The 58,011-nt window shown below is 35.2% G+C and overlaps 4 protein-coding genes and 1 pseudogene across 4 annotated transcripts; 3 read left to right on the top strand and 2 right to left on the bottom strand.

The window, feature by feature from the left end:
- Nucleotides 1–9,745: 9,745 nt before the first annotated feature.
- LOC140860710 (LOB domain-containing protein 33-like) lies at nucleotides 9,746–10,464 on the bottom strand. Its single transcript, XM_073263717.1, has 2 exons — nucleotides 10,186–10,464; nucleotides 9,746–10,111 (listed from the first exon to the last, which is right to left on the bottom strand). Exons 1-2 carry the CDS (start codon nucleotides 10,462–10,464, stop codon nucleotides 9,746–9,748), a joined length of 645 nt encoding a protein of 214 aa, XP_073119818.1.
- Nucleotides 10,465–28,426: 17,962 nt separating this feature from the next.
- Nucleotides 28,427–31,136, top strand: LOC140860052 (ribulose bisphosphate carboxylase/oxygenase activase 2, chloroplastic-like). Its single transcript, XM_073262811.1, has 7 exons — nucleotides 28,427–28,592; nucleotides 28,795–29,087; nucleotides 29,218–29,323; nucleotides 29,437–29,522; nucleotides 29,600–30,072; nucleotides 30,372–30,665; nucleotides 30,957–31,136. The coding sequence occupies exons 1-6, from the start codon at nucleotides 28,548–28,550 to the stop codon at nucleotides 30,656–30,658; spliced, it is 1,290 nt and encodes a 429-aa protein (XP_073118912.1). The 5' UTR covers nucleotides 28,427–28,547; the 3' UTR covers nucleotides 30,659–30,665; nucleotides 30,957–31,136.
- A 2,590-nt stretch (nucleotides 31,137–33,726) lies between these two features.
- On the top strand, nucleotides 33,727–36,216 carry LOC140864267 (heat shock cognate 70 kDa protein-like). The gene is made up of 2 exons (XM_073268335.1): nucleotides 33,727–34,045; nucleotides 34,389–36,216. The coding sequence occupies exons 1-2, from the start codon at nucleotides 33,826–33,828 to the stop codon at nucleotides 35,975–35,977; spliced, it is 1,809 nt and encodes a 602-aa protein (XP_073124436.1). The 5' UTR covers nucleotides 33,727–33,825; the 3' UTR covers nucleotides 35,978–36,216.
- Nucleotides 36,217–38,144: 1,928 nt separating this feature from the next.
- On the top strand, nucleotides 38,145–43,041 carry LOC140860711 (heat shock cognate 70 kDa protein-like; annotated as a pseudogene).
- Nucleotides 43,042–43,214: 173 nt separating this feature from the next.
- On the bottom strand, nucleotides 43,215–44,354 carry LOC140867085 (thaumatin-like protein). The gene is made up of 2 exons (XM_073272162.1): nucleotides 44,202–44,354; nucleotides 43,215–44,097 (listed from the first exon to the last, which is right to left on the bottom strand). The coding sequence occupies exons 1-2, from the start codon at nucleotides 44,260–44,262 to the stop codon at nucleotides 43,424–43,426; spliced, it is 735 nt and encodes a 244-aa protein (XP_073128263.1). The 5' UTR covers nucleotides 44,263–44,354; the 3' UTR covers nucleotides 43,215–43,423.
- Between the last annotated feature and the right edge of the window lie 13,657 nt (nucleotides 44,355–58,011).

A 58,011-nucleotide genomic window follows, 5' to 3' on the forward strand; every position in this document is an offset into this window, starting at 1 on the left:
CTGCTAACGTTGTGTCATTGGTTGGATAGGTGAGCGGTAAAAAAAGGACATCCAATCTTAACGGGTAATATTGGTGGACGGTAAAAAAAAAAAGACATCTGATCTTAATAGATAATATTGTCTTTTTTTTTAGATATGACCGATAGTATGAGAAAGAATAAAACTGAAGAGATATGAGACAAAGCTAACAGTAAAACACGCCCCTCTCTAGATTTTAAGAAAATAAAGTTGTCATAGTTAACAATTATAGTTTTTGATTTAGTGATAAACACATGATCTAACAACAATTACTCGGCATAATTTAATATGAGATTTTGAGTTGAAACTCATATTTAAAATTTTATATTTTAAAATACCTACGTACAGTCATAAAGGGGTCAGTCACATTTATTGGTAAATATAAATATTGTGGGGTCGGTTATTCTATTTTAAATCTGTTCCCTAGAATATAATTTGACCGATCTTGTTATTTTTACTTGTTACTTGTATAGAGATTTGAGTATAGTGGAGGATAGCCGAGAGTTAGAAATTTTTTTTTTGACTTTATATATATAATCATATAATTCCTTGGTCCTATATATTGTGATAGACAAGTGTATGTTTTCACACAGATTAAAAAAATGTTTGAGTCAATACCTTTTAGAAAAGTATTCCGATTTTCTCTTTATTTAATGAAATTTTAATTAGATACAAAAGTAGTTAATGATATTAATTTAATAAGAGTAAATTTGTAAAATAATAGGAAATGTAACATTAAATATAAAAACTCGACTATGTATTCCGGACGGATGTAAAAAGAAATGTAACTTAAAAGAATGAATAGGGGGAATATTAAGATTTAAGAGCAGGGAAGTTTATGATAATTCTTAGGCGGAAGAGTTTATAGTAGATGAATAATTGAACGAGTCTAGAGCTTGACTAAAAAATAAAAATAAATTTTTTTCCTCCACTTGTTTAATTCTGGATTTTGATGCATTAAATTTTCAGATTTTAGTTTTAATATACTAATTTTTAATTTTTATCTATTTTTGATTCAATTGTCAATGTGATATTGGACAAGTTAACAATATCCGATGTCTTGTCATTTTTTTTCAATGTCATAACAGTATTTTTCAATTCCATGTTCGAACTCATGTTAAATAAGACTTAAAGCACTCTAAAAAAAAAAAAAATAAGACTAAAAGAAAAAAGAATAACAAAGTTAGTACACCAAAGCTAAAATATATAAAATTTATAGGCCAAAATCCAAAATAGAAAAAATTAATCTACCACAAAGATATTTTCGCAAAAATTAAATGAGTCGATAGCTTGACTAGCTAGCTAGCAGCAATATTATTTTTACCCGTATTTCAAACCATTATCTTGAATACCCTTTAATTTTTTAATTTAAAATTAACAAATGCATTCAAACTTTCAATTCGGGATTTCACGTGATATCATGGTTAAACTGTACGAGAAGTTCGATATTCCATAGTTTGTATAATTAATAATTCCTTCCTAAATTTTATATGCTATTCATGGCGTGAAAGGGTTAACTTGAGTGACTTCTGGGGCTCAAGAGTCACGTGGTGGCGTAAATGGATGATTATCGAAGATTTATTTGTTTATAGGACCAAATTGAAAATTTTCCTTTCCTGGATCGACCTAACAGTAAATAATTTCAGTTTTTGTTCTCTTAATAGTTCTCAAGTTTTAGTTTTATTTTTTGGGTAATCCTATTATATCTTCACGGAGGGTTACACGTTGGGTTACATATTGTACTTGAAATTACATGATTATATGTGCTACGGTATCGGTATCGGTGCATGCTACGATCTTTTTTATAAAAATTTAATTTAATTTATATTCAAATAGTAATAATATCATAGTTATAAAAATTATCAAATGGCTAAAATATAATTTAAAATGTTAAAATAAAAATAAAAAAAACAAAAGTGTAATATTTATGTCATATAAGGGTAATTTTGACAAAAAATATAGTGCATGCATCTTTTGTCTAATAGGAATATTATATATATACTAATAAAAGTCACGTACGATGCACATAAGAACATCTTTTGTTGTCGATAAACGTGATTAAAATACGCAGTTAATAGATGATTTTAATGATAATAATATATAATTTTTGAAAAAAAAAAACCTATTACATGTCATAATGATGTAATCAATATAATTTTCGACATTGCAACTAATAAAAATATTTGCAACATTTTCGAACAATGTAACACTTGCAGTTTCAATGTTTGTATTATTTACGATCATTATTATTTTACATCCACATTAACAGTTTAAAATAAGACATTATCAATAATTCATGTGAGCTTATAAATATAAGTGTTACATTTATTATAATTTTACATTAACACAATATTGATATTGAAACTTATGTAATTATTACAGCTCGATCGAGTTTTCTATTTTTTTTATTAATCTTGAAAAATTATGACATAATTCGTACCATAAATTCGTCTTATTTACTATCTCATGCGTGTGTGATTTATTTTTTTATAAGTGAGATATGCTAATCAAATTATATTAAATATGATTTTATAATTTTTCTATGTTATATGTTGATCACTATTGATTTATGAAAAATACAAATTGGTATAGATAATGCATTCTAAACCTTAATTTAAATTATTGCGTCAAATATTTTTTTATTTTATAATTGAAATTTTTTTTCTCTTTAACGATTTTTCATATCATGTGTTTTTTATTCTATATGAAAGAATCATTATTATCATCATCTTTAATAACAATTCTCATGATACTATCTTCATCAATCATTTGCATTTTTCTTTCGTTATTATTTAATCAGACAATTTCTTATTTTATGCTAAAAATATTTACTTGCAAAAAATAACAATAATTGAATCATTCTCATCTGCATTCTGGTATGTTATCGTCTTTCATTACTTGTATGTCAGTATCGTTAACGATCAATGTATTTGTTGAACATCCTTTTTTCTTTTTGATTTCTCGTTTTTCGAAATCTACTGATCTCTTTTTGCTTACAATGATCTCATTGCTGAAATTTTTTATTGAATTTTGAATGTCTTTAATTACAAATGTTAACATTTCATATTTTATCTCAACCGTTTTATTGCATATTTTTTTTTATTGATTTATCTAATAAAAAAAAATTGCGTCAATGTAATTTATACATAATCTTTAATTTAATGTGAGACGTGTAATCCATAATTTTTTTAGACTTCATTTTTTTATTTATTAACTAACCCGAAGTAGATTAATTAACATAGATATATTTACAGACTTCAATAATATTTAAATAATATTAATATTAGAGTTGCTAAAAACAATTGAAGATATTCATCTTCAACTCTTGTAAAAATATTCCTTCGTTAATTGTAATATCATCTCATAAAATAATTGTTACAATTTTTAGATTTTTTGAGGATAAAAAATAGTTAATTTTTTAAATTTCAAAAAAATTTACATATATGATATGGGAAAATTGTTGTTTGATCCTTTATGTTTGTGACTTTGCGATTTCAGTCATTTTTATTTTTAAAATTTTGTTTTAGTCTGCTATCTTTATTTTTTTGACAATTTTAGTCCTTTTTTCGACGTGGCACTGACGTGACACCAATTCAATGCTTAAGTGGAGTTGACGTGCATAGTGTCACGTAAGTATTTTCGAATAAAAATGACCGAAATTGCCAAAAATCAAAAAATACAAGACTAAAATTGAAACATAAAAACATAGAGGACCAAAATCGCAAAGTGACAAACATAAATGACCAAATTTGCACTTTTCCCTAAATGTATGTGTGTGTTGGTTTGTTCTTTATTTATTATTTTGGATTAAAAATTGACTCCACATGAATTGATTTATTTCAACACCGATGTGTAATTTAATTTTTATATATATATATATATATATATATATATATATATATTAATAACTTTTAAAAATCTGATATTTTGTTATATTTATGAACTCGTGATATAATAATTTAGTTCAATAGGTCCTTACGCAAATTAAAATACATAAGATTTTTTGTTAAAAAAATATGTCATTCCATCTGCAAACAAATAAAAACTAAATTATTTTGGTTTTTCAATCTTTTTGGAAACTGAAACCTTATATAATATGCACACATTGTCAATTTTGATCTTATCATCATAATAATTGATTTTACAAAATTATCATCATAGAATTTATCAAGTCAATATCTTTTTTTTTTTTTCGAAATCTACTGATCTCTTTTTTCAATGCTCTCTTTGCTTGAAATTTTTGATTGAATTTTGAATATTTTTAAGTACAAATGTTAACATTTCATATTTTATCTCAATTTTTTTGTCGCATATTTTTTTATTTATTCATCTGATTGAAAATTTGAATCAATGTAATTTTACAGGATATTTAATTTAATGTGAGATATATATGTCATCTTTTTTCTAGACTTATTTTTTTATTAACTAACCCGTAGTAGATTGATTAACATAGATATATTTACAGACTTCAATAATATTTAAATAATATCAATCTTATAGTTTTGGTAAAAAAACAATTGAAGATATTAATCTCCAACTCTTGTAAAAATATTTCTTCGTTAATTGTAACATCATCTCATAAAATAATTGTTATAGTTTTTAGATTTTTTGAGGAGAAACGATAGTTAATTTTTTAAATTTTAACGTTTTATATATATGATATTTATGTGTTGGTTTGTTTTTTATTTATTATTTTGGATTAAAACTTGACTCCACATGAATTGATTTATTTTAACACCGATGTGTAATTTAATATATATATATATATATATTAATAACGTTTAAAAATCTGATATTTTGTTATATTTATGAACTCATGATATATTTAGTTCAATAGGTCCTTACGCAAATTAAAATACATAATATTTTTTTGTTGAAAAAATATGGCATTCCATCTACAAACAAATATAAACTAAAGTATTTTGGTGTTTCAATCTTTTAGAAAACTGGATAAGTATTTAATTTAATTAAATTTTTTGTGGAAAAAATATGTTCATTTTATCTACAAGAAAATAAAAGCTAAATTATTTTAGCATTTCAATCTTTTTGAAAACTGAAAACTTATCTAATATGCACATATTATCAATTTTGACCTTAAGTGTGTATTAACCAAGGACAAAGTTGAAAATACACAATAAAAAACTTTGACATTGGTTCACACTTTTATATTTGGTATAAATATATATATACTTATTTATATACTAATTTGCGAAATTAATATTCTTAAAATTTTCAAAATAACAATATCCACCAATTAATTTAAATATTTTCGAAAAAGTGAGAAACTACTAATTTTAATCTTGTATAAATGGATTTTGTGTTTTTTTGTGTTATCAAAATTGGTTTTAATACTCTGTCAAATTTTTTTTTTTTTAATACGCATCTGACTAAAATGCAAAATAATAATAATAATAATAATAATAATAATAATAATAATAATAATAATAATAATAATAATAATAATAAAAATGTAATTCGATTGGTGAAAAAAATATAAAAATCGTAACATCACAAATATATATAGAGAGCAAAAATTGTAATGTTCACTGCCAAAAGCATAAACCAACGAACGTTTTCTAACATTTAATACTTCTTCAATTTCAAAAGCTAGCCTATTCTTAATTCCAATAGCAAATTTATTAGATTTCACATGTCGGTTGGATTAAATCATTGAGAGTCATATATATAAACTTGCATATATGAACTTAGATAATATTTCTTTCGTTGAATTATCTTTTAGGGTTATAAAGTTAGAGCTTATAAGTCCATAATCTTAACAAACTCATTCCAATTTCTCTGTTTTTTTTATAGACGATCGGTAAACCATTCTGTTCACGCGTTGGTTCGAGCGGTTAGTTCTATGCTGGTTGGTTCTATGCTGGATTTTGAAGGTCAAGTTTCTCTTTTGTCTTTTGTTTGTTTGTTTGTTTTTTTTGATAAAATCATTTCTTATTCAGTTTAACGCAAGTTTCTTAGCCTTGAAAAAAAAAATCTTCAAATAATACATTGAAACATTTTTGGTTCTTGAGTTTCCAAGTGTGTTCATTCAAACAAAACCGAAATTTTCGGGTAACAAGACCAAAAATTCCCTCGAAATTCAAACCAAATATAACGGTTCAGTTTAAGAATAAGAATTTTCGAATTCATTGTAACGATTTTTGGTTTAACAGAATTTTCATCTTATATTAATTTCTATTTACTTATATTTTTTAATAAATAAATAAATAAAATAAAAAATGATTTTAAAACTACAACAATTATTTTTAAAACAAAAAGAATTCGATTCGATTTAATTAATCGAGCAAAAATGGAAATCGCATCGAAAAATGAAAAATGCAAAAAACTAAAAATCAAAAACCAAAAACCAAACCAAATTTATGATTCCAAAAGCATCAAATCTCTTGTTCCGAAGAATCGAAACACATCGCAAATTTCGAATGGATTCAAACGATTGGGTGTTCAACCGTCTCTTCATTGAGTTGTGACTCGGGGTTTCGTGATGAATGTCAAATATTCTCCCATGTGATTTTGTCAATGCTCTGTCTTCATTGGAGTGACAATTTATATGCAATTATTATATTATAATAATAATTATTATTATTATTATTATATTCTCATGTTTTCGTAAACCCGTAGCTATTGTTTTCCAAACATGTAGTTGGCAAGCCTCGGTGTAAATATTTTTCAAATAAAATTGATTTATTAATGCAAATCAAATAATTTTTTTGCATAGAGAAAATAAAAAATTAGTGCATCAAGATAAAAGTTTGACAAGTTAAAAGACTTAAACTTAAAAGTAGATAAATTAGCAAAAACCTTTATTTATTTTTCGCATATTAATTTTCGAAGGTGGGAAATATTTACAAAATTTCATTTATTTGATTCCCACAAGACACATTCGGTTGGGTAGGTCTTGACTCTTGATGACGCCGTCTCGTGATAGAGTTAATAATAATATTTTTTGAATAAATGATTATAATTTTTATGATTCGGATGAAGTAAAAAATCTATTTCACAAAATTAATTCATGCAGCAAATTTAGAAGAAATTTTATGTTAATTAAAATTGGGCATAAGATGCAGAGCTCTTTATTAGAGAATGGAAAAGAAATAAATCTGTTGATTAGGTGTCTTCGAAGCTGGCTTTCCATTCAAGTAGTGAGGATGAGTTATAATATTGGTTATTGGCCATAACTAATGTGACAAGCTATCACCGGTAGTAGATAGGTAACAACTCATTTGCTGGGAAAATGAATGGCAAGACTTTGACATTTGGAAAGGGAGCTACCGGTGACTAAAGTCAAGCGGTGGGAAGATAGATAAAATGCTAATCAGTTATTTCGTGGCTATAAGGCAAGTTACACGAAAGAAAGATCAAGGGATAATCACAAGCAAGAAGTCAGAAGACTCAAGGACAAATTGAAGATCAGAAATCTATGTAATTAGAGTTGTATTTTCTGATTTGATTCTTCTTGTATTTGACTTGTTCTTGGATTGAATAAATATAGCTGCTCTCCCGTGGATGTAAGCCAGTTTTGGCTGAACCACGTAAAATCTCTTGTGTCCTGTTTTCTTTTATGTTTCATAATCTGCGTTGCATTGCTATTAATTAATATCAAGGCTCGGGAGTGAAAGTGCTCGATATAATTCTTGTGTGACTTTGGATTGGATGCTTTGTTGCTGATTTCTGGAAATTTGTTCGAAGCCTAAGTTAGTGTGTTTCAAGAGTCATTGTTCCATCGAATTCTTTACAAAGTCATATGGCTTATAAGGCCAATGTGGCCTCGAGTTTAACTAATATACGGGAATTTCGAACCTACGGAGGCGGGGTATCCCTGTGCGAGGTGTAAAGCCTTTATTGGCCCAAAATCATGTCAGTCTCACATGATTTGATGTGAGACCCACATGATTTGCATGTGTGACCAAGTACCCTACTTTAGCATCGAAGTTCCCCTAATCTACTCAGCTAACTACACAAAAAATCGAATTTAAATATTATTTTTGTAAATCCAATATTATAATTAAGTACGTTTGGCTTTGCAGGGTTGCATACCATCTCGTATCATCTCGAAAATAATGTATATCGTATATCGTATCAAAATTTACGGTATAAAAAAATTTTATACCGGTATATCGAAATTTCGGTATATATAACTAGCACACAATTATATACCAAAATTTTACGGTATACCTAGATTTCGATGCGCTATTGGTATATATCATTTTATGCCGAAATAAAGACCTTATATTTTTAAATTTTATGAATTTATTGTTTAAAAATATTATATATTTTTATATTTTTATATATTGTTTCGGTATTTTGGTATTCAGGTGTATTATGAAATTTTCAATTCCATACCGTTATCGAACTGAAATCACCGAAAATTAGGTAATTTTTTGATACGATTAGGGGTGGTTCGGTACGTATACCACGTTATTCAACGAATACCGCATACCATATCAAAAAAAATTTGGTACCGAAATTTTTGATACTGATACCGTACCGAAAATTTTGGTATGCCGAAATGTCGGTATACCAAAATTTCGGTATGACATAAATTACCGTTCTTACCGAAAAATTTCAGTATACCAAAATTCGGTACGGTATCGGTATGATATCGTATATATCGACATTTTAAATATTATTTTTAAAAAAATATCGGTATACGCGGTATCATACCGATACCGTGTATATCTATTTTTTTAAATATTTTTTTGGTATACCAAAATACCAAAATTTCGCAAATCCTATACCTATACCGATACCGAAAAATTCAATATATACAGTTTTTTTGGTACTGTATAAACAGTATGACGACATTTCGGTATTTTTCCCAACCCTAGATACGGTAACCTCTTTATACCGAAAATTCAGTATTTTTTCCCGTCCTTATGCATTTGGATTGATGTGTTAAACATAATTAATTTTATCCGAGATTTTAAATCTGATTAGAATACCGGTTAATTTTAAATTCACATTTTATTAATGTGATTCATATTGTAATTGTAATTAAGATTAAAGATGGCTGTTTTTTAAACTATAATAATAATATTTACGATAGATTTAAAATACTCAGTGTCATTAATTCCAAAGTATATATGATCTTAATTTAAAATCGTTCCTCAAATCAAATCTCTTACCTTCAAATCCAATCCTTGGCCGGGGTTGCATTTGATTGATGATCACGATGTTGCATCTCGCCAAATCCAAGTCGAATATTTTGAAATTGGATACTTTAATTACTTAATTAATTAACACAATGCTATATATGGCCGACATATGGTGTAATTTTTAGCCATATTGTTATGGCTTTGGCTGTTTGGCACAAATAAACAAGCCAGAGACAAAAATGGCCTTTTTTTTTTCTTTTTTTTTTTCTTCTCTCGTTGGAGCGTTGGAATTGTACAGAAATTTCTCGTATATCATGTCAACAACGAGACATACATGCATGTCACGCCAAGCTTCAAAAGAAAAATGATTAAAATTACAGAACGAAGTAAATAGTTATGACACTATATATTACTAAACTTTGAGTAAACAAGGAAATGAAAGTCAGAATGAACAAGCTGACTGGCCCAACTGATAGTACCAATTACATATTGAAATTACTACAAGTATATATGAACTTAAAGCCATCATACATAGCTAGTTCTTGCAGTGATCTCAACATTCAGAAGTACAGGAAGAGTAGTGACAAATCAATTAATTAGGTGGATTTCAGCTTGGATCATCTTCCATTAATGGCAGCACTGAATTCTTCAGCCATGGTGAGGTGCAAATAGTAATCTTGGTTCAGTTCTTCGACAAGACTTTCTAAGATACTCGAATCTAAGTATGCTTGAGAAGTCTCATTCGTGGTTCCGGGCTTCTGCAACGTCTCCGCTTGGCCGCAGAAAACATGGTTCATACGTTCATGTCCCAAGTGCGAAATCGGCAAACTCTGCAGGTTGTCTGTGATATCAAACCCCATAGATGGCTGCGTAACCAAGTAGGGGTGATCTGTCTCACGAGGTACCGCGATTCTAGCCATGTCGAATCCGAGATTAGCCATTTGACTTCCGACCATTTCTATCTCCTCTTTTATGCTAGCCACCTGCACCATAACTTCATTAACTACCATTCTATATAGCTAGTGAGTTATGTGAAGAGGAGAAGTTAATGATCAACCTGTTGCTGTAGAGCAAATATATGCGCGACGCAACCGTAGATGGGATCATGCATACGTGCGAGAGCCTCGTAAGATATGGTGATTGCCGCGTCACTGCGACTGTGCACGGGGAGATGCAACAGTAGCTTCGAGACGTTGCTGGCTCCAAAAACCTTGTGGACAGCTGCAAAGTGCGTCGCCGCCTGCTCGTAGCAGAAGTATGGCGCGAAGACGCAGTCGGTGGTGCACCTTCTTCTCAGGAACTTGCAAGCGCCGCACGAGGAGCCGAGTCCCGTCATTTTTGCCTTTATGTTATCTATATTTTGATGTTTTTGGTGATCTTGTATGGTATTTGTCACAAGTCTATGTTTGTGTAAGCATAGGGGAATTAGGATCCTAAGATTTATAATAATTGTGCTAAAAGAGTTGGATGTGCCTTTCAATAGGTTCAAGGGACATTCCTACTTTATTTCAAAAGTAAAATTCTTTTAGGTCTCCTTTGTGGGCAACAATTTCATTCACAAATTGAGTAACCTTTCCTTCTTTGTGGTCTACTAATTAATAGTTCACCTTAGTACACTTATCATTTATCAACTTTCATCCAATAAATGGAATTAAACATATGTCATTATTAAATTTAAATTCAGGACAATAGAAAATATAAGTTCAAATTAAAGATACACTGGAAAAAGCTTTATACCTTTATCTATAATAATATTTCAAGTTATTATGTTAAAATCAAGATCTTCAGGGATGAATTTACATACAATTTTTTTATAATAATTTTTGAAGTAGAATAAATTTTTATTTTTGAAATTTATGATGTTTATAAGAATTTTTTTGGATATTTTATTATAATAACGAGTAATATCGTGATCATATATATTATATGTGCTAGAAAAGGAAAAAGAGGAATGGGGTTTCCCTTACTCTTTTTTTTTTTCTTTTTTTTTTTTTTGCGCAGAATGCATGCCACCAAGCTGTTACTTCATTGAGACTCCGGAACAAGAAATTTGAACAATATGTGGAAGTGGTTCGCAAGTCGCAACTGTAGCATTTACAATCAATAGCGTTTACTGTCTATGAACTTTGTTTTTTTTGGGGGAAATGTTTGCACAAATCATCGTGCAACTTGAATTTTTGTTCATATAAGTTGTCAAAGTTTGATCTTAATATCTCAAGTTGGTTATTCTTTTTGTTTAATTACTTCGGGCTTCTCTTCAAAGCGTTGATGTAATCATGTAACATATGGGTATGGCATGTCAAGTAATAATTTATCCGACATGGATATCATAATATTACTAATGTTCTCAACACACGTCATATTTTGATGAAATTTGACAAAGTATATTAAAAAATATATATAGAAATATCAAACTTTGACGGCTCAAAGAACTGAAAAGCCACACAGATTACCTTACAAGACTAATTTTGCCTTTTTTATGCAACTTTTTAGGTTTTTCGTTAAAAATATTGTTTGGTAATAATAACTAATTTTGTAAGAGAGTTTGGAAATTATAGTGTTAAAAACAAACCCCATAATTTATCCATACTATTTTATAATAGTTGAGTGACTTATAAAAACTGCTTTTGAGGACACCAATTTTTTTTTTTTTTTTGTCCTTTCTTTACTATTTGATTTATCATTTTTTCATTAACCTCCCACTTCTCATTCCACACCCCACTAACCCACTTTTTATCTTAATCCACAAATCCACGTTGAATTTTAAACCACTTACAATTTCTCAACTTTTTTTCCAGCCATCTTGCATTTCTCATCATTTTATCGTTTTATATAATAAATTTTATTCTCATTTTTTAAATTATGATGTCTTCATTTTATTTTAAGCTAATTTTATCTATGTATATTATCAATTTAAAATAACTTATCTGAATTACATTCATTTAAAATAATATAGATTTCCATGTCCAATCAACATTTGAATACGTGGCTCAAAAAATGAGAATAATGCTGATTAGCAAGTAGCCTATATTAATGTTTTTTTGGAATAGGTGCGTAGCCAAAGTACAATAGTGTGCTTGTCTTTTTATTTCTCAATAATGACTACTCATAATGCCTTTTACATATTATTATAGTTATAGATAGTTATAGTTATAATTATAATTATAATTGGCCCTTTTCAGTACTGTTAATATTTCATTCTTCGGTGTACCAATAGGATGTGATGAAAGTGAATTTACTTTTGTGTTTGTTTACCCATTCTACTCAATTAGCTCAACATATATAATGTTTTTTTTTAAAGTTCCATGTTTGTGCTAGATACTTCTCGAATTTGTATCAATTTTTTTTTTGGAAATTTGTATGGGTAAATTCAAGGTCTCCATATATACAATTTACTATTAAATCAAGTAAAAAAGACGTGTCTCATTGTGGAATTAAAATAGACGTTTGAAATGATTTACGAGCAGCAAAACTTTTGTATGAGTACGCTATAAAATTGTGGTATTTCGTGGCTACTTAAAGAGCTAGAGATTTTATGTTATAACTTATAACAAGATCAAAAACAATATTTCCAGACTCCAGTTATTTGCATGAGATATTTGTCTGAACATCTATTAAAAAAATACAAAATGAATTTTTCTCCATGTAACATATATAGAATTACGGGCTGAGATACCGAACCAAAATATCGAGTTTTCGGGATACCGTACCGAAATTTTTTCGATATATAAACATTTGTTTGGTATATCGATTTTTTTTGGATATTTGTACGATATCAATATGAATTTTTTCCATACCAAAAATTTAAAATTTTGATATCGGTATCGATATAAATTTTTTCATACCAATATTTTGGATACGATATACCGAAAACACATCCCATCTCACGCCTTGATAACTAAAATGAATGAAATTCTGTCTCAACCATGGGACTGTCCACGCGTACAAACATATTGGAACTTGTGAGTTGTGGCATATGATCTTAATTTGATTATAAAATAAAATAAAATAAAATAAAATAAAAATAATAAAATCAAATGGCTGCTGAATTTGTTATTCATTCTTTATGCAAAGCACTTGCATCATTGTCTTGGCTGTTTGCCACTATTTTTCTTGGTTGATAAAATGCATGGCCCTGTCTTTCTTCTCAATCAACTGACCCGAAAATGCTATCCGATCCGACTCCTCCGTCGGAGCCCAAAAAATAAGAAGATTATCACCGGAAATGGATTAGTGCGACTACTAATTAATAAAAGATATAGCTAGCTAGCTAGTTTGCATGCAGGTGTGTGTATGTATGGATATATTGTTACGTTAATTTTACCAATTCAATTAGGAGAACAAATTTGAAGAAAACATGTTGAAGTGGTTAAAACTGCTTCAAGTCTCTAGAAATAGCAAGATAAAGAGAGAAATATTGGAGACAAAATGCCATTTTTGTTGACACGAGATTCGAACTTTCCGTCTTGTCAATGCCTAAAGAGAATGGTGGGGAGGAGCCTTTCTACGACTTTTCAAAATAAAGATGAACTTGTCCAATTCCATTAGCATTATTTTTTTAAAACACACACACACAAAAATTGAACTTTCAATTTTTTTGCTACAATTACTAGCTCGATTTAGACATGAGAGTTTAATTTAACTTTATTTTATTTTGTCACGAGTGCATTTGGAAAGACTAGAAGATCGATATATCTTACACCAAACGTGAATTCGCATGTGATTAAGGATATTCCGAGCGGTAATGACTCGCATGAATTCGCGGGACTAATTCGGGTTATGCGACGACTAATGCTTAAGTTCGATTCATGGAGAATGAGCCAATTTATTATCATATAGAAGATATGTCGGATCGATGCATGGTTCACACACGGTATTCTGGCCTGGAAAAAAGAATAGAAAATTTTTCTACTTTATGACGGTCGAGGTTTGGTTACTGTACCATGTATATATAATCACGATATTAGGCAGAGTTTGGAACATATATTATTTTTATCAATTGCAAAAGGTAATGTAAAACGATTTCACGGGTCAATTTTATAAGACAAATTTTCGATCTGTATCAATTACGTTGTAAAGCACATTACTTTCCAATGCCGATATAGATCGGATCAACCAATCTCACGAATAAAGATATATAAAACCATCTCGTATGAGATTTGTTTTATTATCGATATAAATCGGATCAACCATATTCAAACTACTGCTAATATTCATCCCTAAAATGTCATATTTTATATTGCAAAATCGTATGCTTCTAAAGCCTACAACTATATTTGTATCGAATTCATATAAAATACGGACATTGAACTTTAACATAATGAAAGAATTTTTTTTTTATTTTTTTCCCTAAAAAAAACCACTTACAAGTTACAACAATGGTCATAGTATGCTTGAGGAATTTAATGTAATTGGGCTTGGGCTTCACTGACCCAAAATTTAATTATTGTGATGGAATGCAATTATGCAACATAGATTCAAAGAAGCTATGAAAACGGGTTGGATTTTTCTCCCAATATTTTATCGAACAAGTTTGTCGCATAAGATTTGACTATTGTAGTTTGCAGGTTATTGATTTTTATTCGTGAGATGAGTCAAATTAAACTAATTCATATTTATAAGGGAAAATTGCAAATTTAGTCCTGTATGTTTGTCACTTTGCGATTTTGGTCCTTTATGTTTTAACATTTCAGTTTTAGTCCTGTATGTTTCGATTTTTGGCAATTTCGGTCCTTTTTCTTCGAAAATGCTGACGTGGCACTGTACACGTCAGCTCCACATCAGCATTGAATTGGTGCCACGTCAGCGCCACATCGGAAAAAGGACTAAAATTGCCAAAAAAATAAAGATAGCGGACTAAAACTGCAATCTGAAAATATAAAGGACCAAAATCGCAAAGTGACAAACATACAGGACCAAAAAAGCAATTTTCCCTATTTATAATGAAAAGTAATATTTTTTATATAATAAAAAATACAATATATCATAAGTGACCTAATTAAGATTTTCGTCTCACAATATATCATGGGTGACCTAATTAAGTATATATATATATTGGTATGAATTTTTTTTTCATACCAATATTTTTGATACGATATACCGAAAACTCACCCCTATCGTTACCGAACTGAAATCTTTGGGATACCGAAAATTAGGTAATTAGGTAATTTTTTGATACGTTAACCTTGGTATACCTTAAATTCGGCATTTTTCCAAGTCATGCATTTGGAAAAAATATATGGTTGGATCATGAAGCCTATAAAATTTTGTGTTATTTAGTTTATTATGAACTCACTTTTGGAGTTATGACTAGAGACGCCCTTATAAATAATAAAATTGGAACAAATATTAATGTCCACGTCGAGGAAGAATCTTGAACTCTAGAAACTACAGCGGAATGCATCGATAATCCAATTGGACATTCTCGTGTAGTCAAGTTGTGCATACATGCATGCATGTGTATCGTGCATGTGGATGTATGTATGTATATATGTGCACATGAGAAAAAATTATGATTTTAATTATGTAAGTTGAATTTTTAGATTCATATAACTTGTCAATATTGATTTTATTCAATAATTTGGAATTTTTTTACACAAAAAACTCTATCAGACAATTTATGTCAAGAATCAATTTCGTAAGACATTTTAAGTCAAAAATATTAATTTTCAATATAAATATATATATATATATATATATATATATATATATATATATATATGTGGTCAACTTGTTTAATGAATATAGATATGTGAAATTAACTAAAGACTTATTCCGAGTTTAGTCATTTTTTTGCCTGAAATCACAAAGTCTAATGTATATATATTATTTGACGCCAATTAATTCTCTCTGTGTGGAAAGAATAGAACTTAATTACACATTAAAATCTAAGTAAGTCAAAATGAAGGAAAACAAAAAGCTTTTCCCTATCATTTTTAAATATTAGCTCGGAGTCGACGTTTTGCTTTATATTTTATCGTCATTTATGCTTAGATAGATTTTAATGTGGGTAACAAAGGATTTATTCACGCCATATGTGTTATGCAAGATAGAATCAATGCCAAATAAGTAATATTTAATTGGTTTAATGGTTTTCTGCGAAAAAAAGAAAGAAATTAATAAAATCAAAGGTTAAAAAAAAAACAAGCTATTGAATATAAACTAAACTTTGACAAGTTAAAAGATTAAAATACAAAACATGCTAATTATATGCACGCGCATGCACACACACAAAATTTTTTTGACTTTGTTATAATTCTATATATATATAATTTTCATATATATAATATCATGTATTAAGATGATCAATTATATATATATATACAGGAGTTTTGTTATGCTGTCCATCAACTATGCCAAACTCTTTGTCCACTATATATAATAGGTGAGTTGACTTGTACATGGTGGACACAGATTTGGGCATGGTTGGTGGGCAGCATAACAAAACTCATATATATATATATATTAATATTATTTTGATTTTGTTCTAATTCCAAAAACAAATATTTTTTTAATATTATGTTAGTGATTCAATTGGTTCCTGATCAATTAATGCAAATACGTATATACCACATGCATATAAGGCATTCGATCGAGACTATTTGAAACGATCAAATTTTTTAAAATAACATATGCGGATTTTTTTTTTATATCCTAAGTAAAATAAATGTACATACATGCTCATACATATATGCACAACATTAAACAGATTTAAAAATAACTTAAATAAAATGCAACATTTCATACTTAAATATCTGAGTCAAACTTAAATAAAATATTGTCAAAACAATTAACTTAAAAGTTTGCATGCAATAAAATTACTTAATAAAAATAGTATTAAAATTCGCCACTGAAAAGACTTAAAAGAAATAAATAAATAACAAAGTTTAAAATTCCTAAAAATATTCATAATGACTCAGACGACGGCCGCGGGGGATCACTGCTTGTCTGCTCATACGTCCTCGCCGCCGGTAGGTACTACATCTTCCTCTACGTACTCACCTGCACCATATAAGTGTAGTGAGCCTAGAGGCCCAACATGCTAGCATAACAAGGATTTAAAATAATTTAAATCACTGAAGTACTAATACATAACATATACATGAATGGGCATGCTTAAAAAATCATGAATCATAACTTAAAATCTTGCTTAAACTTGATCTTAAATATAATCATATAATACATACATAAACATTGTTGAGCATAATATTTTTCTAACATCGCATGGTCATATTCATAGTGTAACCTTAAACTTATATGGTTCGACCGATCAGTCTCTTAAAACCAACGTACGCGGCGGTGACGAATCACCTCTTGCTGGTAGTGAACTACCCTTAAATTGACAGTAAACTGCCCTTAACATGTGGGGGCTTGTCCCCCTTAAATTGTCACACTACTTCAACTTCCAACATAAAATTATTTTCTTGCTCAACCTTAAACATTAAATCATGCCATAAAATTATTTCATGAATGCATGTACTTAAATAAAAATGTGTGTCCCTCATATATATTTAATTTAATTTTTATACTAACATATATATACAAAAATAACTTTCATGCATAAAATAATTAAATATATAATTAGAACACATGTAATTTCTCATGGTTTGTACTGAACTGTTGGCTCTAACACTCAAACCCATTTTCTTAAATTCTGGCCCATTAACATACTTAAGCCCATTAACACATTCCTAAGCCCAATAAATTAATTATAGCTCATTAGCACATACTTGGCCTAATAACAACTTAATCGGGCCCAATGGGCCCAAAAGCCCAAAGACTGGCCCAATAACTTCCATGGGCTCCCAAACCCATAAAAATTATCGGGCTAACTTAATTTAATTTAATTAAACCCAATAACAATTAAATTCAACCCAAATAATTAAATGAAACCCAATTAAATTTTTGGATTTAATTAGGCCCATTTAACACATAATTAAACTTAAAACTTAAAAATAAAAATACCCGAGCCCGACTCACTTAACCCGGATCCGGACCCAACTAACATAACCCATGACTATCCAGACCCGACCCGAAACCAATAACCCGACCCGGACCCACTCTAAACCCTAAACCCGATCCCCCCTCTTGTATGGCCCTCGGCCGCGAGCAGCAGCCACTCCATGGCTGCTGCCGGCCTGCTCCGGCCGCCCCTGGCCGGAGCTCCGCCGCCCAGACGTAGCCCACGTTTGGGCGGTCCTAACCTGACCACAACCCCAGCCCCATGCAGCCCCAGCCATCATGCCGAACGCCCCTTCCTCTGAACCCTAAACTACGCACACATGAGACCCGATCCTGCACCAGCCCTTACCTGGGCTCGTTTGGCTCGAACCACTCGAGCCACTCGAGTCCAGACCACCCTCACACAGTCTAGGAACCCTTGGCCAGTAGCTGGACGCACCCATGGCAATTAAACGTGAGCATGATTCAACCAATACATGAACAAGGCGCATACATCCAACCAAATCTTGATTTTTCTGAAAAATTCTTGAATAAAACTGATGCTTACACACACACGCATAAACACTGATATGGCACAATAAAAACGAAAAGAAATATGCCTAGCACCGAATATTGAAGAGAAGTAGGCGTAGATGACGATTCCGGGACGACGGGACGATGATCAACCACCTTGGAAGCTTAAACTCGATCTCCTATGGAGTTTTCTGGCTGGCACGATGAAGGAGGTGAAGAACAAGGGAGGGGGTGGCGGCTGAAGGCTTGAAGACGTGGGTTTGGGTAGATTTAGGGTGTAATTTAATTAAAACAAGGTTTTAGGATAATTAAAATATTAATAAGGGTTTTAAATATAAAATATATAACTTAAAAACTCTAAATAATAGGTAAAAATCTGATAACTAATTTAAAATCCCGAAATATAAATTTTAGGGAATTTTAAAGGTAATTAAAAGTCAATATTTTGGGCTAACTTTGGATAAAAAGGACTTCTAAAATTATATAAAATCAAATACTGAAAATTTTTGAGGAAATAAAACTCAAAATAATATTTTTGTGCTCTAAAAAGACTCATAAAATAATTTGGGTAGAAAGTTGTCATCTCGTCCGTCCACGGTCCCGTCTACGCGATAAAATAACTAAATTTCAATAAATCATGAAAAATCTCTAATTATGGGTTAAATGCTTAAAAATAACTTAAAACATGCATGAATAATTTTACATAATTATTTAACCCATAATCTAAAATTCTAAATAAATAAAATCCCTAATTACGAATGCGAATTTACGTACTAAAAATACTGGGTGCTACAATTCTCCCCCCCTTAATTTGAATTTCGTCCTCGAAATTAAGGTACTTATCCAAACAATTCCGGGTAGCGAGTCCTCATGTCTGCCTCGGTTTCCCAAGTAGCTTCCTCCTCTGAGTGATTCAGCCACTGGACTCTGACCATCGGTATGACCCGCGTCCTCAATCTGCGCTCCTCCCTAGCCAAGATCCGTATAGGCCTCTCCTCAAATGCTAACTCCGGTGTCAACTGAAGAGGCTCAAAATCCAACACATGTGACGGGTTCGACATGTATCTCCGAAGCATGGATACATAGAATACATTGTGCACTGCCGTTAGCCCTGGTGGTAGAGCTATACAGTAGGCCAACATGCCCACTCTCTCCAAGATCTCGAATGACCCTATATATCTAGGGTTAAGCTTGCCCCTCCGGCCAAATCGTACTACTCCCTCCATAGGTGACACCTTCAGGAATACGTGATCACCTACAGCAAACTCCAAATCTCGTCGTCGCGTATCTGCATAGCTCTTCTGACGACTCTGAGCAGTCCTCATGCGATCCTGAATCTGAGTCACAATATCAGCAGTCTGCTGCACTATCTCAGGACCCAATAGGATCCTCTCTCCAACCTCATCCCAATGAAGAGGAGATCTGCATCTCCTCCCATACAAAGCTGCATAAGGAGCCATACCTATAGACGCTTGAAAGCTGTTGTTATAGGTAAACTCCACTAATGGCAATCTCGTCTCCCATGAGCCCTGAAAATCGATGACACAGGCTCTCAGTAAGTCCTCAAAAATCTGTATCACCCTCTCAGACTGACCATCTGTCTGGGGATGAAAAGCTGTGCTGAACAGTATTCGAGTCCCCAATGCTGTATGTAGACTCTTCCAGAACGCGGACGTAAACCTCGGATCTCTGTCTGACACAATCGACACTGGTATGCCATGCAGTCTAACAATCTCCTTGATGTAAAGCTCCGCATACTGTGTCAATGAGTAAGTAGTCCTCACTGGCAAGAAATGAGCTGACTTGGTGAGTCTATCCACGATCACCCAAATAACCGTGCAACCTCTGGCACTCCTCGGTAAACCAACTACAAAGTCCATCGTAATGTTATCCCATTTCCATTCCGGAATAGGGAGAGGTCTAAGAAGTCCTGCTGGACGCTGATGCTCTGCCTTGACCTGCTGACAAGTCAAGCACTCTGACACAACTCTCCCGATGTCTCTCTTCATCCCGGGCCACCAATACAATAGCTGTAAATCTCGGTACATCTTCGTACTTTCGGGGTGAATGGAGTACGGAGATGTGTGAGTCTCTGCTAAAATCTCAGCTCTCAACTAATCGACGTTCGGTACCCACATCCTACCACGGTACTGAACAATGCCATCCACAACTGTATAAAGAAGACCACCCTTGGCCTCATCTCTCTGCCTCCAACGCTGTAACTCCTCATCAGTAGGCTGTCCATCTCTGATCCGATCTCGTAGAATCGGCTGCACCGTCAACACTGACAATCTCGGTGCATGACCACTCGAGTAAAACTCCAAATCAAACATCTGAATCTCGCTCTGCAGTGGTAACTGCACTATCAAACACGATGCTATTGACGACTTCCGACTCAAAGCATCGGCCACTACATTAGCTTTACCTGGATGGTAGCTAATGTCACAGTCATAATCCTTCACCAACTCCAACCATCTCCGTTGCCTCATGTTCAACTCTTTCTGAGTAAAGAAGTACTTGAGGCTCTTATGATCAGTGAAAATCTTGCACTTCTCACTATACAGATAGTGTCTCCAGATTTTTAAAGCGAAGACCACTGCTGCTAACTCCAAGTCATGTGTCGGGTAGTTCTGCTCATGAATCTTCAACTGCCTCGATGCATAAGCAATAACCTTACCACACTGCATAAGTACTGCGCCTAACCCTAGCTTAGACGCGTCGGTGTATACCACTAACTCCTCGTGTGGTACTGTCATCGCTAAAACCGGTGCGGTAGTGAGTGCTTCCTTCAGCTGATCGAAGCTCCTCTGACAGTCTGAACTCCAAATAAACTTCGCACTCTTCTTGGTTAAGCAAGTCAAGGGTACTACAATAGAGGAAAAACCCTTGATAAACTTCCTATAATATCCTGCCAAACCCAAAAAACTGCGAATCTCCGAAGCATTCCTCGGAATACCCCATTTTTGCACTGCCTCAACCTTCGACTGATCCACTGCAATCCCATCTCTCGAAATAATGTGGCTAAGAAATGCCACCTGCTCGAGCCAAAACTCGCACTTGCTGAACTTGGCATACAAACGCTGCTCCCTCAAAGTCTGTAAGGCTGTCTGTAGATGCTGCCTATGCTCCTCAATGCTCCTAGAGTAGATCAAGATATCATCAAAGAAGACTATGATGAACTGATCAAGATACGGCTGAAATACCCGGTTCATGAGATCCATGAAAACCGTTGGAGTATTGGTCAGCCCAAATGGCATTACTAAGAACTCGTAATGCCCATAACGTGTCCGGAAAGCAGTTTTGGACACATCTGCATCTCTAACTCGCAGCTGATTATATCCAGATCGCAGGTCGATCTTGGAGAACACTGAAGCTCCCTGCAACTTATCAAATAAGTCCTCTATCCTCGGTAGTGGGTACTTATTCTTCACTGTGACCCTGTTGAGCTCTCGATAATCGTTGCACAGTCTCATAATGCCATCCTTCTTCTTCACAAATAACACTGGAGCTCCCCATGAAGAAAAGCTAGGACGAACAAAGCCTTTCTCTAATAACTCCTGAATCTGTTTCTTCAACTCTTTCATCTCGGTAGGAGCAAGTCGGTACGGTGCCTTTGAGATAGGCATGGTGTCTGGCACTAAGTCGATACTGAACTCACATCTCTCACTGGTGGAATTCCTGCAACATCCTCAGGAAAGACGTCCGAAAAGTCACGAACCACTTCTATCTCTGATAATGATCTGCTAGATGGTTCTGAGGCCGTGACAATACTCGCTAGAAAATCTCGGCAATCCTGTCTCAACAGCTTCCTCATCTGAATATAAGATATAACCTGAGGAATATCACTGCTCTGAGATGCATGAAAAGTAAACGGGTCGCCTTTCGACGGTTTCACTGACACTGTTCTCCGACAAAAATCAATCGAAGCTCCATTGACTGTCAACCAGTCCATACCCAATATCAAATCAAATCCGCTTAACAGCAAAACCACTATATCTGCACGAATGGAGTGCCCTTGTAGCTCCAACTCCAGCTCTCGGATGACACTAGAGGTAGTAATAATATGTCCTGACGGCATAGTGACATCATAACCATTGTCGGCAATCTCAGGGGTTATGCCTATCCATCTGATAAACTCCAGGGAGATAAACGAATGCGTAGCCCCAGAATCTAGCAACGCAAACGTGGAGTTGCCTCCAACTAGAATTCTCCCTGCACGCAGAAGAATCCCAACAATTTCATACCACTACTAACCTTTCCCCCAAAGATGAGTCACTAATAACCCTTAATTCTAATCACAAGTAAAACATGCTTCTTATTCTAACATGCAGATAGGTAACCCAAATAACAAATTATTCCACCACAAAAATCGAAAAATATTACCCAAAAGAAGAAATCATAAAATGCTAGGGGTAAGATATACCGGTGATCAAGGAGGTATTTGGGTCTGCCTCCTCATCATGCATCACGAACACTCTCCCTGTAGTGTTCTTCTTCCTCGGGCAATTGGCCATCTGGTGCCCTGGCTCTTTCAATGAAAACAGACGCCTGCTCCTAGAAGACATGGTCCCGGATGCATCTTCTGGTGCTTCGGGCAAGTAGGATGTCCTCCAGTATTAGGGGCCCCGCCCCTAGGCTGCAGTATCTGCTGCTGTGGCTTCTGCTGGTTCGGGCCCTTAGACGGCCCAGTAAACTGCTTCTTCGCAGGAGGCTGCGAAGATGGTCGCTGAAACCCAGACTGAAACTGCCTTTTACTCTGTTGTTCCCTCTGAATCTCTCTCCTACCCTCCTCAGAACGCAAAGCTCTACTGATTGCAGCCTCATAAGTAGGGACGTCCGACATGCGAACGTCATGCTTGATTTCTGCCCTGAGCCCCTCAATAAACTATCTCATCTTCTCAGGTGCACTCCCAGCAATCAACGGCACAAGGTGACAGCCCCTCTCGAACTGTCGGATGTACTCCACAATGTCCCCCTGTCGGAGACTCATGAACTCTCGGATCATGCGGCTGCGCACGTCCTCAGTGAAATACTTGGAGTAAAACATCCTCCGAAAGTCTGCCCATAGCATAGTAGTCAGATTCACTCCTCGTGATGCACTCTCCCACCATAAGTCTGCATCACCCTTCAGCATGTACACTGCGCACCTCACTTTGTCCGCATCAGTCAACCCCATATAAGCAAAGATGCTCTCCAAAGAACGGATCCACCCCTCAGCAACGAGTGGATCTGTGGCACCTGTGAACTCTTTCGGTCCCTTCTTTTGGAACCTCTCAGCCACGTACTCATCATGGAAAAGTCTCGGACGCGCCGCCTGCTGCTCCAACAGAGCAATAATCCCAGCCATCATGTTTGCATTGGCTTGCTCCAATGCTGAAAGAGGGTTCTGTGGAGGTGGGGATCCCTCACGCCTGTTAACTGGTCTCGGAGGCATTCTGCACCACCACATATTTCTTTACGTAAATCGCCATGCATAACTAAGTACTTAAAAAAAATTTTCTGCTAACATAAATACTTAAATCTTAAACATGCTACTACTAAATCATACTAAAAGCAATTAAAACTTACAGACCGGTAGCGTGGATTTTTGAGCTCGCATAGTAGTGATGACCCCACCAAGAACGCGTCTCTGATACCAATTGAAACGACCAAATTTTCTAAAATAACATATGCGGAAATTTTTTTATTTTTTTTATATCCTAAGTAAAATAAATGTACATACATGCCCATACATATATGCACAACAATAAAAAGATTTAAAAATAACTTAAATAAAATGCAACATTTCATACTTAAATATCTGAGTCAAACTTAAATAAAATATTGTCAAAACAATTAACTTAAAAGTTTGCATGCAATAAAATTACTTAATAAAAATAGTATTAAAATTCGCCACTGAAAATACTTAAAAGAAATAAATAAATAACAGAGTTTAAAATTCCTAAAAATATTCATAATGACTCAGACGACGGCCGCGGGGGATCACTGCCTGTATGCTCATACGTCCTCGCCGCCGATAGGTACTATATCTTCCTCTACGTACTCACCTGCACCATATAAGTGTAGTGAGCCTAGAGGCCCAACATGCTAACATAACAAGGATTTAAAATAATTTAAATCACTGAAGTACTAATACATAACATATACAGGAATGGACATGCTTAAAAAAAATCATGAATCATAACTTAAAATCTTGCTTAAACTTGATCTTAAATATAATCATATAATACATACATAAACATTGTTGAGCATAACATTTTTCTAACATCGCATGGTCATATTCATAGTTTAACCTTAAACTTAAATGGTTCGACTGATCAGTCTCTTAAAACCAACGTACGCGGCGGTGACGAATCACCTTTTGTTGGTAGTAAACTACCCTTAAATTGACAGTAAATTGCCCTTAACATGTGGGGGCTTGTCCCCCTTAAATTGTCACACTACTTCAACTTCCAACATAAAATTATTTTCTTGCTCAACCTTAAACATTAAATCATGCCATAAAATTATTTCATGAATGCATGTACTTAAATAAAAATGTGTGTCCCTCATATATATTTAATTTAATTTTTATACTAACATATATACTCTAAAATAACTTTCATGCATAAAATAATTAAATATATAATTAGGACACATGCAATTTCTCATGGTTTGTACTGAACTGCTGGCTCTAACACTCAAACCCATTTTCTTAAATTCTGGCCCATTAACATACTTAAACCCATTAACACATTTCTAAGCCCAATAAATTAATTATAGCCCATTAGCACATACTTGGCCCAATAACAACTTAATCTGGCCCAATGGGCCCAAAAGCCCAAAGACTGGCCCAATAACTTCCATGGGCTCCCAAGCCCATAAAAATTATCGGGCTAACTTAATTTAATTTAATTAAGCCCAATAACAATTAAATTCAACCCAAATAATTAAATGAAAACCAATTAAATTTTTGGATTTAATTAGGCCCATTTAACACTTAATTAAACTTAAAACTTAAAAATAAAAATACCCGAGCCGACTCACTTAACCCGGACCCGGACCCAACTAACATAACCCATGACTATCCAGACCCGACCCGGACCCAACAACCCGACCCGGACCCAATCTAAACCCTAAACCCGATCCCCCCTCTTGTATGGCCCTCGGCCGCGAGCAGCAGCCACTCCATGGCTGCTGCCGGCCGCCCCTGGCCGGAGCTCCGCCGCCCAGACGTAGCCCACGTTTGGGCGGTCCTAACCTGACCACAACCCCAGCCCCATGCAGCCCCAGCCATCATGCCGAACGCCCCTTCCTCTGAACCCTAAACTACGCACACATGAGACCCGATCCTGCACCAGCCCTTACCTGGGCTCGTTTGGCTCGAACCACTCGAGCCACTCGAGTCCAGACCACCCTCACACAGTCTAGGAACCCTTGGCCAGTAGCTGGACGCACCCATGGCAATTAAACGTGAGCATGATTCAACCAATACATGAACAAGGCGCATACATCCAACCAAATCTCGATTTTTCTGAAAAATTCTTGGATAAAACTGATGCTTACATACACACACGCATAAACACTGATATGGCACAATAAAAACGAAAAGAAACATGCCTAGCACCGAAGATTGAAGAGAAGTAGGCGTAGATGACGATTCCGGGACGACGGGACGATGATCAACCACCTTGGAAGCTTAAACTCGATCTCCTATGGAGTTTTCTGGCTGGCACGATGAAGGAGGTGAAGAACAAGGGAGGGGGTGGCGGCTGAAGGCTTGAAGACGTGGGTTAAGGTAGATTTAGGGTGTAATTTAATTAAAACAAGGTTTTAGGATAATTAAAATATTAATAAGGGTTTTAAATATAAAATATATAACTTAAAAACTCTAAATAATAGGTAAAAATCTGATAACTAATTTAAAATCCCGAAATATAAATTTTAGGGAATTTTAAAGGTAATTAAAAGTCAATATTTTGGGCTAACTTTGGATAAAAAGGACTCCTAAAATTATATAAAATCAAATACTGAAAATTTTTGAGGAAATAAAACTCAAAATAATATTTTTGGGCTCTAAAAAGACTCATAAAATAATTTGGGTAGAAATTTGTCATCTCGTCCGTCCACGGTCCCGTCTACGCGATAAAATAACTAAATTTCCATAAATCATGAAAAATCTCTAATTATGGGTTAAATGCTTAAAAATAACTTAAAACATGCACGAATAATTTCACATAATTATTTAACCCATAATCTAAAATTCTAAATAAATAAAATCTCTAATTATGCATGCGAATTTACGTACTAAAAATACTGGGTGCTACACTTGTAATTAGACTAAAACAATCGATATTAAAAGTTATTGTATGAAACTAAAATTTGAAAACTTAATAGAGCTAAACCCGACATGGGATTAGTTAGTAGATACAAAAATTTATTTTCCCAATATTAATTAAACTTAGACAACATGCAAAATCAGAAGTGAAAACATGCCAAGGCACAATATTTTAATTTTATGTAAATAATACATATATACTAGAAATATAACATAATTTAATTATTATGTTTTAAAGAGAAAATAAAATTAACCTGAAAAAGTCTCTTATATGATAGAAGTTTAAATGTAGGGTCAGTTTGGATACAAAAGTCATTGGCTGAAAAAAGGACTTAAATAAGTTCAGCTTTTTAAAGTGCTTTTATTAAAAGCAGAAATAGTTTTAGCGTTTGGATAAATGTTGAAAATTTTATTTTTTAAATAGAAGCAGAATCCAAAAAATCAAAATTTCGGTCTTTTAAAAAAATATTTATTTGGACTTAAATAAGTGTTTTTTTTTAAAAAAAAAACGATTGTTGTAACCAAATACCTGAGTTTTTAAGAAAAAAATACTTTTTTTTAAAAAAAAAGTGATTTGCTTTGGTTAGATTTCGTAACCAAACTCACTCGTAACATGTACTCTATAATAACACATCAAGTCTTTTAGAGTAACGTTTTTAATTTTGTCATTTTAATGCATAGATCAATAACTTCTTCTTTTAATTTAATAAATATTATTTTAAGAACTTATTTTATTAAATTCTAAAAATACTAAATAATTTGTCAGTCATAATTAATAAATTAGATTTATTTAAAAAGTAACCAATACCTTAAATATTTTAAAAAGAACTATTTTATTATGTTAAAAATCTATGTACGCAAATTATCAAGTGTGTGACTTTTTTATATGTATAAAATCCTACCAGCATTTCTAGATAAGTATGTTGTGTACGATTTGTTTGATTGGTTTATATAGCATAATTCTCAAACTATGGTATTTTTTGGGAAGTTATCGAGTGTGCATGAAATAACATCGTTGGATTTTATTGTCACAATGAAAATGAATAGTATATATTTAATATTGTATTTAAATATCTCTAATATAGGCGTAATCCGGACCATGGACGACACATTAATATATAATAGGAAGACAAAAGAATGGCTCTGATCAAGATTCTAAGCCATAAAATAAACAAATAAATAAATCAATCAATCAAGATAAAGCTTACAATTTTTAAACCAGAACGCGACCCTCTTTAGCTTTCATGCTCGTTGTAATGCTAAATACAACAATATGTGGCGAGTAAAATTACCAAATTTTAAGTGGATAAGAGTAGACCAAAAATACCAACCTCAAAATTTCGAAAACTCATGAAGCTATGAAGATTATTCTAAGAAAAAAAATATGAAAAATTTCCTTGCCCTCTTTGTTCGCCACGTGTCTGGTGGGCCATCTACATTGTATGGCCAATAAGAAAACTTTGCCCAATCCTAAAGATTTTGATTTGTGTCCATAATTCAAAGTTCCCCATACTATAAGTTATCCCACACGACTTCCCTTATCTCTTCAGAGTGGCTACCACTGCTCTTGCATTCCAATAACATACTCACAGACTCTTGCTTCACATCCACTTCGATCACTTACAGCAATGGTTGCCACAGTCTCCACCATCGGATCCGTTAACCGGGCTCCGGTATTCGACTTTCTTTGTCATGTTAATTCTCTAGCTAGCTAGGGGTTTAATTAATTAGTGCGTGCATAGATATAATATGTGACATGGGATTGCTTGTATTAAAGTCGGAGTCTTCAATAAAAAAATGGAAGCATTTTCTTGAGTTTATATATAAGTAGCTAGTATAGTATGACAAAATATATATGTGGTTGAATGATTGCAGGTGAATTTGAATGGATCCGGCGGGGCTGGAGCTGCAGTCCCCAGCTCATCCTTCTTCGGAAGTAGCTTGAAGAAGGTGAATATGTCATTCGTCCCAAAGAGCTCGCCCGCGTCGAGTTTCAAGATCGTGGCGGAGGACAGATGGAAGGGGCTTGGTGAAGATATTTCCGACGATCAACAAGATATTACTCGGGGAAAGGGTCTGGTTGATTCTCTCTTCCAAGCTCCCTCCGGAATGGGAACACACGACGCCGTCCTTAGCTCCTACGAGTATCTCAGCCAGGGACTTAAAACGTAATTAATATATATATATATACTATTTGCACTTTCGATTTCAAGTCTTTACATATTATAACTCGTGATAGTTAATTAATCAGCATGACTACGAATGAAAGTAATTGTGTCGTCATGTTGCTATGATCAGATATAACATCGACAACATCGAGTCTGGATATTACATTTCTCCGTCTTTCATGGACAAGGTCGTGGTTCACATCACCAAGAACTTCATGACATTGCCTAACATCAAGGTGCATGATCGATGATAATATATATCATATGCAAGAGTTCTAATTTTTTGTTAGAATGATAATACTATTAATTGATTATAAATCCGATGGAGGTTGTTTTTGGAGTGCTGCAGGTTCCTCTTATTTTGGGTGTTTGGGGAGGCAAAGGTCAAGGGAAATCATTCCAATGCGAGCTTGTGTTCGCCAAGATGGGAATCAAGTATGTGAACATAAGAAATTGTTTATATATATATAAAAATAAAAATAAAAATATGAATTGTACGTAATTATTAACAGCCCCATCATGATGAGTGCGGGAGAGCTTGAAAGCGGGAACGCGGGAGAGCCGGCGAAGCTGATAAGGCAAAGGTACCGTGAAGCGGCGGACTTCATAAAGAAGGGGAAGATGTGCTGTCTCTTCATAAACGATCTGGACGCTGGTGCGGGGCGTATGGGCGGCACCACTCAGTACACCGTCAACAACCAGATGGTGAACGCCACGCTCATGAACATCGCCGATAACCCCACCAACGTCCAGCTCCCCGGGATGTACAACAAAGAGGTGAACCCCCGTGTGCCCATCATCTGCACCGGTAACGACTTCTCCACATTGTACGCCCCCCTCATCCGTGACGGCCGTATGGAGAAATTCTACTGGGCTCCCACCCGTGAAGACCGTATCGGCGTCTGCACCGGCATCTTCCGCACCGACAACGTCCCTCCGGAGGCCGTCGTAACCCTCGTAGACACCTTCCCCGGCCAATCCATCGGTATATATATATATATATATATATAGGCTACCTTAATTCATAATCAACCTATATACAAAAAAATTGTTTTTTTTTGGAGTAATCGCATACCGAGATTGCTAAAAACCCAATTGAAATAAGAGAATGGCTTGAGCATGTACGTCGTCCTTGTGTTTTCAAATTTTGAGCACACAACTTCTTGTCCATACGTGTTTTCAGGGCTATGTGTGCTCAAAATTTGAATACTCGTATGGTGCTTTTAGCAATCTCGTGCTATTGTTTTCATTTGCAAGTAATGATCAAAATTGGATAAACTGCAGATTTCTTCGGTGCTCTGAGGGCGAGAGTGTACGACGACGAAGTGAGAAAGTGGGTTTCCGAAGTCGGAGTTGACCTGGTGGGCAAGAAACTGGTGAACTCAAGGGAAGGACCGCCGAAATTCGAGCAACCGAAGATGACACTGGAGAAGCTGCTGGAGTATGGATACATGCTTGTGAAGGAGCAGGAGAATGTGAAGAGGGTGCAATTGGCTGAGACTTACTTGAAAGACGCTGCCCTTGGAGATGCTAACAAGGATGCCATTGAGAGTGGAACTTTCTTCAAGTGATCATCAGGCATGACCAATTTCATTTTATAAGTTTACTATATATAAGTATTATATTATATAATCTTGTTCCCCTGCACACCAATGTGCAGGGAATTTGTGTGCACCCTGTGATGTTCGCGTGAACATCTGAGATGTTCTCACGAACATCTAATTTTTTTTTAAGATGTTAGCGCGAACATCCCGCAGTGCACACAAAATCCCTGCACACTGGTGTGCAGTGGATCATGACTGTTATATTATAAGATGAAACATATATAATTTGATTTATATATGCGGTTTGTTTTTTATTTTATTGCAGGTTATAACTATAAATTAATATGCAGCAAAGTGAGTGGAATTAATGTTCCTGCATGTGCCTAAAGTTTGTAGAACTACTGATCACCATAATGCAACTAGTTAATTTTGGTGCTTGTACGTGGTTTAATCACTTGGATTGTTCTCCTGTAATTTTGTGTGATAATATATATCATACACTTCAGCCTTTGTTCATAAATATATTCTGTTAATCAGTTGCTTCAAAAGATTTTCATTTTCGAAATGTATTGTACCTTGTTTGATCTTGGTGTGGCTCTAAATGTTTAGATTAAATGGTTTCATTAAGTGGCTTTATATTTTAGAGATGATAGCCAAAATGCCATCTAGCTAAGTGTATTTTATGATTTAGTTCCGTAAGTTTTCAAATTTGGTTTCATAACATGATTGTCGCGCTTTACGCCTGTATCAGATGACATTGGTGTTGATTAATTTAAATAGATGTATTATCACCCCTCGAAGTTGGGCCTAGTTTACATCAAAACAACAAGCATTGGTTTTCGGAAACTCAAATACCAGTCTATTCATTTATGAAAACGGAAATGCATTGTCATTCATAAGTTGAATTTATAATATCTATACAATGCATAAGCGAATAACATAATTTGATCCATATATAACTTGATCAATAAAAGAGTCTTAACGTTGCGGACAAAAAATGAATCTAATAAGTCTTCTTTTTCTTCTTCATCAGTCCCAAAACTAAATTTGCTAATGTTCAGCTAGTTCTTTCTCGTTCTTATCTAAGATCATTTTGTTTAGTGAGTGATATGAGTATCACTCAGTAAATTGAAAAAATCTTCATAACTTTTAAAATCATTTTGACAGTAGTATCATATACAGAAATATATCCAAACAAAATAAAACAAATTAAACAGAAATACGGTACATCAGTAATGACATAAATCGGTTTGATGCACTAAGTTGTATTATGAATTCGTGACTAACTAAAATCAGTCTCTTATATGTGAACCTCTAAAGGGTGATGTTAGTTATCAGTAATCAGTAATCAGTAATCGGTAGTATTTTGAATACGTATTCTTGCCACTAATTCACAAGATTTAGTGCAACAAAAATTAGTGGTTCAGTTTCGTAAAATCGGGATTTTGAATACAATAACATGTTGGAATCATTATTAAAACATATAAACAGAATTTGATATTTTAAAACGCCCTCTTACTGGTTATTGCTAAAATATTTCGGTTGCCTTGGAGGTTTTTTTTCTTCACTTTCCCAATTGAATGCTCAACTGGACTCTCTCAACTGAATGCTCTAATTCGAGTTGTACAATGTTTTTTCTCAAGATTTTGTGTAACATTTTCTCCTAATTTGACTGCTATTTATAAGCAGAATTCTAACAGTTAAGCTTTCTATATATGACACATGCCCTTAATTGCCATAATTATCATTAATCAGAGTTAATGTGTTAGTTACAATTTGGAGTAACTGCCTTCTAGGATTTGAGTCTACCTACTCATCAATTTCGTAGAGTTGGACTTGTCTAAGTTAACTGGTCAGTTCAGTCTACCTCGATTCAGTTTACCTCAATTCATTCTACCTTATTTCAGTTTACATCAGTTCAGTTTACTTCAATTCAGTCTAACCTCATTTCAGTTTGCTCAGTTCAGTCAACTGAAATTTCGGGTTCTCACATATATATTCGAAAACAACAAGCATCGTTATTAAAAAAAATAAAAATCTAATTAAACCAAGATATTATTTAGAAGACAATATGTTCTTGCATCCGAACCGGGTGACCGACATAAAATCTAATTTATGTTTTTTGAGTTTTTTACGTTTATCATTCTTATTTATCAAAACAAGCTGGAAATAAACATTCAGAGCAATGTTGAGCAATTGTGGTATTCGAAAGGCGCAGGTAATTGAAATCATGAATTGCTAAAATGAAGGAATGAAATGTGTAATTAAATATATATTAGGGAAAATTGCGTTTTTGATATTGTATGTTTGTCACTTTGCGATTTCAGTCCTTTATATTTTCAGATTTCAGTTTTAGTCCGCTATCTTTATTTTTTTGGCAATTTTAGTTATTTTTCCGATGTGACGATGATGTGGCACCAATTCAATACTGATGTGGAGCTGACGTGTACAGTGCCACGTAAGCATTTTTGAATAAAAAAAAGACCGAAATTGCCAAAATTCAGAACATGCAGGACTAAAACTAAAATGTTAAAACATAGAGGACCAAAATCGCAAAGTGACAAACATACAGAATTAAATTTGCAAGTTTCCCAATGTTCTAAAAAGCGCTAGGCGGTAGTCGGGCGGCGACCCACCGCCTAGCGCCTAGCCGACTAGGCTGGGCCTAGACGGTTTTTTTTTAGCCTAAAAAAATTAAAATTTTGGAATATTTATGAGTTTCACTATGGAAAATAATTTTTATATCTTATGTTTTTTCAGTTTTTGTGTAAAATTTTTTCAAAAAATTAAAATATCTACTTTTAAGTTATTTTTATTAATTAAAAAAATTAATTTTTTTTAATTTTTATTAATGGGTAAACCGACTAGGCAGTGGGTGACCCAGGCAACCCCCAGGCGGCCTAGGCACCTGAGGCGCCTTCCCAATTAATCGGGCGACGCCCAGAGCACCGCCCAGGCATTAGTCGAGGCCATGGGTCGCCGCCCAGCGCCTAGGCGGGGATTTTTAGAAAACTGAATTTTCCATATATATTATTGCATTTTATAAGTTAGACATAAATAAATATAAAAATGTCAACGGTAGGTAAACTCTTTTTCAATATTTAATGTCGATGGCTCAATTCTATCCCGGCATTTTCCTCTGTACCTTTGTAAAACTATCGACGACTTAGACTTGGTCTTTCACATATACTACGATGGCTAACAATGGCGAAAACCCGGCGATCGGTATCGATCTTGGAACGACATATTCGTGCGTAGCCGTGTGGCGCAGTCGAGACGATCGTGTGGAGATCATACCCAATGATCAGGGCAACCGGACCACCCCGTCTTATGTATCTTTCACCGAAACCGAACGTCTCGTTGGCGACGCAGCCAAGAATCTTGCAGCAATGAACCCCATTAACACTGTTTTTGGTAATTATATATATATATATATATATTTATTCTGTGCTTGTTAATTTTCGGATGGAGTTTATAGTAGAAATTTATGCAGAGTCAATGGCTTGATATATATTGCCTCAAAAGTCTTGGAAACAGTTTGGGTCAGTAATCGTTATGTATCTATTCATGTTGTTTATGTCACGCCCACATTAATTATGGAAAAAGACTATATTTTATTGATTCAGAATGCTTTGGAATTCATATATAGATCTGTGCAGTGATATTGACAATGAAATTCCTGTTTAATAAAGTTGAGAGTTTTCTGATTAAATAGCTAATTTTTTTGTGATTTGTCATTGTATGATTGAATTTACAGATGCTAAGAGATTGATGGGCAGGAGATTTAGTGATCCTTTGGTTCAGAATGATATGAAGCAGTGGCCATTTAAAGTTATTTCTGGCCCTATGGATAAGCCAGTGATTGTGGTCGCGTACAAAGGTGAAGAGAAACAGTTTTCTGTGGAAGAGATTTCTGCAATGGTTCTTGCCAGGATGAAAGAATGTGCCGAGGCGTATCTTGGATCGATGGTGACTGATGCAGTCATCACCGTGCCTGCATACTTCGACGATTCCCAAAGGCAAGCAACAAAGGATGCTGGAATCATTTCCGGCCTCAATGTCATGCGTGTCATTGTCGAACCCACCGCTGCGGCCCTTGCTTATGGTCTTGAGAAGAAAGGTAAAATCTCTTCAAGTGGGAAGAATGTGCTTATTTTTGACCTTGGAGGTGGTACGTTGGATGTGTCGCTTCTCAACATCGAAAAGCCCGGTCTCTTTAAGGTGAAAGCCATAGCTGGTGACACTCACCTTGGAGGAGAAGATTTCGACAGCAACATGGTGAGCCATTTTCTTTTGGAGTTCAAGAGGAAGCACAAGAAGGATATAAGCGACAGCCCCCGAGCAATGAGGAGGTTGAGGACAGCTTGCGAGAAGGCCAAAAGAATCCTATCATCCACGGCGCAAACGACTATTGGACTTGAATGCTTGTACGATGGGATTGATTTCGACTGGAAGATAACGCGTGCAAAATTCGAGGAGCTCAACATGGAGTTGTTCCAGCAATGCATGGATCATGTGGAGAAGTGTTTGAATGATGCTGGTATGATGAAAAGCCATGTCCACGACGTAGTTCTCGTCGGTGGATCCACTAGAATCCCTAAGGTGCAAGAACTGCTTCAAGATTTCTTCAATGGAAAGGAGTTGTGTAAGAGCATTCATCCGGACGAGGCCGTGGCGTATGGTGCTGCAGTCCAAGCCGCGATTTTGAGTGGTGAGACTAATGAGAAGATTCAAAACATCGTGCTGTGCGACGTCACTCCTCTGTCTCTTGGTGTGAGTATCAGAGATGGCGATATGTCTGTTGTAGTCCCCCGGAACACCACCATTCCTACTAATATGGAGGAGGAGTTCAGCACGTATATAGAAAACCAAAGTGAGGTGGTATTCCAGGTGTACCAAGGAGAAAATGCCAGAACTGATGACAACATTCTGTTGGGTGAATTCTTGCTGTCGGATGTCCCTCTTGCTCCCAAGGGCATTCCTCGATTCAAAGTCACGTTTGATATTGATGCCAATGGTATCTTAAACGTTTCGGCTGTGGATAAATCAACTGGTAAGAACAGCAGTGTCACGATCACGGATGTCAAAGGCAGGTTGTCTAAGGATGAGATCGAGAAAATGGTTTGGAACGCCGAGAAATACAGGGATGAAGATAGGAAGCTTAAAAAGAAAATCGAGGCTAGAAATTCATTGGAAGATTATGTCTACAAAATGAAAGGTACGGCTAAAAACGCAGTATTGAAGTCCAAGATCGAAGATGCAATCGGGTGGCTGGACATCAACCAGTCCGCCGAAGAGTACGAGTTTGTGGATAAAATGAATGAGCTAAGAAGAATTTTCAAATAAACATGTTGTGTTAATATGCAGTTTCAGATCCTTGTATCCATCCATTTCTTTGGACGTTATCTGTTTGATTTGGTACATGAACTTTAATGTCATTCTATTGACATATATGGACATGTATATATATACTGCTCTGTTGGGGAATTTAGTTGTGTGAATTTGATTCTCATTGTTACTTTTAACTTTTGTACCTTTGATGCAACATTTAATTTTATACTTGCAAAAAGATGATAAGTAAATTAGTTTCTGTTCCTTGGCAAAAATATTGGACGTAAGAGTTATTTTTTTATCAGATGCCCTTTTTCTTGCATACTATTTGTAAACATGATTGTCGTAAGCGTACAATTGCTCGATATTGATGATGGATTTTCTTGTTGAGCTCGAATTTATCAACAATTTTAATTAAGAATTGCCTTAGCATTTATGAAATTAACTACCTTACATTAAAATTAATAATTTGATAAGCGAATAACATATTAAGAAGAGGTATAACTAATATAAAATCGACATGGTCTAAATTTTGAAATCAGATAATAATTTGTCGTCCTTTTCGAATTTCAAACGTATTATTGCATAATGCTCCATTCTTGTAAAGTAAAAAAAAAATAAATAAATAAATAAATAAATTGTAAGCCAGTACTTTATTTCTATATTAGATTAGACATTGACTTGTAAATTGGGTGTTGGACCGGAGGGGTAGTAAGAGGTCGTCGTGATTCGTGAATAAATACCTAACCAAACAGTTTTTTTTTTTAAAAAAAACTAAAACCTGTTATCAACCGTTGTTAACAGCAAATAACTAATCTCGATTTTGTGAGGTAGTGTTTGAAAAGGTTTTTAAAATGAGTGATTCTTAGATTTTCTTTATAAAATTTGAAAATTTTATAAAGAAAAGCTGATATCACTTTTTTAAAATATTTTTAAACACAACCCGAGTTGAACAAAACATTTAAAATATAAGTGCGGAATAAGCTCCACAAAACTCATCACTTACAAATGCATTAGCAAATAACAGCAGTGCACAAAAATAAAGACACGAGATTACCCACACTTGAATAAAACACAAGAAAACGTATGATGCGTAAAAAAATATATAGCACGATTGATCCTTGTGATCAAATAATATTTCGAGATTGTGTTTAATTTTTCGTAAGAGCCTTAAGAATGCTTGATAGTTGAAAGTGTTTGCTGGGTAGTGTAGAAGGTTTTGCTAATCAAGAATGAACTTTTTATTGATGATCTTCAGTACATCTTGATTGAAACGTAGATCATAAATGTTCCTTTCCAAAAAATGACAATGTTCAGCTTGTCATTCGTCTGATGCCAAAAATGGTAAGCTACATTAAAAAAACATAGTATACTTTATTGAAATGACTTGTACTTTTAATATAAAATGGCTATGACATTTGCATAAAGTCGATGGCTCGATGCATACACTGTGGCGTAAGAATTAAAGCTAGGAATCCAGCCTTCTGTGTAACGAATTATATATATATATATAAAACGGCTATATATATCCGATAAATTGGGGATATTCTATGAGTCAAAGATATACAAGAATCAGATTAGAATGTTACTAGCATCTATTGAAATTTATGTTGGAAAAAAAAAAAAAAAAAATAAGATGGTTGGTTTTGAATGAGAATTTGATGCATCTTTTCTAGATGAAAGTTTGCATCCTTTCGATCTGAAACATTGCATTTTTCGGTCCGAACCAGTGCATCCTTTCGGTATGAAACATTGCATCTTTTCGGTCCGAACCATTGCATCCTTTCGGTTGAGTGTGCAGCCATCTGATGCATCCGTCCGCATGCAACTGTCCAACGTTTATAAATAGATCACCCCACTTGCATTCATTCTTACCAATTCACTCATTCCTTTCTTCTTTTGTCTTGCATAGAGAGTTCTAATCTATCTCCCTTCTTTTGCGTAAAGAGTTTTTTAAAACACTTTGTGTTCGAACTTCTTCGAGTTTGTAGTGTTACTACTCGAGGTTGTCAGCGTTCTATCTTGGGAGACATTTTGCGCTAAACCCGTAAACACTTAGGCGGGGTAAATTTGTCTTAAAGATAGAGAGTTAAACTATCGGCTCGCTGTTGTTGTGTCATTCATTGCGCACTGTGGTTCTTCGTGATACTTTTGATAACAAGTTTAAGACAGATTTTGTATGATGGCTACTGATCCATCTGCCAGTGTCACGCCGCCCACTGTTGCGCCCCCACCACCGCCCCCTGTTACGCCGCCACCACCTGTTACACCGGTTGTCACGGCCCCTGCCGCTTCTAATGCGCATGCCGAGAAACCTGAGAAGTTCTCCGGTACTGACTTTAAGACATGGCAAGAAAAGATGTTGTTTTACCATATTAATTTTTAAAAATTTTATTTTCATTTATCTTTTTTGTGTAGAAAAAGATCTACAAAATTAGCAAAAATAAAAACGCTTTATGGATTTTAAATTAAATTTTAAAATAAAATGTAAAATAGCCCCAAAAAATTGGATTTTTATTAAATTAAATTTGTTTCGCTAATAATTACGAATTTTCGTGGCCTCGAAACTTTCAAAAGCTTATTGTTATATAAAAAAAACATATATATGTATTATTTATTATTCACACTACCATATATATTTATTGATCGTTAAGATTTTAACTCTTTTTTTCTTTTACATTTGTCGATGTTAATGTCTTCTAGTTTTAAAAAATTTTCTTTTATATATTTATCACACTCAAAATACAAATTTTAAAAAACTAACACATGGACAATAAGTTTGAATTAGCGAAAGGAACGATTAAAAATTGATAGCTCCGTCATCGCTGCACACCCTACGACCCCCCCGAACTTCACATCATGGATCCGCCCCTGCCTAACAATCAAGGCAACCGCACCACCCCGTCTTACGTAGCTTTCTTCGAAACCGCCCGTCTCATCGGCAACGCAGCCATGAACCTAGCCAACACTGTTTTTTGTAATTCTATACGTTCTTCCAAACCATTTTTTGTGGTTTGATATATATTTTCGCGCATGCTCGGTGTCGGAGAGAATGCGAAATTGAGGTTTATGGTTTGAAATGATAGTACTACTGAATTATGATATTATTTTGCACGTTTCATATATGATCAACTAGTATATGCATGTATTTTTTTTAAAAAAAAAAACTAGTATATGCATGGTTCGTTTTTATTGCCATGTCTGAAACCGAACAAACTAGTCAGGTAAACCATTGAACAAAATTTGTTGCACAAGCTCGTCTAAAAGATTATTGGTAGAAGGAACTATTTTGTACACAAAAATGACTCGAGTGAGTTGGTTGCAGGCGTGTCAAACACTCAAATGCTAAAATGAAATGAAAATGAAAATGAAAATCTAACTTCTAAAATCAAAACAAATGAGTCTCGGTTTCACCATCGGTATCAGTTCCACCAGTTATATGCCAACGAAAAAAAAATGGAATGAGAGTTATTAATAGCAATCGAATATATACTTTGCTACTGAAAATCAAACTGACAAATGTTTGTTATAATAACACAAAAGAAATTGATGTAATAGTTCAAGAAAACTAGCAAAAAATGCTAAATATATGCACTGCAAATTTCTGAAAAAATGCTAAAAGATAAAGATTGAAATTTGTAGAAATATTTCTGAGAAGACAGAGCTTTTGGAGCTGTGTTTTTGTTGTGAATTATTTGCGAGAGACCTTTTCCTCTGCTAGAAAATTTTACTTTTGTATGTTTTATTTTACCATTTTTAATTTCATTAAAAATAGAATATAAACATGCAACGTGGGCATTCAAGTACTTACTAGCTAGTAGTAAGTAATATTCAGGATTTCCTAATGCCATTAAGCTAATGTTGTGGGAGGCTCTCCTTTGCCTCTTGGTGCCCCCTGTAATGCAACTTCCCCGCACAGTCTCCTGTCTGACATGAATCCTTAACAATCTGATCGTGATAGTTATAAATTTTTATCATTATATTTGAGACAAAAACCGTTCTTGCAATTTTTTTAGTTCAATAACTTGTCTCTTTTGAGGGGGTGGGGTTTTGAAAGATATATCAATTTTGGTAATTTGGTCAACTAGTTTTTAAATTTAGATCTTGGTGCAATAACTTCTTAATTCGGCTATTTTGGTCCATCTACCATCGAAATATTCAATTTTTTCAAAAAAACACTTATTATGTGGTGGGTAAAATATATATTAATTAAGGACGTCATGATCATAACTGGCTTTTTTTTAGTGGAATGCATAAGACTTGTAAATTTTATAAGATTTTTTTTACTTTAATTATGTTAAGTTATTCTGGAGTAAATTGATTTCCCTCCAAAATCAAGAAATGGCCGAATTTTTTGTCAGGTCGGCATTAGCCACCACCTAATCAAGGTTTTCTTACAAAAATTGAACATTCTGGTGGTATATTGTAACAAAGTTATTGCACCTAGACCAAAAATAAAAATAAATGTAAAAAAAAAGGACAAATCACCGGACTAAAATGGTTCTTTTCCCAATTATTTAGGAAGAATTTTGTGAGTTCTAGTTTGGTAGAAGTGCTTCGGATATTTGTGAGTACCAGCTTCTGCTTCAACCGACTATAATTTTCAAGTAATAGCTAAAAACAAGATGAAGAAGTCTTTTATGCTTCTACTTTTTTGTTATGGTTTAAAATTATAATTTGACATTTGTATCTTAGAAAAATTTAATATATTCAACAATCTCTCAAATTTTATACATATTTTTGGAGATTGCTAGTTGATGATGTGTGTTGCCTATTGTTGCAATTTGAACCAAGATTTCGTTTTGTTGCATGGAAATGTTTGCTTCTAACATCACAATGCACGGCCTCTAGTTATCGTTTTTGGTTCAAGAAATTCAATATCGCTGTCCAAGTACACACAAAAGAGAAGACTTAATGAAACAATGAAACAAAATTATTACATTCTTCATATATATATGTTAACCTTGATCAGATCCTTTGTTCATAATCATTTTGGTCTTGAACCTTATAAATATTTTCGATACGTGGATTATTTTTGGACGTACGTACACTCCTAGAAGTCAAACATGTGAGTCAGGAGCATCATATTATAGCCATAGACAGGCCCAAACGACCCACGATCGAGGTATGGTTTCATATGCACTTGTCACTAGTAACGGAGATCCTATAAATTTTCAGGAGGCAATACTCAGCCTAGAGAAAAATAAATGGATGCAGGGTGTATGGTAGAGAAGATTTATGGGGTCCTTGCATAAATGGAATAGAAGATTTAAGGTTGAAATGGCCCCATGGGGAGTTCCATAGTTCTGAGAAAATCAAGACACATGCCATCTTGAGAGGGGTGAGTTCATTGTCTCACGTCGATTTGGACTTGGACAATTTTCTTCTCTTGAACTCGCTTTTTGGGGGGTTGGAGTAAGTGAAATTTTAACAATTAATGTTAGAAGTGAGTGGTGTCATTCTTTCAAATTTCAATCAAAAGTCCTTAAATTTGTGTCGCGTTCGTGTTATGTTTGCATCGTTTCTCTTAATGTTGTTGATTCCATACCTTGAACCGACCATGACGAACCTAAATATTTGAAAACATATTTCACGGAAATATGGATTGATTCAAAATGTAGAGCCATTTGACTTAAATCCTTAAAAAACATTCAAATATACACTGTAACTTGTCTCCACCGGATGAAAAAGTATTGCAGTGGAATAAAAAAACATTTCATCGGGTTGATCGATCCTACCCTTATGGCTATTGTAGGGATTTTGTGACCATATTTGCATTTTTATTTTTCTCTGTGAAATTAAATTTGCAGATGCTAAGAGATTGATGGGTAGAAGATTTAGTGATCCTTTCATCCAGAGAGATATCAAGCTCTGGCCATTTAAGGTCATTTCTGGCCCTACGGATAAGCCTGTGATTGTGGTTATGTACAAAGGTGAAGAGAGACAATTTGCAGCTGAAGAGATTTCTGCAATGCTTCTTGCCAGGGTGAAAGAATATGCTGAAGCGTATCTTGGATCCACGGTCAAAAATGTTGTTATCACTGTACCTGCATACTTCGATGATTCCCAAAGGCAAGCAACAAAGGATGCTGGTACAATATCCGGGCACAAACAACTATTGGACTTGAATGTTTGTATGATGGAATTGATTTTGACTGGACGGTAACACGTGCGAAATTCGAGCAGCTCAACATTGATTTGTTCTGGGTATGCATGGTTCATGTGGAGAAGTGTTTGAAGGATTCTGGTGTGAAGAAGAGCGATGTTCATGACGTAGTTCTTGTTGGTGGATCCACTAGAATTCCCAAGGTGCAAGAGATGCTTCAAGATTTCTTTGATGGAAAGGAATTGTGTAAGAGCATTCATCCCGATGAAGCCGTAGCTTATGGTGCTGCAATTCAAGCGGCGATTTTGAGTGGCGACGCAAATGAGAAGGTTCGAGACCTTCTGCTGTGGGACGTCACTTCTCTTTCTCTTGGTGTGGGTGTTGAAGATGGTAAAATGAGCGTCGTCCATTCCTACTAAGATGGGGAGACAATTTACTACGTGTATAGACAACCAAACTATTGTGGTAATCCCTGTATACCAGGGAGAAAGTGCCAGAATTGATGAAAACATATTGTTGGGTGAATTCGAGCTGTCGGGCATTCCTTGTGCTCCGGAGAACGTTCCTCTAATCAATGTCACATTTGATATTGACGCGAATGGTATATTAGATGTTTCAGCTGTGGAGGAAACGACCGGTAAGAAAAGCGATATCACCATCACCAATGTCAAAGGTAGATTGTCCAAAGATGAGATTGAGCAAATGGTTCAGAGTGCTCAGATATTTAGGGATGAAAGAAAGAAAATCGAGGCTCGAAATTCATTGGAAGATTATGTCTACAAAATGAGATATACTGCAAAAAATTAATGTCAAGTTAAAGTCCAAGATTGAAGATGCCATCCGGTGGCTTGACATCAGCCAATCTGCAGACATATGCGAGTTTGAGGATATAATGAATGAGCTACAGAGGTTTGCCAATGAACATATTGTCAATCCACAGATCTCAGGTTCTTGGAATCCATTTGATCTCTGAAACTCTTGTGTGCTTCTTTTCTTTTCTTTTCTTTTTCTTTTTTATATTTGAATATGTCTGTCTTATTTCTTTAGACTACAAAAGTTTATTCAAAATATATAGATTTAAAATCTTTCCATATTAAATCCCACATAAAAACAAGAAAATAATGCAAATCTATCTCCCATCAACAATCATGTACAACAATTAAATAAAAATAAAAAGAACTCTAGGCCAGCGTTGCAATAAACAAAAACAAAGTATAGGAAATCCAATATCTCGACACTCACAGATCGGGAAAAGACCAAACAAATAAGTCAAATTAAAGGTTCAGACACATGCATCACATTGTACAAAAACATCAACAGTCTCCAAATTAATAACATATATAATATATATTTCATCAATTTGGAGGGCAGAAAGTGATGACATATCTTGGTGCCATGCAAGTCTTGAGCCCCGTAGATTCATCATAAGCATAACTATAAGCTCGGGGACACACAGCCTTGAAGAAATGCGCGAAAGGCGTCGGCTTGCAAGTCTCCGGGCTCGTATACTCGCCGGTGCAGCAATATCTATCTTCCCTTGTGGCCAAACAAGCACTCTTGCAAGCCACCACCTTCCCACCCCTCCTCACCGCAAAATTCTCCGGGCAGCAACCGTTCAAGTCCGCCTCACACGCCGCCACGCCACATCCACGGCCACCTCCCACCGGGATCATCGAAACCGGAAGATTGAATCCGTCCACTAAGCTCACATCATAGTAATGCTTGGGATTCGAACTCGTCCCGAGTGTCATTTCGACTAAAGTCGCTGGAGGCTCTCCTCCGGTGCCCGTGCAATGCAACTTCCCCGCACAGTCTCCGGTCTGGCACGAACCTTTACCCGTCTCGTCGAAGCAGCAGCCTTGTCGAGCCCATATCCGTCCCGACCAATGCTTGGGGCAGTCCACCACCACTTGTTGGCCGCTGTTGAGACGGAAACCGCCGTTGTTCAGAGTCTCGTGGCCGGCGGTGGCGAGTATCCCCGGCCATACGGGACCCTTGCAGTTGTTCACTACAATGAGCTGCGTTCCATCTGCATTATATTCAAGAAACCATATATAACAACACTACTTTGTAACTTGTGAAACAAAATCACACTCTTTCTGTGATCATAAAAGTTCATTAAATAGAACAAACCAGAAATGAATGTTGATGTGATGAAACAGAGGAGGAACAAAAACAACTTGAAATTCGACATTTAATTTCCTATGAGTTAATACTTATCGTGGATAATTAATGGGTTTAAGAAGAAAATTTATCAAGTGAGAAAACAGAGATCTTGAATGAATGGTGGGCAAGTGTTTATGAATGGAAAATGAAGGCCCACGGTGTGCGGTTTTGTAGCCTTTATTCCACGTTCTATGAAGATGGGTGGATTTGGTGAAAGTGGAGAAAAGTGCGAGTTTAATTATTTACATCACGTCAATCATTATTAAATCAAGATCATTAAAATATTTTTATTTTCATATTTGAAGGTGCCACTTTATTGTCGCCACCATTGTGTTTTAAAATATATATATATTATCTTTCGAATTTCATGTGCTCCATATGTGCAGGGGTGGAATCGGATCGGGATCCATCCCGTAACCACCTTATCTGATTTTCGTTTCGATAGGAATTGAAATTTTTTTTTCCCGATCCCACACCCGAGAAGTGTCGGGACCCGAATGTTTGGGATCTCGAACATTCGGGATCCCGTCGGATCAGAAGAGGATAATCCGAATAATATTTTTTAAAAAAAAATTCTATGAAAATATTTTTTAAAAAAAATTATGAAAAATATCAAACAATTTCTTAATACATTACAAATAAATTAAAATTTTTTTGTATATAACCATTAAAAAACTAAAACATTTTTTTAGTACATTACAAATAAACTAAAAAAACTATTTGATTAATAAAAAAACATATAATTATTCATAATAATAAAAAAAAAACAAAATAATATTTATAACTAAATGTTAATATTAAAAAAGATAATATAAAAAAAATTATATGGCATATAATTATAAAACATTAATATTAAAACATAAAGTTATAAAAAATTATTTTTTAATTAAAAATATTATTTTTATATTCGGATCGGTCGAAAATCCCGTCGGGAAGAGTTGCCTATCTCGATCTCGATCCCAAAATTAATCGGGTCGGGAAAAATTCTGACCACTCGGGTCGAGAAAAGTTCAAAACGGGAAAAATTTGGGACGAAAACGGGTTGAAAATCAGGATGGGTCGAGATTTATGTAAAATTTGTCACCCCTACTTATGTGCGCGTGGAAAGGGATGTTATTCCAATTCCAAAAAATTTTCTTCACACTCTACTTTTATTATTTTTCATTTTTAACATACAAATTTACCCTTACTTAATTACTCATATATTTTATTAGACTAAAATGTTCTTTCATAATTATGCTAACAATTGTCTTTACTATTCTATTTCTACGATTTCAATAACACAACTTCCAATTTTCTCTTTTCTTTCCTTCACCGTAGGAAAAAATATATGCCATCCAAGATTTAAAGTTTCTTGTTTAATGCAATTTTATTTTATATTTGTAATGTTGTACGGTAAAGGATCTATGATAAAATTGCTATAATTTAATCATATAAAAAATATAAATAAATAAATATAAATTCAAATGATAAAATTTTTCTCCAAATTCCAATCAAACATCTTACACAAAATAATTTTTTAAATAAAAATCTCTAGATGAATGCCACTTCTTTTTGCTCATAAATTAATAGAATAAATTATGCCACTTTCTATTTAGAAAATTATTATATGAGTTTGATTTATTTTCAATAATCTAAGTTTAGTTTTTGCCCTTCGATTAATCTCACTTTGAATTGAATCTTTAAAAAAGGTATATTTGTTATATATTGATGATATTTAGGTGATTGATTTGATTGTATAATTTTTTTTGTGTAACATTCCCTCTACCCTATAAATAGAGGTGTATAGTTGAAATGAGAATTAATTGATTTCACTCGTCTTTTATCTATTGTATTTCTCTAGTCTTTGATTCTCTTCCTCCCTTTTCTCCACTAAATTTATAACAATATCACCATAATTTTGGAATTGTACGTGTTTTTTCCCCAAAAAAATTTCAACATCATGGGTAAAAATCTCAATTCAAAAATCGTTCATTAACAAAAAGTAATAAAACAAAGAGTTGAAAGAGAGAACTTATAAGTCATGAGGAAATGATCAATTTTCGTAAGAAATTATATTTGATATTTTTTTTTTGTAATCACTACTCTTATTGTTTGATCTACCTCATAATAATTAGTAATCTATATATTTTGGAAGCTATGATTTTTTTTTCATAATAAATGTTATCATAACAATTAAGAGAAAACATGATAATTAAAAATTATGTACTTGAAATCTTGTAAATGAAATAGGAAAGACAATTTTTAATATAACTATGAGAGGTTATTTATGTCAAATAAAAGACATGAATAATTAAGTAAGGACAAATCTGTAAGTTAAGATAACAAATAATAATAATGGAGTGTGAGATATAATTTTTGGAGTGAGAATAACACATCTGTGGAGGGAGAGTATGATTTGTTGGAAAATTTGAGCTTTAAAAACTAAGCATATACATATTTATAACGAGATTTTTTCATCAAACACTCAAGTGAAATATTGAAAATATACGTTTTTTTGTGAAAATTTAATAGGCATATACACACTTGACCTTTTATAAAATTACACACTCACCCCAAAAACAAACAATGGTATTAGTTGTCATTCTACAAAATTAACCTTTTTTACAATGACAATGATGATAAAAAATGTCATTATGTTTGAGGAATATCTTTCTTTCTTGCTCCTAATTTAGTATTGGTTTTATGTAAGATTATTTTTTTAAATTTAAAATATCATAAAAACATAGATTGAAAAGATTACACTCTACTTGATAATTAATCTTTTTTAGATATTTATTTGAAACATTTACTTCATCTACTTGATAATTAATTTTTTTTAGATATTTTTATATTTTTGAATAAAAGATGATATGAAAATAAATTAATAATATTATTATCAATAATAAATTAGTTAATTAAAAAATTTAAAATAAAAAAATTAATAATATGAAAAAAATAAAAAAATAGTAATAAAGTGAAAAATATTTAATAAATATTTATAGTTTGATTTTTGTGAAGATAAATGGTTATATTATGATATAGGTGTTGTATTTTAACAAATATAAAAATTATTATAATAATATAGGAGCATTTTTGTATCAAATGATTTATATTATCAATAAAATGCATAGCCAAGTGCAGAAAACGTGTTTTCTACCCACAGAGGTATAGACGAGTTGGTAAGGCCTGAGGTGACGTGGGAAGAGATTCTCCAGCGTTGCGGGTTCGATCCTCGTGTGGAGCATATTTCTTGTTGAAATATTATGGGGATATGCTCTGGGGGTTGGTCATGTTGCTCACTCCTTCAGGTCCCTGCCGCTCGTGGACATCCCTCGATTTAACCTCTGCATGAGTCAATAGGCCTCTGACTCACATGTGAAATGAGGTCCCCTTCGGGGTCAACCCTTTTATAAAAAACGCGTTGTCTACCAAATCACAATTATAAGTGTAAACATGCAAATTTATAAAAGATTAAGGGTGTATCCGTGTATATGCCTATTAAATTTTAACATGGGTGTGGCATCCCTCATAGACTTCACTAACTAACATGCTCTAAAATAATTAAAAAGTGCAGAAAATTTTTTTTATAAATGTGAAAGAATTCATGCCAAATAAAATTATGCGTTCAAAAACTAATCACGTGCTAACTAAATAAAACTTATGTTGTATAAAAACTTGTTTCAAAACGAAAATGCTAAAAACATTGTTATTTAAACATAAACACTTCTAGACACGATTTTCCACAGTCTTTGCATGCGACCCTTCGCTTCTTCGATCACTCCGTGTCTTGTCCCACCTCAAACTCATGAATTGTATCTTCCTCATCTGCGTCATTCAAGTATAGTGAGTCGAGAGACTCAACAAGCATATCATGGAAATTCAGGTGTACATAATAAAACTCTTAAAACATGATAGAAAATCATGCATAAAAACTAAATTCAACTGCTTCATTTTGGGGTGATGTAAAATGTGTAAATGTGGCAACCATTATATCCTTTTTGGGTCCCGTAATTACGGTCATTGTACAACAAGCTTAACATTGGTACAACTCATACCAACCTTGAGACAATATGTGTACCGTCTCGGCTTGTGTCGCATAACTTTCATTCTTTTGGAAAGGCCCTCCCCGGAGCTCATCCCGAGGCACCAATCCCATATTTTTCACCACAAGTTCACACAAGACATCAAAATATTTATATGCAAATGTAACATCATTATTCATAAATTCATCATTATCATTCTTGTACTACTCATAAACTTTCATAAACATTTCACCATAACGTTTTTTTCTCATATACATGCTCTTTAAATTCGTCGCTCTCAAAATCATGCATGCTAAAAATAATGTAAACACATTCATACATAAAATGCTTCATAAGATTCATGACTTTCATAATAAAAATAACTTTCATGAAGGAATAAGCCATATACATGCATTGCATAACTTAATCAATTCACGTGAGTCGTTTTGTCCATCCCGGACATCCAAACTTAAAATTTTTTGCATAAAAACTCTTAAAAGTACTTAAAACACCTTAAAATATCATAACATGAATTTAGGATTAAAAAACGGGGTAAGAGAAAAATCCGGGTAGCACAGCCCGTGCAGGGTGTCACGTTGCATTAGTGCAGGCGCTGGGGTGCCCAAAAGATGGCGCTCCAGCGCTACCCCCAGCTCGGGGATGCAACGCCCTTGCGCTGGTGCGGCTGCCTGTGCACGTAGGCAGCTGCGAACATGACACGATCTGAAACTTTTCTTGATGCTCTCAAATTTTTTGCACAACAACTGAGAGTTTGTTTTCTTTTGTCTACTCGTTACCCTTGCAAAGTTGGATCAACTTCTCTCATATCTCCTTAGATGTGTTACACATCTTTATATTACTGAACGTGTTCTTGTCTAAAGTATTATACAGAATATCTTTGGCCACGTTGTCAAGATTGACCTTTTTCTTGTCCTCGTTCGTCCACTCGCTCCTGTTTTTCTCAACAATTTGTGGTGCACCTGTTATGGCAATAGTGGCATTTGGCTTCATGATTTTGAGTGGCCCGTTTGTGATCACGTACCTGTTGGAAAACTGGCGAGTTCCCAGACCAATTACGATTGATACCCGGTGCAGCGGAAGTTTAAAAATTTTTCATGGAACGTTTCCATGGTATGGGTATCAACCGTTCATCGATTGAATTACGTGTGTGTAAAATTTAAATAACAATTAAATAAATTTTACCTCAAATCTCGCAACGAGATTAATGGACACCAACAGAACAATTCTGCTCTTGTTGTCTCTCCCTGGAACCGATGAACGCCTTCAATCAGGTCCACGAACAGAGGTTTAATCCCTCTGATAGATTGCACTAGAAAATCTATCAGAAGTTTTCTGCGAAGAGAATACACGAATTTGATTCGTTATTCCTTACTGCGATTCAAAATCACAGACCGGAATTTTCTCTGACAGAGTAGGGAGGGGCGCGGCCAAAAACGTTTTGAGAGGCTAGGGTTTTCGAAAATTGCTCTCAAAATAATGACCCGTTGTGTGTAATTTCTGTACTGAAATAACTTATTTATAATGCAGGCCACTAACACCTTAGGGCCCATTAGTCATAAGCTGGGGCCCGACAAGCAAAGCCCGCTCGTTCAGAAATTAATATAAAATTCATCGTGACTCCGATTGATGAAACGATTTCACCAATGTGCACAGAAACCATTTCTGCACGTTTTAAAGTCAAAATAAATTTTCCTGAATCCGAATTCAGTGGTTTCCAAAAATGTCCATCCCTATGTCATTTTAGGAAGCCCTACTCCCTTACTCTTATTTAAGAAGTCCAACTCCTTAGTTCATTAAATTTAACTCTTTAAATTTAACTATCTCAACGGGGATTAAAACTCCATTACACTGTGTGACCCTCAATGGTTCAGGGATACAGCTAGCCGTGGGCTCACAACTCCTTGTGACTCGGAACAACACTTTCCGACTTGCCCAACGAATCATGGTAAAGCGCCTAGCAACATCGCCCCATGATTCCCTAGGTATCACTGATAGTGCCTACAAGAACCAGTAGATTTTGGTTAGCGTACAGTACGGTCCCTTCATCCATATATCCCGATCGAATCAACAACCATTGGTATATCGAGAGTCGCTCAAGATTCGATAACTATGCAATGCATCTTGAAGATCAAATTAGTGACATCGCATGTGCTACTAAGAAACCATTTCTTAAATCACATCAAGTACTCTGGCCAGAGATTTGTCACACTAATATCTCCTCAGATCGCATAGGATATCCACACTCGCAAGTATGTGGTGAATCCTTGACAACAATGCATTGACTCCTATATGTGTCGTAACTGTACCCAATCTCGACACCTGATGACCCCCTCAGAGTCGGTAAACGAGTCAAAGCACAGTACTAGCATATAGAGTCTCCATGATGTTTCAAGTCGTAAGGACTAATGGTGTACAACCAAAACCGCGGACTTTATCCACTCGATAAGTGATAACCACTTGGAAAGTCCGGATAGGGTAGTTCGACTATTCATCCTATGAATATCCATTTGCATGCTTCGAACATCTCCATGTTCCCTACCAATGAAACGTGGTACTCCGCATCGCAAATGCTAGTCTCAAACTCGAGCGATCCTTATCCTTATTATCGGACGGCTCAATCGACTAGGAACGGTTTTAGAATATACAGTGACTATAAGATGTATTTCATGATAGACATCTCCATGTTCTACCACATCTTACATACACTATAGTATATTCAAGGTCTTTATCAAAACAACAATAGTATATCATAATATAACAATATGAAGTAATATAAAGTCATTGCCATAAAAGTGTAAATAATATTAAACAAAAGATTGTTTATACAAAGAGTCATCAAAACCCATAGCCACACAGTTGGCTCACTGGGCACCCACTCTTACAATCTCCCACTTGCCCTATAGCCAACTAGTCATACTACGTAGACCCATTGCTTCGCGATGTTTGTCAAACAATGGTCCTGGCAAAGGCTTAGTAAGTGGATCAGCGATATTGTCTGCAGAGGCCACTCGTTCAACACTGATGTCTCCTCTTTCCACAATCTCCCGGATTATGTGGTATTTCCTCAGTACGTGTTTGGATCTTTGATGAGACCTTGGTTCCTTTGCTTGAGCAACGGCACCCGTGTTGTCGCAGTACACCGGGACTGGACCAACAAATTCAGGAATGACGCCCAACTCTTGGACGAAATTCCTCATCCAAACGGCCTCTTTAGCAGCAGCTGATGCTGCAATGTATTCAGCCTCAGTGGTGGAATCCGCTGTGGTGTCCTGCTTGGAACTCTTCCAAGAGACAGCACCGCCATTGAGCATGAACACAAATCCAGAGGTTGACTTCGAGTCATCCACATCACTTTGGAAGCTAGAGTCGGTATAGCCTTCCAGTTTGAGTTCTCGTCCTCCATAAACCATGAACATATTCTTAGTCCTTCGCAAGTACTTAAGAATGTCCTTCACGGCTTTCCAATGCATCTGACTAGGATTAGACTGATATCTGCTCGTGACACTCAGAGCAAATGCTACATCCGGTCTGGTAGATATCATCCCATACATGATACTACCTATAGCTGACGCATATGGTACATGTGTCATATTCTCTATCTCTGCATCAGTCTTGGGACACATAGACTTGGATAGAGAAACTCCATGACACATGGGTAGATGTCCTCTCTTGGACCCATCCATTGAAAACCGTTTCAATATGGTATCGATGTAGGTTGATTGAGTGAGTCCTATCATTCTCTTAGATCTATCCCTATAGATCTGTATCCCAAGAATGTAGGATGCCTCACCCAAATCCTTCATCGAAAATCTACCTGATAACCATATCTTTGTTGACTGCAACATCCCTACATCATTCCCAATGAGTAGGATGTCATCAACATAAAGTACTAAGAATGTCACCGCATCCTTAACTACTTTCTTGTACACGCAAGGTTCCTCCGGGTTCTTGATGAAACCAAAGTCTTTAATTGTTTCATCAAATTTCTGGTTCCAACTTCTTGATGCTTGTTTTAGACCATAAATTGATCTCTGAAGCTTGCATACCTTATGCTCGCTTCCCATGGATGTGAACCCCTCAGGCTGCTTCATATAGATTTCTTCCTTAATGTCTCCATTAAGAAAAGCAGTCTTCACATCCATTTGCCATATCTCATAGTCATACCATGCAGCTATGGCAATAAGGATTCTTATGGACTTGAACATAGCAACTGGTGAAAAGGTTTCATCATAGTCAACTCCTTGCCTTTGAGTATAACCTTTCGCCACCAATCGCGCCTTGTAGGTCAATACCTTACCATCAGGCCCAAGCTTTCTTTTGTAGATCCATTTACACCCTATTGGAACAATTCCATCGGGAGGATCCACTAAAGTCCAGACTTGGTTAGTATGCATCGAATCCAATTCTGATTGCATAGCTTCAAGCCATAAATTCGAATCCGCATCAGAAATTGCTTCCTTGAAGCTTCTTGGATCACATCCAATGTCGGGTTCATCTTGACCCTCTTCAAGAAGAAGACCATATCGAACTGGAGGTCTAGAAGTCCTCTCGGATCTTCTAGGTGCAGGCGTGTCCAGCAATGGTTCCTGAGGTGTGGGATCGTTATTTTGTATTTCGGGTTCTTCTCGAACTTCTTCGAGTTCCATCATCTCGCCTTTCTTATCCAATAAGAACTCCTTCTCCAAGAAGGTGGCATTCCGCGAAACAAACACCTTTGTTTCAGCAGGATAATAGAAATAATATCCGATTGAATTCTTCGGATACCCCACAAAATAACACAAGCTGGATCGACTATCCAACTTATCTCCCACTGTCCGCTTCACGTAAGCAGGACATCCCCAAATCCTCAAGTATGAATACTTAGGAGCTTTGCCATTCCATAACTCGTATGGTGTTTTGTCCACTGCTTTAGTGTGGACGTTGTTCAACAACAATACCGCCGTTTCAAGCGCATAGCCCCAAAACGAAGGTGGAAGCTCAGTGAAGCTCATCATAGATCGAACCATGTCCAACAAAGTTCGATTACGACGCTCCGATACACCATTAAGCTGTGGTGTCATAGGAGGAGTCCACTGAGAGAGAATCACATTCTCTTTTAGATAGTCCAAAAACTCGGTACTCAAGTATTCTCCACCTCGATCCGATCGAAGTGCTTTAATACTTTTACCTAGCTTGTTTTCTACTTCAGCCTTGAATTCTTAGAACTTTTCAAATGCTTCAGACTTATATTTCATTAAATATAAATACCCATACCTTGAATAATCATCAGTAAAGGTAATGAAGTAGGTGTGGCCATGTTGAGTCCCTACTCTAAATGGACCACAAACATCTGTATGGATCAAATCCAACAGATTCTGACTACGCTCAGGCTTCCCCTTAAAAGGAGATTTAGTCATTTTCCCTTTTAGGCAGGATTCACAAGTAGGTAGAGAGTTAATATCAGACATATCAAACATGCCCTCTCCCACTAGCTTGTTCATCCTCCTTGAGGAAATATGACCTAGTCTAGCGTGCCAAAGGTTTGCCGGGTTTTGACTATCGATTTTCCTTTTGTTTGTTGTCGCCGGTTTGTCAATACAATTCACTGGAACGTCTTTTAGTTTTAAATTGTATAGATCGTTTTCAAGTTGTCCATTTCCAATTAAACATTCATTCTTGTAAATATTGCAAATCCCATTCACAAAATTACAAGAATAACCATCTCTATCAAGCATAGAAATAGAAATAATGTTTTTAATTAAATCTGGCACAAATAAAACATCTCTCAACAATAATTTAAAACCATTCTGCAAAAATAAATATTTCCCATAGCTATGGATTTAACTCTGGAACCATTCCCGAGCCTTGACTGGGTCTCACCCATCCTTATCCTATTACTTCTTGTTATCATTTGCAACTTATTGCAAATATGAGATCTACATCTGGTATCCAATACCCAAGAAGTAATATTAAGAAAAACATTTATTTCAATGTAAAACATACCCTTTGCAGTTCGCAACTGCTTGGGGTATTCCTTGCAGTTACGTTTCCAATTACCGGGTTTCTTGCAGTGATGGCAAACTTGTTTAGACTTGTCCAATTTTTCATGTAACATTTGGCCTTGAGATCATGGTCCAACCATTTCTCTAATTCGGCCAACCTTTCGGCAGTTACATCAGCCGGGGCTGTTTTCGGAGAAGCCTTTTCTAACACTTAGAAAATCTTTTCCGAACTTAGGACAATCTTAACTTATGGAATCATTCTGTATTGTTTGCGTCAATAAGTTTGTTTTGTTGGAGAACAGAAACATGTGGATTACTGAGATAAAACAGACAATTATCGATGATTGTTTAAATAATTTACTAAGACATAAAATAGGCGAATTTAATTTTATGAATCTCACTCCCACTATTTTAACGATTTCACCACCCTCTAGTGAAAACGGGAAACTTTTTCCTTAGTGAGAACATGGAGTCCAATTGACAAACTTATGGTCCCGAATAATATCAGCCAACCATAATTCTCAAAAGGTAGAGCCCAATTGCTTCCAAAGCAACCCCCATGTATTTACCTCATGTCCAATAAGGGCCCAATAATATGACGCCGTTTAAAGTGACATGTCAAGATGACCCATCAATATTAAGTTGTGATGGACGGTCGCCATGTGGATCCCCCAATAATATGAGCCGATCCCATGGGAGTTCCACCCAACTTACAACATTTGTCGATCCAATGTACAGCTTTCCGACGGACGGGCCCCCCCAATAATATGAGCCGGACCGTATCCGCGGGTAGCATCACATACATTGACCGTTGATGGAAGGTAGGAACATTTAAACAATATTTAAATTTCCTTTATTTATCTTGATATAAATTTTAAATCATATTTAAAATGAGGGATTTTATTTATAAAATTATTTGTCTCATCATATTTAATTTATTGCATGCATTGCCGGATTCACGCAATTTATGTCTAAACATGCATACAATCATAATATCACATATTATATAGGATGATCGATTCCATTTCTAATTGACCCGTGGTTGCCAATCACGGGTCTTAGTCCAATCCTAGGTAATATGCAGTATGCAAATGCAATCCTATTACATATGCTTCCAATTTACATTTCTTCAGTCTTCATTGTCTGCTGGGCCCACCATCTTCAAATCTTGATCTCCCACTAAATCTAATGTATTTACAATAAATAACAATGACAAGTAGGGGATACATTTTTAGGGGGTGGGAACGGGCTATAAACCAAGCCCACTTTTATTACATATGACATTCATATCGGGCCATAAACCAGGCCCATTAATAAAACCAACAACAATAAAGACAAAATGTAAATTCCTAACATACACCTACAAAATTGGTCATGGCAATCGATCATCCTTATCCAATAACATTTAATTCAAAATTAATTTATTGGATAACATGCTGTGGCAATTCAAATTTAAACAAGATAAAATCATATTTTATATATAAAATCACATTTCACATATAAAATCATATTTTATCTCCATATCAAATAAAATCATATTTTATCTATAAAATCCAATTTTACAAATAAAATCATATTTTATCTAATATATCATAAGATCATATCTTATCATCAATTGTACCAAAATAATTGATTTCAAAATTCAATTTACGGATAAAATATTAAAATTTTCCAAAAATTCAAATTTATCCAAAATCAATTTTAAAATTTACGGACTCGAACAATTCGATCCGAAATCTCGTGAACCAATCAAAAACAATTTTTTGACCGGACCAAAAATAAAATTTTAAATATTAAAATTAAAATATAATTTTTCCCGCGGGCCGCCCGGGACACTCCCGGGCCGGCCCGCACCCGGGGCGCGGGCCGGGGGCAGCCCGGCTGCCCCCTTAGGGCAGCGCCTGGCGCCGCCCCTGGGCGGCGCCGTGCGCTGCCCTGGGCGGCGCCGAGCGCCGCCCCTGGGCAGCGCCGAGCGCTGCCCTGCGCAGCGCCCAGCGCTGCGCTGGGCAGCGCACAGCGCTGCCCTGGGCGGCGACAGTCGCCGCCTTGGGCGGCGCCGTGCGCCCCCTTTGGGCGGCGCCGTGCGCCGCCCGGGGCAGCAACAATTGCTGCCCCACCGGGCAGCGATCCAATCGCTGCCCGGGTTTTGCCCCGAAAAAATTTTTTATTAAAAATATTTATTTTGTTTCATAAACCGAGACTCAAAAATTTTGTACAATTGATTATTCAATCGATTGATCTGAGCAACCTGGCTCTGATACCACTGTTGGAAAACTGGCGAGTTCCCAGACCAATTACGATTGATACCCGGTGCAGCGGAAGTTTAAAAATTTTTCATGGAACGTTTCCATGGTATGGGTATCAACCGTTCATCGATTGAATTACGTGTGTGTAAAATTTAAATAACAATTAAATAAATTTTACCTCAAATCTCGCAACGAGATTAATGGACACCAACAGAACAATTCTGCTCTTGTTGTCTCTCCCTGGAACCGATGAACGCCTTCAATCAGGTCCACGAACAGAGGTTTAATCCCTCTGATAGATTGCACTAGAAAATCTATCAGAAGTTTTCTGCGAAGAGAATACACGAATTTGATTCGTTATTCCTTACTGCGATTCAAAATCACAGACCGGAATTTTCTCTGACAGAGTAGGGAGGGGCGCGGCCAAAAACGTTTTGAGAGGCTAGGGTTTTCGAAAATTGCTCTCAAAATAATGACCCGTTGTGTGTAATTTCTGTACTGAAATAACTTATTTATAATGCAGGCCACTAACACCTTAGGGCCCATTAGTCATAAGCTGGGGCCCGACAAGCAAAGCCCGCTCGTTCAGAAATTAATATAAAATTCATCGTGACTCCGATTGATGAAACGATTTCACCAATGTGCACAGAAACCATTTCTGCACGTTTTAAAGTCAAAATAAATTTTCCTGAATCCGAATTCAGTGGTTTCCAAAAATGTCCATCCCTATGTCATTTTAGGAAGCCCTACTCCCTTACTCTTATTTAAGAAGTCCAACTCCTTAGTTCATTAAATTTAACTCTTTAAATTTAACTATCTCAACGGGGATTAAAACTCCATTACACTGTGTGACCCTCAATGGTTCAGGGATACAGCTAGCCGTGGGCTCACAACTCCTTGTGACTCGGAACAACACTTTCCGACTTGCCCAACGAATCATGGTAAAGCGCCTAGCAACATCGCCCCATGATTCCCTAGGTATCACTGATAGTGCCTACAAGAACCAGTAGATTTTGGTTAGCGTACAGTACGGTCCCTTCATCCATATATCCCGATCGAATCAACAACCATTGGTATATCGAGAGTCGCTCAAGATTCGATAACTATGCAATGCATCTTGAAGATCAAATTAGTGACATCGCATGTGCTACTAAGAAACCATTTCTTAAATCACATCAAGTACTCTGGCCAGAGATTTGTCACACTAATATCTCCTCAGATCGCATAGGATATCCACACTCGCAAGTATGTGGTGAATCCTTGACAACAATGCATTGACTCCTATATGTGTCGTAACTGTACCCAATCTCGACACCTGATGACCCCCTCAGAGTCGGTAAACGAGTCAAAGCACAGTACTAGCATATAGAGTCTCCATGATGTTTCAAGTCGTAAGGACTAATGGTGTACAACCAAAACCGCGGACTTTATCCACTCGATAAGTGATAACCACTTGGAAAGTCCGGATAGGGTAGTTCGACTATTCATCCTATGAATATCCATTTGCATGCTTCGAACATCTCCA

This window comes from Henckelia pumila, chromosome 4, assembly GCF_033568475.1.
Source record: "Henckelia pumila isolate YLH828 chromosome 4, ASM3356847v2, whole genome shotgun sequence".
NCBI lineage: Eukaryota > Viridiplantae > Streptophyta > Magnoliopsida > Lamiales > Gesneriaceae > Henckelia > Henckelia pumila.

Bases quoted from the DNA above. Each gene is read 5' to 3' on its own strand.
- LOC140860052 (XM_073262811.1), top strand. From the start codon at position 28,548: ATGGTTGCCACAGTCTCCACCATCGGATCCGTTAACCGGGCTCCG. The intron at 28,593-28,794 runs GTATTCGACTTT...GAATGATTGCAG, and splicing joins GATCCGTTAACCGGGCTCCG to GTGAATTTGAATGGATCCGG. The intron at 29,523-29,599 runs GTATGTGAACAT...AATTATTAACAG, and splicing joins TTCGCCAAGATGGGAATCAA to CCCCATCATGATGAGTGCGG.
- LOC140860710 (XM_073263717.1), bottom strand. From the start codon at position 10,464: ATGACGGGACTCGGCTCCTCGTGCGGCGCTTGCAAGTTCCTGAGAAGA. The intron at 10,112-10,185 runs GTTGATCATTAA...GTTATGGTGCAG, and splicing joins TATTTGCTCTACAGCAACAG to GTGGCTAGCATAAAAGAGGA.
- LOC140864267 (XM_073268335.1), top strand. From the start codon at position 33,826: ATGGCTAACAATGGCGAAAACCCGGCGATCGGTATCGATCTTGGAACG. The intron at 34,046-34,388 runs GTAATTATATAT...TTGAATTTACAG, and splicing joins CCCCATTAACACTGTTTTTG to ATGCTAAGAGATTGATGGGC.
- LOC140867085 (XM_073272162.1), bottom strand. From the start codon at position 44,262: ATGTCGAATTTCAAGTTGTTTTTGTTCCTCCTCTGTTTCATCACATCA. The intron at 44,098-44,201 runs GTTTGTTCTATT...AATATAATGCAG, and splicing joins CACATCAACATTCATTTCTG to ATGGAACGCAGCTCATTGTA.